The sequence below is a fragment of the Cibotium barometz genome, chromosome 16 (genome assembly GCF_041138505.1).
Source record: "Cibotium barometz isolate CiBa-2024 chromosome 16, ASM4113850v1, whole genome shotgun sequence".
Taxonomy (NCBI): Eukaryota; Viridiplantae; Streptophyta; class Polypodiopsida; order Cyatheales; family Cibotiaceae; genus Cibotium; species Cibotium barometz.
The window spans coordinates 58,362,056-58,434,144 of record NC_141061.1 but is presented as its reverse complement, the minus strand read 5'-3'; the positions used below and the strand labels follow the sequence as shown (position 1 = coordinate 58,434,144).

The 72,089-nt window shown below is 42.9% G+C and overlaps 1 protein-coding gene across 5 annotated transcripts; it reads left to right on the top strand.

The window, feature by feature from the left end:
- The first annotated feature begins 23,704 nt into the window (after nt 1-23,704).
- LOC147630785 (uncharacterized) lies at nt 23,705-58,484 on the top strand. Of its 5 annotated transcripts, XM_086810770.1 has the most exons (13): nt 23,705-23,857; nt 55,168-55,314; nt 55,508-55,623; nt 55,731-55,746; nt 55,841-55,995; nt 56,164-56,264; nt 56,476-56,571; nt 56,724-56,823; nt 57,058-57,106; nt 57,300-57,431; nt 57,535-57,608; nt 57,694-57,834; nt 57,867-58,484. In XM_086810770.1, the coding sequence occupies exons 1-12, from the start codon at nt 23,797-23,799 to the stop codon at nt 57,814-57,816; spliced, it is 1,170 nt and encodes a 389-aa protein (XP_086666896.1). In that variant the 5' UTR covers nt 23,705-23,796; the 3' UTR covers nt 57,817-57,834; nt 57,867-58,484. The 5 variants fall into 5 exon arrangements, with proteins under 5 accessions (XP_086666896.1, XP_086666899.1, XP_086666895.1 ...); XM_086810773.1 differs by having other exon boundaries at nt 57,300-57,406; nt 57,694-58,484; XM_086810769.1 differs by having other exon boundaries at nt 57,694-58,484.
- The last annotated feature ends 13,605 nt before the right edge of the window (nt 58,485-72,089 follow it).

The window sequence follows — 72,089 nt, the reverse complement described above, 5'->3', positions numbered from 1 at the left end:
TATTCTTCTTTTTGAGTAAAAGAGTCATGGGATTTACAAAAAACAATTCTACCCTTACCAAAATTTACTCTTTTCTCATAATCAATTAATTATGCATAATTATAAAAAAATTAATTCTCATGAATATGATGAAAATCATTCTTTTTGCATAGGATGTCCAATCCTAGAATATGGTAGGAAGTCCTCTTTTTGCATTATGCATAAAAATAAGATATGTATTATTTTTCGAAAATTTAACCATAGCTTCACTGGTATTACTGATAATTCTCAATTTTTTTTCTAAAGAATAAAAGCTTGTAATGAAAATATAATAGTAGTTCCTCTTTTATGCTTAAAATCAAACTATGAATTTAAATCATAATTTTAATCATGATCACAAACTTAATTATGATTATCCCACTAGATTAAGCTCATTCCATTATTTCTCTTTTCCCAAATTGATAGGATAATCTATTTCTCATTTAGAATCAATCAAAGTAGTTTTTAAATACTTATAAATAATCTAAAAGAAATATTATGATTTTGTTAATATAAAATTATAAAAATATAATTTTCTTAATCTCTAGCTTAACAAGCCTAGAGTTTAGCTTTGAATTAAGAGACTATCATTGAAAAGCATCCTTTTTTAAGGGATTTAGCCATAAAGATGGCTATTCTTTTAGAGAGAGAGATTTACTTAAAGAAAGCATTACAAATAAGCATAAAGATTATCTTTCTCTTAATTAAGCATTAAGACTTTAAGAGAAATCTTGATTTGAATTAAAACACTTATTTAGAAAGCTTCTCAAGCTTGGGAGGGGTTGAGAAGAAGAAAGTCATTGAGATAAATTGGAAAAAACCATAAAATTTGATTTTACCTCCAAGTTTGGCTTAATTCTCTATTAGCAGTGAAGCCCTCGACCAATCAATTGGTCCACCAAGAGGAGAAGAGCAACTCCAAGAGTTGTTGTAGAGAGAGAGAACTCCAAGCTCCCAAGAGAGGAAAATTTAAAGGATAATAGAAAATATGATTATTTTAATATAATAGTGGCATAGTATAGCTTCAATATTGTATTACAAATGATTGAGGGTCTATTTATAGGTGAGGGAGGCCACTAACCAACTCCAATTGGGTTCTAAAAATTTCCAAGTTTAGCTTGACTCAATTTGGACCAGTTTGGCTCCCTTTTTTATTTGGTTTGATCCAGGAGAGAGGAGAGATAAAAATATCACAATTTTTTTGAATTAAAAACCCTTCCACACATGTGAAAGAGGTGCCTACCTCAAGAGTCCCCCCTTTCCTTACCAAGGTGTCAAAAATGCATCATTACTCTAAAATATCTCTTTTTTTTAGTAATATCTCATAATTTTTAACTAGTAAACCTTGTACTCGTCAACTCTTCATCTTATGTGAGCATTTACTCATTTTTGGGTATTTTCTTCTATTCTTTGGATTTATCTCATCCCAACACTCGGATTAATCCAATTGGCCCATTGAAACCTTAATTGGACCATAATAAAAAAAATTCAGAAAATGTAGACCCTTAAGCTAAGGTCCCTTATACCATTTTCAATTAATTTCTAATGCACATTGGAAAGTTCATTTTGAACTTCTGTTTCTGTGGAATCTATTTTAGACACTAGGAGGATTTTTATATCCAAAGATATCTCAAATTTGGATTATCTCTCTCTAGATATTTTCTCTCTCTAGGCCAAAACAGAGTAAAATAAGATCTTTCTTCTATTTCAGAGAGGAGAATAATTTCAAAAATAAAAGGGGAGGTTCTTACACCTTTACACCTCAAAAGCTAGAGGGAGAAAGCTTACAGTAATGCTAGTCATCGGAAAGAGATGTAGATAGAGCTAAGAAGCTAGTTTTGGGTCCCCAAATTGTAAATGGGCGGCCAGCCATTGTAAAATGAGAGCTCTTGTATATAAGAAATTTTATGGAACATGAAAAGGAACAATCCCATTAGTCTCAATCGAGTTTTGCCTCTCTCTCTCTCTCTCTCTCTCTCTCTCTCTCTCTCTCTCATGTGGATGCTTGCTTGTGTGTAGATACTTGCATGCTTGATTGTTGTTGTGTGTGCGCATGTTGGGATGGTGATGATCTAGCTTCTTCTCTCCTCTCCCCTCTCTTGTCTCTCTAACCAAGATCCCTCTTGCATGCATGTTGGCATGGAGTGAAGGTTGAGATTTCCATAGCTCCCTCCTTATTTGTTCTTCACCTAGCTTCAGGTATCCACTTCAGTGATACAAGTGGTGGTGGAGTGAGCCCCTAGCGGCCTCACAAAGGGGAGTTAACCCTCATTAGGGTTGGCTAAGTGCAAATCTCTGACTCTACCCCTTGCACGGTTGTTTCTCTTTTTCTTCCCCTCTCTTATGTGCAAGGTTATATGTTTAGCTTAACAAACATTTCATTCTATTTTAGAAAAATAATGAAGGAGGGTAATAGCACCGGTGCTATCACTATTCCTCCCCCCACACTGCACACACACTCTCTCTCTTCCTATCTCTTTGTTATAGCAGCATTTATGCCCTAATAGAGAAAGAACAAAGAAAAGAAAAGAGAAAACAAAGAAGGTGTATCCAATGCTGTTCTAAGCCAAAATCCATAATCGTCAATGAATCATACAACACACACACTCTACCAAGCAATTACTCAACAACTAATGTGAATGATCTAAATGTCCCCCCCCCCCAAATATAAGGCAGGTGGGCACACCTAACTCTGGCACACTCTCTCTATAGTAAAGTGTGCCATTTTGCCATCTCTAACATTCCATCGTCTTTGACATCTAGCGACGTTGACCCGATTTGGCGGTAAGGTGGCTCACCGCCTACGGCTGTCCAGCCACCAACACTTGGCACACCTTGTAGGTTGGATTCCTAATTTGACGACTTGAACCCACAATGATAGGGTCGCGCCAACATCGTGCACATGATATGTAGCTAGTGCAAGTACAGTGCAACCATTTCATGGCAACATGCCAAGGCTGGGAACCCATGAGATACAAGGCCATCCAACCATGATCATACAAAATGAAAACATAAAACCATGTGGTCAGAAGTATGTCCATACTCCATTGGCAGGGAGTAGACACGGGGTAGGCATAACACCGCCGACCAAAAAGATATATTGATGAAGCTTCAGCATCTGCTACATGCTGACGTACACCAAATGGCACAACACCTCGAGCTTGACTCAATGAACATGGCTCATCATCTCCAAAGAAATGTGCTAAATAGGTGTGCATAAGCAGCCAATTAAGCACTCTATCCACATCTTCATCATGCTGTGTAGGCTCATCAAGAACACTCAAACCATGCTCTACTGCATTCGGCATATAAGCATAACTTTCCTGATGCACATACTCTTCTAGCAAGGTGTCAAACCAAGCTGCATCAACCTCTACAAGGCTATCACCACCATGGACAAGCACACCGTCATATCGACAAGCAACATGTCAAACCAGTCTATGTCATCATCTTCGCCAAAACTGGAAATTGGATTTTCTGGACTATCTACACCATGTGGGAAACCTGATGAAGGTTAGAGACATCCAAGGGCATCAGCTGGCTCTTCCGGCCTTCATGCTCCTTCCATGCTTTCTCAACCTTCAGCATAACCAGCCCATCATCATGGCTAGGACTACCATCTAGATCATCTGAATCTCCTCTACTCATCATTAGAGCATAAGCTACATTTTGGGTATTCACTTGCTTATCCATCCAAGGGATCTCAGCATATGTGAGGGATTTTCCGGGCTCTCACGGCCACCACACAGCTCCTCCACTACTTCTCCCTCTTTCTCATCCATGGGTGCATACCTGCAACCTTTCCTGCTCATCCATCCGAGCATCCACTCCTCCTCATTCATCCAAGCTTCCACAATGTAGGGATCCCAATCCTTCATTTGAGCGGCCATCCAGCAACCATGCTGCTCCTCGAGCTTTGTCTTGGGTGTCATGGGGCTGTCCAACCACCTCTACTTATCTAGATTGGCATCTTCTTTGATCTTACAAAGAGCTTGCTACTCCTCAACAGGTTCAAGTTTCCATACAAGAAATTTTGCCTTCTCATGTTGCTTTCAAGGTAGCCATACCTTCCGGGAATTCTCCCTACTGGTTGTCTTTGTCTTTTGCTCTTTCTTCTACCACCATGGCACATTGCACTTGTTCCAAGCAATCCAATGCTTGCTTTTATTGATCCCTTTATCACCATATCCAAAGACCAAAGAATTCCAAGAAGCTGCCTTTTGGACTAACAATGTATCTGCCTGGACATCTCCGTCTTCCTCATCCCTCTTCCATGTTTGAGCATCCCCGAAGACATAACTTTTATTGATTCCACTTTGTTTTGTCTGGGCCCCACATCTTTTGGATTAATCACAAGTTAGCGGAATCACACCATAAACTGCATCATGAGCATGTGCCACTGCTACATGCATCTGGGGCATTTCTGGGTGGGCTATCATTGCCATCTGGGTATCATCAATCAAAATGAAAATATCCCAGGTCAAGCCTTCTCTGGATACACCATGTGTATGTGCAGCAAGAGCTTCCTCTTCCGAATCATCCACATGAATTCTGCCATCAATGGTGCATATGATGGAGATTCCAGAAAAGTTTGCTTTGACGGGCTATTGGCAAGGGGATGGTCATCCTCATGTATAACATCATCTTCCACCACATTGGAGCCTTGTCCATTCGGCCACACTTGATCAAAACCTAATTCGGTTTGATCATGGGGATGTCGGTATGTAGGAGGTACAAAGCCAGAATCTAGAAACATTTCAGCCCACATGTTCATGACCTCGACTGCCCTTGTGGCAAGAACATGTGCCATACATCAGGTTCATCATTGGTAAGGGCTTCTTTCGGAAGTGATACGGCATCATCCTTGTCAGAAGGGGGACATGCTGCTCATTCAACTTATGCCAAGAACCATCATCAACATGGGGAATATAATCAATGTGTTGCTGATGATCACCACCATGCTCTTCAAGGACATTCTCGGCAGCCACAAAAGCTCCTCATTTGGATGGCCAATTAAAGCAGTATTGACTGCATTATCATGGCAACCATAGTCAGCTTCCGGATTAGCATCAAAATCTTTAGAGTCATTTTCCGACCTGTTGTCCGAACTACTGTCCTCATCCTCAAGGCATGCTTGACATCAGACAAGAAGTTTCCAGTTGCAATCACCGTCCATGCCATATCTTGCAACAAGGAGTCTCGTCTTCGAGGGTGTTGGGAATGCCATTCCAGGGATGAGGCAACATCTTTGAGAAACTGCTTTAGCTCCTTTTTACTCTTCAAAAGGCAGTTGGTATCATGGGAATTCTTCTGATTGAGCCATCGTTGTTGTACTCAAACTGCTCCAACAATGCATTTGGGCATACCTAGAAGTTGTGTTCTTGGAATCCGCATTGGCCACACACGGCCACACACATGGTACAAGGAATCATTGGTTTGATGATGGCCATGTTGGCCACACTACTACCTGCAGGTCACACATTAATTGTAGCACATAATAAATTCATAGAATGTCATGTGGATGTGGGATTGGACTCTAAACAAATTAGCATCATCCAACTACTCGGCCATCACCCTTGCATCCGGATCTAGCTGAAGTGGGTTTTCCACCTTGGTTGTTGGTTTAGCCCCTCAGGATACACTCAGGTTAGTGTCATTTTGGTGTGATGCGGAAAGCATCCAAGTTCTTGGTGGCGGTTGCAAAGCCGACAGTCCGGGTGGAAGTGGAATGATCACCGGGCGGGGGGGGGGGGGGGGGGGGGGGGGTGGGGGATGTGGGGTGCGGGTTTCGAAGCTAAAACCAATCGTGGAGGTGAAGCCTAAGCTTGGGGCTATGACGAGGGTGAATCTTGGGTTGAAACCAAGAAGACTGAGGTAATTTTCGGTAATGGCGAGGGTGCAATTGTTGGCCTGCTTATGGGCACTCGAGCAGCTTTTGGCACTGGCGAGGGTGCAGTTGCTGGTTGCTTATGGGCTTTTACTTGATCTTGCACTTCCGCAGGCTTCAATGCCCGACATCAGGTATACCTTACGCAATGCAATGGTTATGGCAAGGCTGCCATCGTGATGGGAGCATAGGGTGCATGATCCCATTACTAGAGCTCTGCGCCTATTTTATGTATTGTGCATCATCTCTCAAAGGGCAGCGAGAATATTTGAGTGAAGACTGGAGAGGAAGAGAGACAGACAATATTTGAGTGAAGACTGAAGAGGAAGAGAGACAGACAATATTCATCCTAGGGTTACTACCATTGTGGGTCGTGAGCATTCATAGTGGCACCAATGAGTCACTCACCTTCATCACCAAAAGGAGGTTCTTGATATCGTGGTTGCCAAAGTGTTAGCTGCATTTCTGCCCTAACAGAGAAAGAACAAAGAAAAGAAAAGAGAAAACAAAGAAGGTGTATCCATTGTTGTTCTCAGCCAAAATCCATAATCGTCAATGAATCATACATCTCACACACACACACATACTCAACAACTAACATGAATGATCTAAATGCCCCCCGAATATAAGGTAGGCGGGCACACCGGCTCTATAGTAAAGTGCACCATTCTGCCATCTCTGACATTCTGTCGTCTCTGATATCTAGCGGCACTAATCCGATTCGGCGGTAAGGTGGCTGACCACCCTGCAGCGCGGCTGTCCAGCCCTGCCAACACTCTTTCTGTCTTACACTCTGTACCTCTCTCAATTATCTCTCTCTCTCTCTCTCTCTCTCTCTCTCTCTCTCTCCACCTCTCCTCCTATCTTACACTCTCCACCTCTCCTCTCTCTCCACCTCTCCACCTCTCCTCCTTCCTTACACTCTTTGCCCTCCCTCTCTCCCTTGTCTTTCCCTTGCTCTCTCTCTCTCTCTCTCTCTCTCTCTCTCTCTCTCTCTCTTCTATTAAACCTATTGACCCTTTTTGTGTGACTATACGAAATAAAGCTAGAAGCACCAAAATAATTTAAGTTTCTGTAAGGGGATTTTGAGTGAAGCCCTATATATGCTTTAAGAGATGGATTGAGGTTTTGAAAAATACATGAAGACCTCAACATGTGGAGTTTTTTGCTGCCATGAAGTGAGTGAACAGTTAACAAAGCCTTACCTTACAATCTGAATACTTGTTTAGAGAAAAAAAGCAGAAGTAGTTTATAATATGAAAAGTCATGCTAGAAAAGATGCTATTTAGAATTATATAGCTAGCCACAAAAAGAGATCTCAAAGAAAGAGAGCTCAGTGCTTGGAAGTCGAGGATTGATGGGCTATGCTTTAATCTCTTTGTATCATGATTGTGTTTGTGATTGATCAATTGAGTGCAACTGCTCACATGCACATTGATAAAGTAGGGAAAAAAAGTGAAGTGTTCAGTTCTATGAGGAGTTTGAAGCCAAAGATCTAGTACATACAATACACTTTACATACATATGATTGATTCTATACTATTGTCTTTTCTAACATATAATATACCACGTGAGCTAAGGTGATCAATTAGGGAACCATGGACACTAATGAGTATTGTTAAAATTGAATACTTACTCTTGGTACCATTATCACCTCCCTTGTATAACACGTGCCATGCATTACCATGGATACAAGTCAAAAGAGGATGGAAGGTTTCCAATTCAAGAGCTGGCACTTTACTAAATGCCAAGTAATACAACATGCAACAATTGAGGCAGTGGGGCTGGTTGAGAGGGGACTATTTGGTGAGAATTTTCTAGAAAGTACTTTCTTGGAATCAGGTGAGTTAGAGAGAGAGAGAGGCAAAGAGAGACATGCCAACATTAATTGAGAGGGAGAGGTAGAGAGAGAGCAAGAGAGGAAGTGAGAGAGAGAGAGAGAGAGAAAAACATGCAACATTACATCCTCTAAATTGAGGTTATTTCTACCAAGTGAAAATAAAAACAAGTTCATTCACATACAACTTCTAAATGCAACTCTTTAGTCAAAACTGTTGTTCAGTGTTGGTATCTAAGATACTAATAAGAAGTACACAATCTTGTTTACTTCTCCATGGCCTTTGCTTGTCCTTTGGGGTGAATGCACAAAGTGAAGAAATGACGTTCGTTTCCTTCTGCACTTCCTCAAGAAAGAGATTCTTGGACATATCATTAATAAAACCATAAGCTCACCATATTGCAATTAAGCCCACCACTTTGTTCTTCACTTGAGAAATATCATCATCACTACCAGGAAGTGGTAAGGATGTGAGACCTTTTCATTATGTGTACCATGTATGGTCTTTTGCTTGACCTTTGCAGTGGTGGCCTCCCTTATGATATGCCCAGCAAGTGCATGAATGCTAATATTTTATGGGGCCATCACAAGCTATATGTGTAGGAGAGGGGGTGGTGTACTCTTCTAACAACACTTAGCTAAATGGTAATTGACAAAGTGCTATGGAGCTTGTCTCTATATTTATAGGAGTGGGAGAGGTGCATAAAGATATATTCCTTGTAATGTTGCAGCAAAAAAATACCTTTCTACTTTTTTAATGACAATAATAAAGACATCTTTCATCATTTTCTAGATCACAATAATAAAGGAATCTTTCCATATTTTTTTGGTGAAGAGAGAGTATGTATCTTTTCTTTTTGTACGTGTAATTTTAGAAAAGCTTTCTTGCCTAATTAAAGACTTCATGTGATTTGTGGCCCACCTTACTTCTCTTAATCTCCCTCATTCTTCCCCTCTCATTTCCCGAAGACATTAAAACATTTAATGCTCGTAACACGATTACCATTCATCAATAGAAGACCACATTCTAGAATACAATACCTAATTAAAAATGTAATGAACTAACAATATTCAACAAAACTCAACTTTAATCTCATAATGCAATATGAGAGGCTTAACAAAGTTTTTTTGGAAGTAAGATCGCAAAGTTCATACACATTCCCTCCATCAAGAGAGAGAGAGAGAGAGGGAGAGAGGGGGGAGGGAGGGAGGGGGAAGGACAAAAGATATTGCATAATCGAACTCTCTACTACAATGAGATTGCTTCCAATGAGGTTACATAAGTCCCAAAATACAATTGGTGTTCAAGGTACGTGCACACCTCATAAAAACACTACAATAAAGTCATATTTTGATTTCCATAGATGTTGTTTCTAAAATAGAAGTGCATTGCAGTATGAGTTTGATACCACATACCAAAAGAAGATCAGTGGCTTGCGAGAGAGAGGGAGTAGAGAGTACAATCAGAATGCAGACATGTTTGATAAGAATTACAAAGACACCCTCAAGGAGATGGAGGAGCTATTTACAAAGAGAGGACATGAGCTGACACAAATAGCCAACCCCGATTGTGGCAAAGATTTATTCAAGAAGGTGATCTCTTACTAGGGTTGGGTTAAAACGGTGAGCATATTCACTACTCCCAAGCTAGTAGAGATCGCTCATGTGCATATTCCAAATGTAGAGTAAGATCACACATTTTATCTTGATTAACTTTTTTGATATGTAGCAAGACACATAAAGTTGGTTCATATATTCACATCTATCTCGACTCACATCACATCACATTACATCCATTCACATCACATCTCATCACATCCATTCTCATCACATCTCATCTATTCACATCTATCCTGACTCACATCACATCACATTACGTCCATTCACATCACATCTCATCTATTCACATCTATCCCGACTCACATCACATCACGTTACATCCATTCACCTCACATCTCATCACATCCATTTTCATCACATCTCATCCATTCTCATCTATCCCGATTCACATCACATCTCATCCATTCACATCTATCTCGATTCACATCACATCTCATCCATTCACATCTATCCCAATTCACATCCACATCCATCACATCCACATCACATCTCATCCATTCACATCTATCCTGATTCACATCACATCACATCTCATCCATTCACATCTATCCCATTCATTGCATTCCCATCCCATCACATACATTCTATCCACATTACATCGCATCCATATCCATCCATATCTCATCACATCCATACACATTGCATCTCATTCATCCACATCCATCCAGTCATCCACATGCACGTCTATCCACATCCATCCATACATTCACATTCACATCCACAGCCACATATATTCACATCACATCACATTTCATCCACATCTCATCACATTCACATCCACATCCCTTTACATCACATCACATCTCATCCACATCCACATCCACATCCATTTACATCACATCACATCCTATCACATCCACATCCACATTCATTTACATCACATCACATCCTTTCACATCCACATCCACATCCATTTACATCACATCCACATCCTATGACTGAGTACAAGGTTTATAAGTTAAAAATTAAGAGATATTACTAAAAAAATGAGATCTTTTAGAGAAATGATGAATTTTTGACACCTTGGTAAGGAGAGGGGGACCTTTGAGGTAGGCGCCTTCTTCACATGTGTGGGAGGGTTTTTAATTCAAAATAATTGTGATATTTTTATCTCTCCTCTCTCCTGGATTAAACTGGATCAAAAGGGGAGCCAAACTGGTCCAAATCTTGTCCAAATTCAGTCAAACTGAAGTTGGAAAATTCTAGAACCCAGTTGGACTCAGTTAACTGGCCTCCCTCACCTATAAATAGACCCTCATTCTTTTGTATTCTCATCTGTGAGCTATACCATGCTAGTATTACATTAAAATAAGTATATTTTCTATTATCCCTTAAAAATCCTCTACTTATGGGGAGCTTGGAGCTTCTCTCTCTCTCTTCAATAACTCTTGGAGGTCTCTTCTCCACTTGCTAAACCAATTGATTGGTTGGGGGCTTCATTTTTAGAAAAAGAAGCAAGCTTATCCTTGAGGTAAGAATGAAATTTATGGTTTTTTGTTAATATTCTCAAATGACTTCTCTTCTCAACCCCTCTCAAGCTTGAGAAGTTTCTAATTGGTTGTTTTAAATTCAAATCAAGCTTTCCCTAAGAATTTTAATGTGTAATCAAGAAAAAGTTAATATTTATGCTTATTTAGAATGCTTTCTTATGTATATCTCTCTCTCCAAAAAGAATAGTCATTCCTATGGCTAATTCTTTAGCAAAAGAATGCTTCTCATTGATAAATTCTTATTTCAAAACCAAACTCTAAGCTGTTAAGCTAGAGAAAAAGAAAATGGTATTTTTATGCTTTTATGTTAACAAAATAATGGTTAATTCTTTTAGATTATTTATAAGTAGTTAAAAACTACTTTAATTGATTCTAAATGGGAAAGAGATAACCCTATCAATCTGGGAAAAGAGAAAAAATGGAAATACCTTAATCTAGGAGAATAATCATAATTAAGTTTAGGATTATGGTTAAAATTATGATTTAAATTCATAGTTCAGATTTAAACTTAAGGATAGATTTTCTATCATATGTTTTATTCTTTTAAGAAAAAAAATAAAAATTATTAGTAATAGCAGTGAAGCTATGGTAAAATTTTTAGAAAATAATACATATCTTATTTTTATGCATAATGCTAAAAGAGGACTTCTTACCATATTCTAGGATTGGATATCCTATGCAAAAAGAATGATTTTCAATATATTCATGTGAAATAAATTTTAGTATTTATGCATAAATATTTAATTAAAAGAAAAGAGAAATTTTTGATAAATTTATTTTTATGCGAAAAGAAGAATTCCCATGATAATTGAGATCCAAGTAATTAAGTAGCAAAAAGAGGATCTTTTGGCATATTTGAAATAATGGATATTTTTATTTAAATTTAAAAAGAGAAATTTTAGATAAATTTATTTTATGATAAAAGAGGAATTCCCATGACATTTAGAATTGAATCATCTAAATGCAAAAAGAGAAATTTTAAGCATATTAAAAAAATGGATATTTATATTTAATTAAAAGAAGAATTTTTATGGTATTTTAAGTAGAGAAAGGTTTAAATTAAATTTTGGTAACAAAAGAGGAATTTTCACCATAATTCCACCTTGTGAGATTCCTCCTCAGCCTAAATAATGAAAAAGCTTTTACCTCAATCCCCTGTAATCATCCCCTATTTTTGAATACAAGAAAATATTGTTTTTCTTGTTTTTGCCGAAGGAGAAGAAAAATTCTAGAGAGAGGTAATTCAATATTGAGATATTTTTAGATATAAAAATTCTCCTAATATCTAAAATATATTTCCTTGAAACAAGAGTTCAAAATAAATTCTCCAATGTGCCTTAGGAATCAATTAAAAATGATATAAGGGACCTTAGTCTAAGGGTCTAGATTTTCAAAAAAAAATAGATTATGGTCCCATTAAGGTTCCTATGGGCCAATAGGATTAATCCAAGTGTTAGGATGAGATAAATCTAATGAATAAAAGAAGATACCCAAAAATGAGTAAATGCTCAAATAAGATGAAGAGTTGACTGAGTACAAGGTTTATTAGTTAAAAATTAAGAGAGATTACTAAAAATACGTGATATTTTGGAGAAATGATGAATTTTTGACACCTTGGTAAGGAAGGGGAGATCTTTGAGGAAGGCGCCTCCTTCACATGTGTGGGAGGGTTTTTTATTTCAACAAAATTGTGATATTTTTATCTCTCCTCTCTCTTAGATCAAATTGGATCAAAAGGGGAGCCAAATTGGATCAAAAGGGGAGCCAAATCCAAATCTTGTCCAAATTCAGTCAAACTGAAGTTGAAAAATTTTAGAACCTAGTTGAACTCAGTTATTGGCCTCCCTCACCTATAAATAGACCCTCATTCTTTTGTATTCTCATATGTGAGCTATTCCATGCCAGTATTACATTAAAATAATCATATTTTCTATTATCCCTTAAAAATCCTCTACTTTTGGGGAGCTTGGAGCTTCTCTCTCTCTCTCTTCAACAACTCTTGGAGCTCTCTTCTCCACTTGCTAAACCAATTGATTGGTTGGGGGCTTCACTTCTAGAAAAAGAAGCAAGCTAATCCTTGAGGTAAGAATAAATTTTATGGTTTTTTGTTAATATTCTCAAATGACTTCTCTTTTCAACCCCTCTCAAGCTTGAGAAGTTTCTAATTGGTTGTTTTAAATTCAAATCAAGCTTTCCCTAAGAATTTTAATGTGTAATCAAGAAAAAGTTAATCTTTATGCTTAATTAGAATGCTTTCTTATGTATATCTCTCTCTCAAAAAAGAATAGTCATTCCTATGGCTAATTCTTTAGCAAAAGAATGCTTCTCATTGATGAATTCTTAATTCAAAATCAAACTCTAAGCTTGTTAAGCTAGAGAAAAAGAAAATGGTATTTTTATGCTTTTATGTTAACAAAATAATGGTTAATTCTTTTAGATTATTTATAAGTAGTTAAAAACTACTTTAATTGATTCTAAATGAGAAAGAGATAATCCTATCAATTTGGAAAAAGAGGAAAAATGGAAATACCTTAATCTAGTAGAATAATCATAATTAATTTTATGATTATGGTTAAAATTATGATTTATATTCATAGTTTAGATTTAAGCTTAAGAATAGATCTTCTATCATATTTGCATTACAATGTTTTATTCTTTTAAGAAAAAAATTAAAAATTATTAGTAATAGCAAACAACAAAGCTATGGTAAAATTTTTAGAAAATAATACATATCTTATTTTTATGCGTAATGCTAAAAGAGGACTTCCTAACCATATTCTAGGATTGGACATCCTATGCAAAAAGAATGATTTTTATCATATTCATGTGAAATAAGTTTTTAGTATTTATGCATAAATATTTAATTAAAAGAAAAGAGAAATTTTAGATAAATTTATTTTATGCATAAGAAATTTTTAAATGATAAAAGAGGAATTCTCATGACATTTGGAATTCAATCATTTAAATAGAAAAAGGAGAATTTTTGGCATATTTGAAATAATGGATATTTTATTTAATTTAAAAAAGAGAAAATTTAGATAAATTTATTTTATGTATAAGAATTTTAAAATGATAAAAGAGAAATTCCCATGATAATTGGAATTCAATCATTTAAATACAAAAAGAGAGATTTTAAGTATATTAAAAAAATGGATATTTGTATTTAATTAAAAGAAGAATTTTTATGATATTTTAAGTAGAGAAAGGTTTAAATTAAATTTTGGTGACAAAAGAGAAATTTTCACCATAATTCCACCTAGAAACTTAGGGTTGATAATTAAATTGGTAGAAAGAATATTCTTAGATATTTTAGGTGGATAGATCACCAAATTGATTTTTACCCAAAATTAGATTAATGGAAGAAGAGTATTCTTATAAAAACCCAATATTCTCATATAGAACTATTTCTTAATCTATTATGGTTAGGAAGGAATGAAATTCATAAAGTTGGAATTTTCCTTACGGTTAGAAGTTTAGTAGATTTTTATCTGAAGAAAATCCTTAGGAATCAAAGTTAGAAGTAAACCGAATAAGTTTGGTTAGATCACGACTGTGAGAGGGGTGGCTAGTAAACTACTTTCCCATCTCTCAAATCTGAATCAAGCAAAAACCTGGTGGACCAATTCCAATTCTTGACACAAAGAATAGACTACCGTTGAATTAGCATAGTTTTTCCTTAACCAAAATCACCAAGAATCTAGTTGGAAATTCAGTCAAATGATGGGTAGATTACCCTAATGAGAGATCAATGATTCTCATTAAGAAAATATGGATTAAAGAAAAAGGGTTTTGTGGAACTAATCTCGAACTGGGAATTCTACTTGCATAGAACCTCTGTTTTCTTTTAAAGGACTATTTTACGCCAGAATGCTGGATGAAGCATTTGATATGTGTTTAACTAAGGAGAGACTAGCTAGGAGGGAGTCATCGAGGGACGTCGCTCGCGGCAAAACCTGCCGAGGCCTTGACCAGCCCTCCCTTGGTATGGTTAAAATGGTGCATTTTCGGTACGATGGGCAAGGATCGACGAAGAAGCGATCCCTGAGTGAAGTGCTAGGACACCTAAGTAGGATCCTAGAGAGTTCTGACTAGGTGATGCATGGGCTCGCGGTTGCTAGGACACCCATGTGTACGTCGAGAAAGATACAGATGAACCGAAAGAATGACTTTTGTGAACTGAATTTTGATATTGGATCTCGTTGGTTGACCAGCTGGTCTTCAACGAAGAGTCCGGATGATATATTTTGTAAAACAATGGACTCAATTTTTTGGAGGATTATGATCAGTAATACTATGACTTCATTGAAAGATTGTTTTAAAGACCGCCGAATCTATTAAAATGGCAATTTCATATTGGGTATGTAAGTGGTATGACTACTTTGAATTTTGCTTGAAACGCCAGCTAGGGGGATGGGAACTCTTTTCCTCGATACCCGGGCAAAACAGAACCAAAATTTTATAAAGGAATCCCACCAATATAGTGGTTGGGCGGTTGGCTAACCCATGGGCCGGTTGGGGTTAAGGCTAGATCGGGGGATTCCTGCGTTACAAATAGTTACGATTAAGTTACGTTAGTTAGAATAAGTCCTAGGAAGGCCCTTGTTCTGTGGGAGGGTATCAACGGGCTGTGCCTCGCTACTAAAGAAGGAAAAAAGCAGTGATTCTATGGACCAAGTGCAAGTCTCTTCCTTGATCTAACCATGTGACTTTCGGCTTTGGTCGGATCAGTTTGGCTAGTTAAGACTTTGACTCGTGAGATCAATTCTTCCGTTAAATGATTTTTCTAGCGGAATCGCCCGTGCCTTCCAGGCGAGGGAAGTTTTTCTGGGTTCAAAACCGTCGGGCTAGTCTCTTGTTCGGATATTGTGGACGAGGCCGTGAGTGTGGATCCTTGCCCCGCGCGAGAGGTTGACGTTGCTTCCGTCGCTGCACCCTCACATGGGGCATCGCAAAACAGAGGGGACGGGGGTCTCGCACACCTAGAAAATTAGGGTTGATAATTAAATTGATAGAAAGAATATTCTTACATATTTTATGTGGATAAATCACCAAATTGATTTTTAACCAAAATTAGATTAATGGAAGAAGAGTATTTTTATAAAATCTCAATATTCTCATATAGAACCATTTCTTAATCTATTATGGTTAGGAAGGAATGAAATTCATAAAATTGGAATTTTCCTTACGGTCAGAATTTTAGTAGTTTTTTATCTGAAGAAAATCCTTAGGAATCAAAGTTAGAAGTAAACCGAATAATTTTGGTTAGACCACGATTGTGAGAGGGGCAGCCAGTAAACTACTTGCCCATCTCTCGAATCTGAATGAGGCAAAAACCTTGTGAACCAATTCCAATTCTTGACACAAAGAATAGACTACCGTTGAATTAGCATAGTTTTTCCTTAATTAAAATTACCAAGAATCTAGTTGGAAATTCAGTCAAATGATGGGTAGATTACACTGATGAGAGATCAATGATTCTCATTAAGAAAATCTGGATTAAAGGAAAAGGGTTTTGTAGAACCAATCTCGAACCAGGAAATCTACTTACATAGAACCTCTATTTTCTTTTAAAGGATTGTTTTATGCCAGAATGCTAGAGGAAGCATTTGGTATGTGTTTAACTAAGGAGAGACTAGCTGGCAGGGAGTCGTCGAGGGATGTCGCTCGTGGCAATGGTGCGCTTTCGGTAGGATGGACGAGGACCGACGAAGTAGTCCCTGAGTGAAGTGCTAAGACACCTAAGTAGGATTCTAGAGGGTTTTGACCAGGTGATGCACTGGCTCACGGTTTCTAGGGCACCCATGTGTACGTCGAGGAAGATACGGATGAACCGAAAGAATGACTTTTGTGAACCGAATTTTGATATTGGATCTCGTTGGTTGACCAGCTGGTCTTCAATAGAGAGTCCGGATGATATATTTTGTAAAACAATGGACTCAATATTTTGGAGGATTATGATTAGTAATACTATGACTTCATTGAAAGATTGTTTTAAAGACCGTCGAATATGTTAAAATGGCAATTTCATATTGGGTGTGTAAGTGGTATGACTACCTTGAATTTTGCTTGGCTAGGGGGCCTGGGAACTCTTTTCCTCTATACCTGAGCAAAACAAAACCAAATTTTTATAAAGAAATCCCACCAATACAGTGGTTGGGCAGTTGTCTAACCCATGGGCCGGTAGGCTGGATCGGGGGATTCTTGCGATACAAATAGTTACGATTAAGTTATGTTAGTTAGATTAAGTCTTAGAAAACCCTTGTTCTGTGGGAGGGAATCAGCGGGCTGTGCCTCGCTAAAGGAGGAAAAAAGCGGTGATTCTATGGACTAAGTGCAAGTCTCTTCTTTGATCTGACCATGTGACCTTCGGGTTTGGTTAGACTTTGACTCGTTAGATCAATTCTCTTGTTAGATATGCTTTTCCTAATGGAATCGCCCGTGCCTTTCGAGCAAGGGAAGTTTTTTCGGGTTCGGGTTTTGAAGGAACCACCGGGCTAGTCTCTTGTTCGGATATCCGTAGGAGGCGAGGCCCTGAGTGTGTAAATTGATGTTACATCAGGGGAAACATTTGCATGAGGTGAAAAGGGGCACATTAAGGCAAGTATTGCAAAAGACAAGAGAACTTATGCAAGAGGTACTTTTAGAGGTTGCTACAAGTGGTCCAAGGAAGATACAAATGGATATCACAAAACAACTTGTATTGGATGCAATTGTTAAAAAGATAAACATATAGTTGTCACTATTATTGAAACACATGCATCCCCTAATTCAATGTCAAAGGTAAACTTGTATTAGATGCAATTATATTAGATGCAATTGTTAGAAAGCATACAAGGGATGGATCAAATATTGGCAACATGGAGTTATCACTATTAGCATCACCTAATTATGTCAAAGGTAATTTTAACTCCATATTGCTTTTAATTTCTTGATTGTGCTTCTCAACATAATTTTACATAAATTGTTTAAGTTGTACAATTCTCTTATAGATTCAGGTGGATATTATATGTGCTTCTACAATTAACGATACAGTGTAAGGTGCAGAGTTTCGTATTCTAGATTTGAAGACACAATGTGCTTTTCAGTTCTTCCATGGTAGTTGTTTTCATGGGCAAGCTTTGAGTCGGAGTGGTGTTACATGTTTAAAATGTCAACCACAGGGCCGGCATCAGGTTTAGACTTAGTGTACCATATGTGTTAAATAGGAGAAGATGGTTTAAGAATTATCACGTTAGGCATGTGTAGGGATGGATAACAATGGCTACACATGTATATGTCCAAGGTACAGTATGGTCTTATAAAATTTCTAAAAATTCATTACAAATGTTATATGATGGCATACAACTTGCGAGAGCTTCTGACAATTGCTTCTTGAAAAATGAAAGAAGAAGACACAATGGCACAAGTTCTATTATGGGAGATGATCAATGATGTTGTGGTGCACAAGGGCTTTCCCGAACTAGATTTTTATGGCTTTCCGATGAGGTGGGAGCTAATAAGAGGGCAGTAAAGAGGACAGTCTATAATAATGGACCAGAGAATATATTGGAAGGTCGTGAGTAGTTGTGTCTTTTTCATTAGGAACAAAGCTTGAACATCCATACAGTTCAATATGTAGTAAAAAATTTTCAAGAAGAGGACAAGTGCCTTTGCCATTAGTGGCATTGTGCATTGAGTGAAGAAGAGACACTTTTGAAGTACAGACACATTAGATCATGGTGGATGAATGGTAAAGTCACTGATGTAAACTTACAAGCCATAGATTATTGGCTTAGTTGGTGGCATACTAGATGTCTCCATTGGAGGAAGCACCATGTAGGGGTAAGTATTACTTTCTGGGTTTTCAAAACACAAAGCTTGCACTTTGGATTCTCAATTCTTAAGTTCATGTTATGGGTTGTGGTTGGAGCTCACACTTCAAATTCTCATAAGTTAACTTAATCTCTTGTTAGGATGTGGACACGATACCACTTTGTCACACATGCCAACCACCAATCTAGCTAAAACAAAACATACAAGTTGGTTGTTTGGCAGGAGAGAGTTTCAAGGGCACCATCAATTTATATGATGCTTCTGTTTTATATCTCGCTAATGCCCTCTTGTAATCCACAAAGAAGCATGCATGCAAGGGTGTATGAGGTTAAACTTTTTACCCTCTATTCCTACAGCTACAGAAGGTGGTCAGCACAATGCAAACGTATTTGCAAACTGAAGATGAGGTGCAAGAAATTGTAGAGAATGATATACACGACTCAATGTGGGATATACAACAAGGTCACCTACCAAGGATGGTTAGGTGGTTAAGATGGCAAGTGTAAGAAGAGCATTAATAACTGTAAACAAGGCTCTTACTCTAACCCTCACTCCTCCCATATATCATTGCCTCCCTCTCTCTCACTATCATTCTCTCCCTCCCTATTTATCCTTCCTTCCTTCTCTCTATCTCTCTCTCATTATCATTCTCTACCTCACCTACCCTCATTCTCACCCTCACATTCTCCCTCATTCTCTATCTTTATTTGACTCACCATGTCTTCATCAAATGCCCCCAACTCTACCCTCAAGCACACCCTTTAAGCTGTTTGCAAGGATTTGTGTAAGAAGTTAATAGGTGGAGATGTGCAAGAACATCTCAGAATTACAATAGAGGCCCATAATCTTTGGGGCAAGCTTCTAGCAGATGAGCCCATTGACTTTGGAGATTTGTATATGTGGAACATGAAGATTAGAACCGCCCACCATCAGCACTTGGTGGAGTTATGGCTACATTGGTGAAGAAAAGGAGGAGCCCCTCTAAGAAGAGTTGAAGAATAGAGTAGCCCATAAAAGCACTTAGGTGTAGGAAACCTTATGTAGCTATGTCATGTTGTCTTTAGGAAATAGTATTTAAGGCTATAGTCCTTAAAAGTACTTAGTTGTAGGAACCCTTACGAAGTTACGAAAAGGTGTCATGTTGTCTTTAATAAACAATATGTAAGGCTAATGTAATAGCCTTTTTTGAATAAAATCTTCTTTTAACTATAATTTGCCTTGTCAATTTTACATTGTTTGTTGTTTTTAGGAAACAATATGTGATCCCGATGTAATATCTTTTGTGGAATAAAATTATCTTTTACCCACAATTGTCTATTATCCTTTATAATTTTACATTGTTCATTGTTTTTTATGAAATAGTATGTAAGGTTGATGTAATATCTCTCCAAGAGAACATGATGTAATATCTCTCCAAGAGAACATAAAGTCACATGCAAAGGTAAGCAATGACATGAAGTCACATGCAAAGGCATGTAATGACATGAAATCACATGCAAAGGTATGCAATGACATGAAGTCACATGCAATGGCATATAATGACATGTAAAGGCATGCAATGATGTGAAGCCGCATGCAATGACATAAAGCCACATGTAAAGGTATGTAATGACATGCAAAGACACACAATGACATGCACATGCATGCAATGATGTGCAATCCTCCTCAAGCGCATATAATGACATGTGCATGCATGCAAACGTGCAATTCTCCTCAAGATGCAATAAATGAAATCACATGCAACACTATGGAATATAAAGTAGTACCATGCAATGAAATACAATGACATGCACATGTAATAATGAAATGCAATGCCATGCCATGCAATGCAATGTATTGTAATGGCTCATACATGCATTGGCATGGATTGTAATGCAATGCAATGTATTGTAATGGCTCATACATGCATTGGCATGTGGGAGAGAGTAAGTAGAGATAGATAAGAGAGAGAAAGTAAGACGAGGAGAAAGAGAGAGGGACAGAGTAAGTAGAGAGAGAGAGATAAGAGAGAAAGTAAGATAAGGATAAAGAGAGAGGGAGGATGGGAGAGTAAGAGGGAGTGAAAGAGGATGGTGGGAGAGTTAGAGGGAGAGGGAAATGAAGGAGAGAAAGAGGGAAGAGGACGGGAGAGTGAGAGGGAGAAGGAAAGGAATGATAGATTATGCATAGGGAGGGTGGAAGAGGGAGAGGGCAAGGAAGGAGTAAGGGAAGAGGGTGGGAGAGGGAGAGGAAGGAGAGAGAGCGAAGAAAGAGGGTGGGAGAGGGAGAGAGAGGGAGAGAGAGTGGGAGGGAGGGTGCGAAAGAGTGAGAGAGAGGGAAGGAGAGATTATGTACAGGGAGGGTGGGAGAGGGAGAGGGAATGGGAGAGGACATGGAAGGAGAGAGGGAAGAGGGTGGGAGAGAGAGAGGGAGAGGGAGAGGGAGAGAGAAAGGGAAGAGATTGGGAGAGAGAGAGGGAAGGAGAGATTACCTATAGGGAGAGAGAGGGGAGAGAGAGGGAAGGAGAGATTATGCATAGGGAGGGTGGGAGAGGGAGAGGGTAAGGAAGGAGAGAGAGAAGAGGGTGTGTGTGTGTGTGAGAGAGAGAGAGAGAGAGAGAGAGAGAGAGGGAAGAGGTTGGGAGAGAGAGGGATATAGGGGAGGAGAGAGAGTGAGAGGGAGGGTGGATAAGGGAGAAAGAGTGAGAGGGAGAAGAGGGTGGGTGAGAGAGAGAGAGAGAGAGAGAGAGAGAGAAGGGAGGAGATAAGTTGGGCTACATGGGAGAAAATGGGCTAGCTTGAGAGGTGGTGGTGGAGGTTGTAGGAGGAGATGGGAGGAGGAAGTGGTGGAGGGACTAGAGAGAGAATGTCCAAATTTTTAAGAGAGAAGAGTTGCGTGCAAAAGCTCCCTCCACCAAGCTCCCTCAAAAAACACAATCACCTACCTCAATCACACTCTGGAGAGCTTGCTCTTCATTCCATCACTCTCATGAGACAAAGAATAGATCAAATTAAAAACAAAAAACAATAAAAAGGTTAATGTTAATAAGAAAACCTAATTTAATTATACAAATCGACTTATAAACACACAAATCACACACATAATCACTCAAATCTACTCAATACCTGACTCTGTAACACATTTCCCTAATAATAGACCAAGGATTTGCATCCAAGGACAAGATAAAGTGAGAAAAATAGAGGCTTTTTGAGTCAAAGATAGCTCAAACTTCTTCCTTCCCTCATCCAAGACTAGTTCTTCCTTATGTGGCAATAACATCATTAGTTTATGTCAAATAACCTTCTTGCCCATTTGCAACAAAGAATCATAGGATAGCGGCCAAACCACTTATCTTGGATCGTTAAAGTCCCATTAAGAGAGGCAAAAGAGGGCAAAGAAGTGTGTTAATCCCTCTTGTTTAAGCCCTTCCTCTACTGTCAATCCTCTAAGTTAATCCTTCCCATGGTAATAGTTAAGCTAGAAAGCTTGAACCACTCTCCTCTCCACTCTAACTTAACCACTCTTCTCTCCACTCTAGCTCACAATCACTCTCTCACTCAAGCTAGCTAGCATGCACACTCAACACACTCCAAGCACTATAAGCAAGTAGGTAAGAGCATAAGAGAAGAAGAAAGTTTTACACTTGAGAAATGATTGATTCACTATATATATGCACCAATGGCTTTACCTGAGACCACCCAACTTAAGTAGGTGTCCATTGCCTATCTCTATTCATACACAGAAGCCTTATGGTTGGGCAATTGCTACATCATTGGGGCCCATGGCCATGCATAATGTGAAATGTTCTTAGGCTACAAGTGAGATTTTCAATTGTATGGAAGGTGTGAACACTTGTAAACTTCTCCTCTGATCCTTTTTTGAATAGAATGTTTTTACAGTAAAAATTCTAAGAACTTTGTCACACTCACGAGCAATTTAATTATGCTAACACACACACGCACGCACGCACACATGTATACAATATATGTGCACACATATAATGAAGTGTAGCAATTTCATTATGCTAACACACACGCACACATGCATACAATATATGTGTACACATATAATGAAGTGTAGCAATTTAATTATACTAACACACACACACACACACACACACACACACACACACACACACACACACACACACACACACATGCATACAATATATGTGCACACATATAATGAAGTGTAGATGTCCTAATGATTTTTTTTCTTCAGAAAAACTTACAAAGCTAGTATGTGAGGCTATAATGAAGGAGTTTGATTCCTCCGAGAGGAAGGGCATTTTCTCACAGTAGCACAATTAATTGGGGTATATGGAATTAAATAACATTATTGCATAAGAATGAGGAAATTTAGATAGTTTCTCGAGATTTATCCAAGTAGCAAAGTTGCTCCCTTGAAAAGAGAAGTACATGCTTCGAATCTGCCCATTCCCATAGTGGAAAGTAATGGCACGTTATTCCGATATTCTTCCCTAGCAAAAAATAAAATAAAATTTACACATGAACAATGTTTACGAAAAACATATTTACAACAAATTCCACATGAAAGATTTCAAAATTTTTGACAAAATTTAACAATTCAATTTTGACATTTATGTAAAGTATACCTTTAAAGACATTTTAAAGCCTTCAAATGTAAATTATACCTTTAAATACATTATTCAAGAGAAACTTTAAAAAAGAAAATAAAATATGTATATAAAAAGAGCTAGGCAGCCAAAAAGACCGTATACACTGTACAACAAAGAAAGGCATATTAGTCTTATTTTTAAAAAAATTCATTTGTGTTCCAAAAAACTTGCTATTACATACAAACCCATTTCTTGTAAGGTAATATATTTCAAAGTAACATTATATCTGTAAAAAAACAGTGCCAAGGGCCCTTGAGAAGTCATACATACATACATTATATATATATACGTATATATTTATGTATATATATATATACATATACATATATTATAAAATTCTGATTTAAAAGATGTTTTAATAAATTTTATTGGCAGTGAACAAATTTTTTTCTCTCTAAAATGTGTAATTTGAAAAAACCTTTTGTTTTTATTTTTCAAGAAATTATTGAGCATTAATTAGTCGGATACAAAAATACAAAAACCCATTGCGGGTGTAGGGGCGGCTGTGGCAGCAATGTTGGTGGCGAGGACGTTCAGGCGTAGGCTTGAGAAGAGCTGGAGTTTCCGATTCTACAGTAGGCCCCGTCAACTGGACCCCACCACACAGCCTCTTCATGTTTCTCGTGAATGAGCCCACCCATGTGTTAAAAAAAAAAAAAACTCATGCTGTAGAAGGTGTTCTTTCTGGTTGCTTAGGATGAAGTGTGCACAATGCCTTAGATCTTTCTTCAGTTTATTATGATATTGATTAGCAGTTGTATGCCCATACTTGGTGACAGTAGCTGAGATTTCAATGGTGATACGGTCCCATGTGGTTTACAGCTAATTTCATGCTTATTCTCTTTTAAAAAAATAAAAATAAAATTTATATAAAGATCTTTCTTTTAGTTAATAAAAAACAGCCATGAAGGGCTAGATACAACCACTAAGGGCTAGATACAAACTCGCCTCCATGTACAGGGTGGGGAACAAATAATCAAGAGGTGGAGAAAAATGCACTTCTTCTCCAGCTGGCTGCTCTATGAGGTGAAGGCTATCTCATGGGGGGTGGGGGGGATAACCATATAGGTGGTTTGTAATGCCCAAGTGGGATCACCATCTCTGGCGCGGTGAGAAAGGGGCCAGCCCATAGGGCTATCCCAAGGACACGTGGCCATGGGGAAAGTGTAAGACCACCCCCATAAGGGCCAAGAAGGCCCTGGCTGTACCCACCAGCCATGAGATGGCCATAGGAGGGCTATAGACAGCCTTGGGGCTCTTGGACAGGTGGCCGACTGGTCATGTTGGGGTAAAGGCATTATGCCCACCCTTATAGTGTGTACAAGCCCATAAGTTTTATAGTACATAGTACACTTAGTACTTTTAATGTACTAAGTGCACTAAGTGCACTATGTGCACTAGAGCAAATATACATGTGTGATAGGGGAGTCACACACTCATACTTTGTGAGTTGACTTATCCCCACATGTCTCTCTCTCTCTCTCTCTCTCTCTTCTCCATGTGTGTCTCCCACATGAAACCCTAACTGTTTCAGCTGAGCTTCTTTAGCTCCTTCAACTGGTATCAGAGCTGCGGTTGTGTCCGTGTGTGCGCGTGCGCGCTTACAGGTGTGCGTGTACAGGTCTTACTGTTGTGCTCTGTGGAGCGTAGGTTTGGGTTGTGCAGGACTCCATGTGTGTATGCGAGTACAGGAAAGCAGTGTCCTGTTGAGAGGCTCTTTACTTGGCTGTGTGGCCAAGGTGTTGTCCACAAATCAGGTACTGTGTGGGCAAATCGCGAGCAGCATCTATGCCAGGCAGCAATGAATTGACCAGCCACAATAAGGTCAGTGTTGGCAGATGCGGTGAGTAGTGTGTCCCTATTGTGCTGCCACGAAGTCCCAGCATCGGTTGCCGTCAACGCAGGAAATCTGCCAGGTGTTGGAAGATTGATGCGCAGGGTCTCAATAGGCGATCAGCAGGGCAGAAGCAAAGGGACTTGTGTTGCCGTGTGTGGGTCTTATTCGCCACCCTGCATAAGTGTCAAAAAAAAATTAAAAAAAATTCGGTGTCCTGTGTGTACAGGGTAGAGTCGCGAGGTGTGTTGAAAGCAAGTAAAAGATGTTACAGAGGTCAACGTAGACAGGTGTAGTCGTTTGCAGTTTGCTAGAGCCTGGATCTGCAATCCGCATAGTGGGACTGCCGAGAGCGTGTCTAGCTGGCCTGAGGCGATTGGTCATGAACTTGCGCGTGCGCACAGTACAGTTCTTGAGGTCTGCCATGGCGTGATCGCTGCAGAGCTCCTCCGCTACCGCCCACCTGCACGAATATAGCTACCGCCCACCTGCACGAACACAGCAGCATCCGTACCTGCACAGCAGCAGCAACATCAGCACACGAGTCAGCAAATACGACGCCCCCCCTCCCTTTTTCTGCAACAGAAATCAGAAATTTTCAGAGGTATTTGCTTCAATTTTGGAATTTGCATGTCCATTATCATCAATTGAGCTGGTACAGGCCCTAATGGCTCAGATTTGAGCACAATTGGCAACATTGGGTACATTGGTCACATTCCGGGTCAATTGGCAGGAAATTGGGTGTGAACATTTGGGGCTTTTGATGTAATTGTGCCATTGGGCATTCATACATGCTGTATGATGTGAGCAATCTCACATTCGGGGCTAAATTGCAGGAAATTGGAGTGCAAATCAAAGGGCTTTTGTGCCAATTGGGTTGATTTGTATGCAGGCACTGGCATTTGATGCTTTGGGCAATGTGTTGATGCCTGTCAAGCACTCAATGTGCCAGTAAATCAAGGGGCTTTTATGTATTGGATGTATATGTGGCCTGGGGGAAGCATTGTGAAGACTCTGGATGCCTTCATGTGCATTAATGTACCATTCATGATCAGAAATTGATCTTGAATCAAGGGGCTTTTCAAGATTTTGTGCTTGTTGAGCTTGGCAAAGCAGCAGAGAAGACTTTTATGCCTTGAACCTTAGTAATCCACTTGCAGTCAAGGGGCTTTTACTCAATTTCTGTCCGGGATTGTTGTATGCAGTGGTGGGGACTGTCAAGGTCTGATTTTCACTCATTTGGACACCCAGGAGAGCATTTATTGCTATTGTACTTGCTGGTACAGATTTGGTACAACTTTGTACAAGTTTTGGCATGGTTGTACATTGATTTGAGTGAGGAAAAGGCTCATTTTCAGCTGCTGTACTTGCCGGTACAGATTTGGTACATCATTGGTGAGCACTTAGTACTGTTGTACAGTATTTTGGAAGGGGAACAGAGCACATCTAAGGTGCTATCATAAATCTGCAGCAACCAGATTTTTGGTGATTTTATCACATTCAGTGGGAGGAGAGTTGCATTCGTGCTTCCATAGTGCGAGATAAACTTTGGGAGAACAACTGTGAGCACTTTGTGTGCTTTTGGTGCAATGTTTGCACATCTTGCAGGGAGTCAGGCATTGACTGTGTCAAAGGTTGCATATTGCTATGGCAACCACAGGTGAGAGCTCTTCATTGCTTCACATCAAGAAGCTTGAAGGCTCACATAATTATGACATTTGGCAAACCCAGTGCTATAATGTGTTGCTCCAGAAGAAGCAGCACAAGCCCATCAAAGAAAGGGGTGTAATGCCCGCTTCTCTTACTGCTGAAGAATGGGAAGATATGGATGAACTGGCAAGATCCACCATCATGTTGTCTGTGTCAGACTCTTTACTTTTCAGCATACGTGAAGAGAAGACAGCTTGGGGAATATGGCAAAGATTGCAGGACTTGTATGCCCACAGCAAAGTGCCTCAAGCAAAGTGTATTGGTTGAAGACACTCATAGGTCTTCAAATGAAGGAAGGGGCGTCTATGACAGCCCATCTAAATGAGTTTAATGGTGTTGTCAGCCAGGTCATCAATCAAAAGTTGGCAATGGATGATGAGTTCAAAGCCACCTTTCTCTTATGTACTTTGCCAGAGAGTTGGGACACATTCAGGACAGCCACTAGCAATTCAAATGCTATGCTGTCATATGCAGATGTGGAGGGTGCTCTCCTTCAAGAGGAGATGAACAGGAAGAACAACTCTAATGAAAGTCCAATGCAATGAATGCACGTGGGAGATCCCAGCAAAGGGGTAAAAGCCAAGAACGGGGAAGGAGCAAGTCCCGCTCCAAAAAGGACTTGGAATGCCATTATTGTGGCAAGAAGGGACATTTCAAAAAGCAATGCTACAAATGGAAGAATGATCAAAAGGAAAAGGGCAAAGGCAAAGACAAAGACAAAGATGAAGCCAAAGATGCAAAGCCAAAGGGCAAAAGTGGAGTCAAGATTGAAGAAGTCAATGTGTCACATGCAAGTGACAGTGAGGATGAAGTCCTATTCATGTCTTCACTTGATGCCCATTCACTCCATGCAGGAGATGGTCATGGTATGCACTCGTGGATCACTGATTCAGGTGCCTCCTTTCATGTCACAGGTTGCAGAGACTTGTTTGTCAGGTATACTGCTAGCAATGGAGTAGTTTATTTGGGTGACAACCATGCATGCCAGATTCTTGGCAGAGGTGATGTGAGGCTTGTGTTTTCAGATGGCTCACAGCTTATGCTCCATGATGTCAGGCATGTGCCTGAGATCAAGAAGAACCTGTCTTCTACTGGACAGCTTGATGATGCTGGTTATGTTACCACATTTGGTAGTGGAAAGTGGAAGATTAGTAAGGGCTCACTGGTTGTTGCCAGAGGCTCTAAGCCTCTAAGGTGGACACTCTTTACTTCATGCATGCTGGTGTTTGTCACCATGCTAATGTAAATGGAACCGAGCTGCCGGAAATCTCTATGTGGCATAGCCGGTTGGGACACATGAGTGTCAAAGGAATGGAGCAATTGTCTCGTTTTGGTTACTTTTGGGACAGCCGACCACTATAAACCAGCCGACTAGTTGTCCTGGAGGGTATAAATACCCATGCTTAAAATCAGTTCATTCATCTCATCAATCACCAAGTGCTGAAGCTGAACCAAGGGCTAGGACAGCCAAGAACAAGCTAACGCAGAAGGGGTGAAGGATTGAAGGTCAAGGGCAGAGATCCATCTCAGCCGAGAAGGTTCAGTCAGTCTTTTATTTCAGTATTTTACATCATTCTAATAAAATCAAATACACCATTCGTGGTGGGGGCCCTACAGAGGGTATTCGGGACCCAATACTGTGTCCTCTTCTCCCTCTCTCTCTCTCTCTCTATTTTTCTGCACATCTACATTCAATTTTGTGCGTTAATTTCGTCACGACAAGTGTGCTGTTTTTTGAGCATTGAAGTTACCGATCTCCCCTGAAGCTTCCGCATGTTACATCAGAAAGATGACTAGGCAAGACGGGCAGCGGTTGAGTGCCATAATAAGGTCGGGCAGCAATAATAGGTGGTCGAGCATGCCAACAGTTTCGAGGGGACAGATTTAGCCCTATATAAAGGCCCAGCCACTTCCTCATTGTGCATCTCATCTCCACAATAGGGTGTATAGACCCATATGCAAGGCAACCCCCATGATGGGGTGCCTTATGGGCTGGCCCATAGGGCCCATAGGCTGACCCACATGTATATATGCCCCTATTATGCTTGCTAATGCATAACCTACTGGTAGGGTTGACCTCTACATGTACTTATCTGATGAATTCTTTAAGTGGTTAAGAGGACTGACACATGCAGATGCTTGCTTTGGAAATTGATCTATGTAGCTCGTGCGTGACATGTCTTGGATTGGGGCTCACAATGGGGCCACAGCATACAACAAAACGTTTCTAAAAAGGTAATCCTACAATACAAATGTTGCATTGATGTAGAGCCATTGTGTCACATAGTACTCTAGTGTAGGGTGCATGTGACATTCCCTCCTGCTTAGCTTGGCTCACATAGTACTCTAGTGCAGGGTGCATGTGACATTCCCTCCTGCTTAGCTTGGTGGTAGGTTCATGGCGTCCAAATAGTCCGCTAGGAGTTGGGCATACTTTGGAAGAACTCTTCGTCAAGCCATATGCCTTCATGGGTATTGCGGGTCTTTAAATTTGGTGTAGAACTATCTTTGTCTTCAATTGGATCCATGCTTCCATCTGTGGAGGAGAATCTGTTTGGGCTCAATGACTTCGGCTTCATCTACCATGTTTGGGTGCTGCTCATTTGCAATATCCTGCAAAGTTGGGCCAATGTGGGGCTTCAACCAAGAAACATGGAAAACATTATGTATAGTCCAACTGTTTGGAAGCTTGAGCTTCATGAAGACATAATTGATCTTTTTGATGATAGGAAAGGGTCCGAAGCTGCGAAAGGAGAGCTTGGGACAGTGTTTGCCTACTTCTTCAATCTTTGTTTCATGATTCGGAGATATACCCAATCTCCTTCTTTACAGTTGACATCTCGTCGTGACTTGTTGGCTTGCGTGGTTTATGCTTCCTGTTCTATCTGGCCATCTGTCTGCGGATGGAAAGCATTGGACAGATGTAACTCGGTTTCAAAGCTGTGGATAATGCTCTCCAAAAGTTTGAATTAAACTTGGGATCCAATGTGATGTTATCGTCCTTGGCAATCCACCTATAGGGTACCAATTTCGAATGATCAGGCGAGTGATGTCTTCGGTGGTGGCCGTTGGCTTGCATGGGATCAACATGCAAAACTTACTGAACCGGTCCACAATGGTCATGCAATGTGTTCCGAGATCCAAGTGCAACGGGAAGGAGTCCAATAAAGTCCATACTGGTGTCTTGGAAAGGGCTTGCGGAAATTGGCAAAGGTTGAAGCAACCTTGCCTGTTTCGTACGAGGAATCTTCACCTTCTGGCATAGCTAGCATGCTTGGCTATGTTGATAGACATTCCTTCTCATCTTAGGCCAATAAAATGATTGCTCTAGCTTCTCCAATGTAGTGTTGATACCTCGATGATCTCTGACAAGAGAATCATGGGCATCATGAAGAAGTGCCTGTTGCTTTTCCCTTAGCATGCATAGCCGGTTCTTGTAAAACAACTAGCCATCTTGGATGGTATAGTGACTCGGTTTTGACTGAAGGGCCAATCTATACTGAGTCTCGAATTCCAGAGAATCCTTATACTGTGCCTTCATAGTGTCGAAATCTTTTCCTTGTATTTTGAGCACAATGGACTCTTGAAGATTTTGGATGGTACCTTTGCGACTTAGAGCATCGGCAACGGGGTTATTCTTGCCAGGAATGTATTCAACCATACCTCCAAACTGTTGGAAGATCTGACTTCATATGGCTTGTCTGTCACTCCATTGGGCACTAGGCATGGTTTGCAGTCATTTAAGTGCCTGACGATCTATTTTAACTGTGAACTCCCTCCTATAAAGGAAAGGTTTTCAATACTTAAGAGCGGTCATCACCCCCAATAACTCTTTGTCATACACATAATAATTCTTTTTTGCGTCATTTAATTTTCGGCTATAATAAGCCACTAGGTGTACTTCTTGCTGGAGGACAAATCGTATGGCAAAATTAATGGCATCGGTAATTACCTCAAAAGGATCATCCCATGAAGTCAACTTAAGAACCGGAGACTTGGAGGTAACTTTCTTTATTGCATGGAATGTCTCGAGTGCTTTTCTAGTAATAGACATTTTCGCTTGGCATGTCCTCACGCTCTTGAGCAAATCTGTGAGAGCTGTTGCAAGGTTGGAAAATTTGTCTATGTGGGAACTGAATGCTTGACAGAGACCTATATAAAAGAGCGGATCTTCTGAGCATTTTTGGGAACATACCATTCGAGAATCGTCCTTACCTTTTCAGGGTTGAGGCTAATCTCGTCTGCATAGATGACATATCCCAAATAGTGAATTTCTTCTACTCCAAATTCACTCTTTTTTGCATTGATGTAGAGCTCATTGTCTCACAATAGCTGCAAGATCTTTTCAACATCCTGCTCATGTTGCTCTATAGTAGCTGAAAAGATGAGTATATCATCTAAAAAGATGATTACTCACTTTTCTATGAGCTCCACAAAAATCCGAGACATCAAACGTCGTCGGTGCACTAGTGAGTCCAAATGGCATCACCACAAACTTGTAGTGGCCATGTTCTAAAGGCTGTTTTTGGAATGTCAGCCGTAAAGATTCGAACCCAATGATAGCCACTCTTGACTCTTGAGATCTATCTTCGAAAAGAACTTTGCACCATTGAGTTTCTCAAGGATATACTCAATCTTGGGGTGTTTTTCTCTATGATCTTATTGAGTGCCTTCTTGTAGTCTATGCATGATCGTGCAAACTTGTCTTTCTTTTGTACAAACAAGATAGGTGCAAAGGGTGAGAATGAGGGCCGGATAAATCCGAGCTTGACGTAACTGGGAAAGTTGCTACTCCAGTTCGCCCTTTAATGCCTTAGAAAGGCGATAGGGGAACTTATTGGGCGGTTTTGTCCCGGGGATCAATTCAATGCGACGATCCTCAGGGTGACTAGGTGGGAGCTACGGTGGGAGATCATCCTTTAGAATAATATCTTGAAATTGTGCCAAGAGACCTTTGAGTTGGATTGCTTTATTAATAACCCTTGTGTGCATTGTGATAAAACCAACCATCCACCACACAAATGTTATTTTAAAGAAAAAAAAAAGAGGAGTAAAGAAAGAGCCAATCTTGCTACTGTTGAAGAAAGTAATTTTGTTGGTCCTGATTTTGATGATGAATCCTATAAAGAGAATGTGGGGGAGAGGGAGAGCTTCAAACCCTAGCAAGCAAACACACACACACACAAGAGAGAGATGGATAGCTGAATTTTCTTCTATCTTCTTCTTCTCTACTCAACCAACATAACATAAAGATAAGAGTACACACTATATGGGTTAGTACTCAACTACTACAACATACAAGGCTCGGTCCATAATGTGAACCCGACTAAATGAGCTGGCGCTATAACTATGCCAGTCTCTAGTAATCCAAAATGGTTGTCACACAGCCTGTCATCCCACTGGCCGCATATCACCTATAATCTCACCAACCATGCCAGTGGTGTAGATGCGGAAGCTATCACCCAAGTGGGTCATCAATCTCGATATCTCAACACTTCCCCTTGAGCTTAACTCCACACATTGCACTCCAAGTAAGCTCCTAAATTTGTGGAGCTTCTCTGTGTCCAATGCCTTCGTGAAGATGTTAGCCACCTGATCCTCTGTGCTGACATATACCAGATCTACATCTCCTGCCAGAACCTTCTTCCTCACAAAGTGATAATGCACCTCAATGTGCTTCGTTCTAGCATGATATACTGGGTTATTGGCCAACTGTATGCTGCTCATGTTGTCACAATATATGACAACTGTCCTATCCACGGGCTCTCCCATGTCACCAAGTAGCTTCTGAAACCAAGCTACCTCACAAGTTGCCATAGCAGTATGCCTGTACTCTGCCTCTGTACTCGACAAGGCAACTGGTGGCTGCTTCTAGCTGCTCCAACTCACAGCAGCACTCCCAAATGAGAACATAAAACCACTGGTAGATCTCCTGTCTGCCATACTACCAGCCTAATCAGCATGTGTACCCATGCAACTGTATCTTTGTACCAGCCTCATAGAAAAGTCCATAATCAACTGTGGACTTTATGTACCTGAGGATCTGTCTAGCTGCATCCAAGTGTGGCTTCCTAGGGGCCTGCATAAACTGACTCACAAGTCCAACAACATAGCTTAAGTTCGGCCTTGTAATGGTCATGCAGATCAAACTACCCACTATACGCCTGTATGTAGTGGGGTCCTCCAAAAGCTCACCTGTATCTGCGGAAAGCTTTGTGTTCTGCTCCAATGGCACTGAAATAGGCTTACATCCTGTCATACCATACTTGGACAACATGTCCAAGCTATACTGTCTCTGCAATAGCGAAATGCCATGAGGTGATCTCACCACCTCTATGCCCAAGAAATACCGCAGCTCATCCAAATACTTTATCTCAAACTTCTGCTTCAAAAGCATCCTGACATCATGTATGTTTGCATCACTATCGCCAGTGATAATCAAGTCATCCACATAGATGACTAATAGTATGATCCCTCTGTCTGTCTTTTTCACATATAGTGAAAAATTTGCATTGGATATCTGAAATCCAATGGTAACAAGATACTCCCCGATCTTGTTTGACCATGCTCTGGGTGCCTGCTTCAAGTCATACAAGGCTTTGCGTAACCTGCACACAAAATCTGGATGTGCATCACTCTCATAACCTGGTGGCTGCATCATGTACACTTCTTCTTGCAAATTACCATGCAAGAAAGCATTCTTTACATCCATTTGATGTAAAAACCAACCCTTCACTGCAACCATAGCAATGACAGCTCTTGAAACCGATCCCGTCAAGTGGAAATAGACTCCGTTGGACACCCACACGCGTAATAGCACAACTTAATATCACAATTTGAAATGGACAACTTAATAACAACTGAAAATTGAAATGAAATAGATGGACACCAGCACTGGTGCCAGAATGGGCCGACCCCCCCTCAATATATGATATATTATTGGGAGTATTTAACAAATACAATGCTCCATGGGTTCAATGAACCAGATGATGTCTATGTACAAATGAATACAGTACCAAACAAGAGGCTCGAAGTAGATGTTCGAAGGAGAGGACGACTTGAGTGGTCCAGTCTCTACGGTCCTGTGCCTTCACTGGAATCCGCGGAGAGCACCCCACTGGTGTTCCAGGACCACGCACAAACAGGCGCTCCCGTACTAACGCCTGGCTCTCCCGATCTCGGCACCTTTGGACCGTGGTTCTCCAAAAGCTTGGACTACCCGGCACCGAACGGGTGTTAGCGGTAGAGAGAATGCTTTATTAGATTTACAACAAAGTTCTTTACTTAAATCTGAATTCACTTACTTGTAGCTCGCAAATGGAAGACAGATACCCGAGGTGTCTGTGTGCAGCTACTAGAGGTGGACACCAGGGTGCAGTAGCGTGTCGAGGAGGAGGAGGAGTTGCCTGTGTAGAAGGTGTAGCCACCTAGGAGGTGCAAAGCCACCGGTAGCCGTCTATGGATAGGAGGTGTAACAACCTGTAGAGGAGCATAGCCGACTGCTGAGCAGGACACAGCCGCCTGCTGTGGAGGAGAAGGAAGCGTAGCCGCCCGTTGTGGAGGATGAGGAGAGCAGCCTGCTCTGTGGGAGGCGCTGCCACCTGGAAAGAGCAGATGTCGCCTGCTCTGCAGCTGCTTATATGGTGGCGCAGCCGCCTGTATGGGCAAGAGACACCCGGCTGCAGTTGCCCGTGGGGAGGAGGCACAACCGCCAGCAGAGGAGGTACAGCCGCCTGTATGGTAGGAGCAGCAGCTGCTATGCAGAGGAGGCAGCCGCCTGTTGGAGAAGAAAGGGAACAGCCGCTATGCAGAGGAGGCAGCCGCCTGCTGGAGAGGAAAGGAAACGCCTGGCTGCAGCCTGCGTCACCTGCAGCATAGAGGGTAGCCTGTTGGTGAACAAGCGCAGCCTGCTGGACAGAGGGAGCCGCCGTCTGCTGAGGTGGTGGAGATGGCGCAACCTGAAGAGGACAAACACAGCCGCCAACTGAAGGTACAGAAGCCGCCTGGTTGCAGAGCACAGCTGCTTGTAAAGGGGGTACAGTCGCCTGTATGGGTGGAGGAGTAGCCTGAGGAGATGGAGGTGCACGATCATGTGTGTGTGAGCAGAAGGGTGGTTGCTTTTTTTGTAGATGTTGGAGGGAAGTTAAACGATCACAGCTGGTCGGCTCCCCACGTTTGCATGGGGGCGGCCAGCTTCATGGTGTGGTGTGGGTAGGTGGCTCCCCACCTTGGCCCACAAGTGGGTGCCCATAATGGGTGCCCACTTTTAAATGAATGTGAACTTACAACCTTATAACATTAAAGGTTAGAAATAAAACTATTAAACCAACAAGTGCAATACACTTACCACCTCTTCACACGCAACAAAACTCGTCAGAAGACAGAGCAAACTTCACGACTCACACTGGCAGGCGTCCCCGCTCAGTAAGTGGCACGTCAAGCAGGCAAACACAAGAATACAAGTCATGCGAAAACAGTTTCAAACATGCAAAACATGAGTGCATGTGCAAATAGTATCATGGACATATCTCCTGTTCATGAAACAAGTACAAAACATCTGTCGACACAAAAATGGCACGACATAAAACATAAATCTTGGTCTTCCTATGGAGTGACAGTCCCATAGGTAAAACACAGCTCCAGGCACGAGCCTCCCTATGGAGTGACAGTCCCATAGGAAAGACACGGCACAAATACTGGCTCTTCCATGGCGTGACAATCCCATGGATAGAACACAGTCCAAGTCATACACGGGTGGCACCAGTCTGGCTCCCGTCCATACGACACCATCCTGCTAACACGGGTCTGTAATGCGCGGAAGCTCTGGGTAGTCTTCTTTCAGCCCTAAACACTCTTGGAAAACCTTCTGATGCAAAATGCACCATCTGATGCAAAAACGCAGGTAGAGAGAGAGTAGAGAGAGAAAGAAAGAAAGAAAGAAAGATATATTAACGTCCTGTCGAGGCCAAAGCTGACCTATAGGACAGATCAGAATACATCTTTGGTTACAATCCACTTCGGGGTATCGGTTAAAGAAAAGTGCATGTGGGATCAAAAAGAAACTAACTTCAAAGCTCTCATGACTCATGAGAGTTACATGTTACAATGGTAAAATCACCATGTGCTTAATGTGATTAGATATGTATAAGTATCAAGTTCATGTCCTTCAAAAGGAGGGTGGACCTTTAAAATCTTTGATGATAGCTTTTCCTCCTCTATAGACCGCCCACTTCCCTTGTTTCCTTGCTTCTCTGACTTTGGCCAGTTCCCCCGCTCTATTCTTTAGTTGTAGTGGGGTCAACTCATCAGAAATCCACACCGAGGTACCTTGCAATGATTTAGTCTGCTTCATTACCTTGATCTTATCAATCATATCATAGTATCGAACCCTAGCCTGTTTCCCTTTAATTTGAATGTCAGTTGGGTCACCAAGGTCTATAAAAGGTACCACTTTAGTGAGTCGTTCCTTTATGATATCTACATCCAAGATGTATCCCTCTAGCTGTTCATCTGTGTTGGTACCTACTGACCAATCTTCTGGCAAGCCCCCAATTCGAACAAAAGTTTCCAGGCTTTTGACCCTTTCATTTTCTTTCAGGACTGACAGTACTTCACTGACAAAGTTCTCTGATTTTACCTGAGGTTTTGTGCTTTCTTGTTGTGTTTCCTGTATTTTTTGGGTTGCTTCTTGGGCTGCTTCCTGAATCTCCTGCTTGTTCTTGATGTCCTGCAATTGAGCTTCGAGGCCAGCAATCCTTGTTTCTTGACTGGCAATCTTTGTTTCCTTGTGTGTCAGCTCAGTTTTGAGGGTGGAGACCTCCTGCTGCAATTTCTTCAGTTCTCCCATGATGAAGATCTCCCATGGGGATTGAGGTTTGATAAGGGGTGGAAGGGGGGGTGGGTTCGAGGCCATGGTTGCAAATGACTTCAGTTTAGGGGCCATGTTGTATCACGGGGGTGCTGAAAATAGCCCACAGGGAGCCCCCCCCCTCCCCCTCAGGGGGGTACTGAATTTAAACCCTACTCAAGAGAGGGTAAGGGCGAGCAGAGGAGCAGAGGAGGGGGCTGGAATTTCAGTATATACTATGGTACAAAAAGGTACATATCTTTGCAGCCCTTGGCTGCCTCCTTGAAAAGGTGATAACACACCAAAACTGCCCTAGACTAGGACTCCTAATGACTCATACCCCTAGTGGGTTGAATGACTAAGACCTTGAGCAAGGGGGCTATTTATAGTCCCTTGGAGTACATGGGAAACTGGCCGACTGCTGGTCGGCCAGTAATAAGTTCATAAAACCCCTTTTTATGCAGCCCGACTGGATGTGCTTTTTGTCCTTGATGCGCCTGCTCTGCTGCCACACCTTCCTGGCATTGCTGACGTCAGCCGACATGCTTTCTGGTACAGCCGACAGCTCCTATACTCAGCCGACTGCACCTTGGTTCTTCTCCATATCCAAACTGGCCACTTCTGTATCTTGTGCTCCAATCCCTGGCTCTATCTGGTTCTGCTCTTTATCTGGCTGCCTCTTCTGGATCTAGCCCTGAGAATGTCCATGGCATCTATGATGCACATGACATCCCCCTCTGCTAAACTTGATGACGGGAATCCAACCTACTCTTGGATGACTGTCATCATCCCAATCCTGTCCCGAAGTCCCTCTGTCATCTTCCATCCCTGGCAAACCTTTTTCTCTGAAAATCCGGTCTGTTTCTCCAAACCACTCTGTCTCTGATGAAGATCTATGCATCTGGTCTTCCTCTAGTCCACAATCCATTCCTGCCCTGACTCTGAACACCGTCTTGGTCTTCGTTCCTGGAACTGAGTCTGGCACTCACATCACCCTTGGAGGATCAACCTCCCTTGGGACCGTTCCCTTAGAACCTATCTGGCTCACGGAACTGCCATCCCCATCTGGCACTGTGGAACACCACCAACAAACCTCCTGGGAGTTCTTCCCGATTTGTGTTCCCGCCTTGGGCTTCGAATCCGTGTACTTTCCTGTACCTTGGACCTGTACACCATCATCTGGGACTGAATCAGTGTTTAGCTTTGCTGAGCCTGATGCTCTGATACCAATGTAACGCGCGGAAGCTCTGGGTAGTCTTCTTTCAGCCCTAAACACTCTTGGAAAACCTTCTGATGCAAAATGCACCATCTGATGCAAAAACGCAGGTAGAGAGAGAGTAGAGAGAGAGAGTGAGAAGTGCTGGAATTTCAGTATATACTATGGTACAAAAAGGTACATATCTTTGCAGCCCTTGGCTGCCTCCTTGAAAAGGTGATAACACACCAAAACTGCCCTAGACTAGGACTCCTAATGACTCATACCCCTAGTGGGTTGAATGACTAAGACCTTGAGCAAGGGGGCTATTTATAGTCCCTTGGAGTACATGGGAAACTGGCCGACTGCTGGTCGGCCAGTAATAAGTTCATAAAACCCCTTTTTATGCAGCCCGACTGCATGTGCTTTTTGTCCTTGATGCGCCTGCTCTGCTGCCACACCTTCCTGGCATTGCTGACGTCAGCCGACATGCTTTCTGGTACAGCCGACAACTCCTATACTCAGCCGACTGCACCTTGGTTCTTCTCCATATCCAAACTGGCCACTTCTGTATCTTGTGCTCCAATCCCTGGCTCTATCTGGTTCTGCTCTTTATCTGGCTGCCTCTTCTGGATCTAGCCCTGAGAATGTCCATGGCATCTATGATGCACATGACAGGGTCGCACCAGTCTGGCTCCCGTCCATGTTAAGCAAAAATACTGGCCTCTTCACATGAGACACTGGCTTGGCCTCAAGTGAACGAGACACAAAACTGGAGATGGACCAAAAGGTCGGCCAATTGGTGACATCTCTCACGGTTGCCATTCTTGCAACTGGGTTGAATGTCTCCTCATAGTCTATGCCATAAGTCTGCGCATAGTCCTTGGCAACCAATCTTGCCTTGTACTTGTTCACTGAACCATCAGCATTGTGCTTGACTTTATACACCCACTTACATCCAATTGCCTTCTTTTCCTTAGGCAAAGGCACTAACTCCCATGTTGCATTTGCATCCAATGCTGCCATCTCCTCATATCTTCCCATTTCTTATTTTCAATTGCTTGCTCAAAGCAAGTGGGCTCAACCTACTGTATTGCTTTTACCATGTAAACACAATGATGGGTTGTATATCCATCATATCTCAACCTGTCAACAGGGTATCTAACCCTCGTAGACCTACGCACACCTGGATCACTGCCAGGTGTCCTCAAAACAGTCCTAGTTCTCCTTACACGAGGAGTAACCATAGACGGAATGCCAAGCTCCTCATCAAGGCTCTGCTCAGAGCCACTAGAGTCACCATCCACATATGAGTGACTTGCTTACAAATCAGGCACAAAAGATTGATCTACCTTTTCCTTCCCTTTCCGTGATACATGTGTACCTGCATCATTTCTCAACCTGCCTGACCATGGGCTAACATTGGATCCACAACTTGAGGACTCCCCAGGTCCACTCAGCACCTGTGATTGCTGCTCTACATGTGGTGCAACATCAGCACTTCTTACATTTGCATCTTCTGTTGCCTTCACTACTAGTGCATACTAGCTACTCATCTCATCGTAGTGGTTGAGTACTTTAGATATGGTGCGGTATGGTATGTGTACGGTACGAGTACGTAAAGTACGCATCAAGATAAGTATTTTAAGTACGTTCACGTTCTTTACTATGTATGTATGTAAAATAAGAAATATCTAGCATCCATATGAAAATAGCATGAAAGACAATGGTAATACTGAAATGAAAACTAATCTATTAACTATTGAGCAATGACCACTGACTAAAATATAAGTGTTGGACATTGAACCTCATATTTAGTACGAAGACCACATCCGTACGAGGTACGGTACGTATGGAGTGGTACGGAAAGTATTGAAGGTACACATCCGTACGAGGTACGGTACGTATGGAGTGGTACGGAAAGTATTGAAGGTACACATCGGATGAGTATGGGTACGGAATGCAAGTATGCATCTCATCGAAGACAACATCTCTGCTTACTCGCATCTCACGAGTGGTAGGGTTATAGCATCTATAACCTTTTTGCTCCATAGCATAACCAATGAAGATACATTTCTCTGTCTTTGGATCCAACTTTGTTCTCACTTCATCAGGAACATGTACATATGTAATACACCCAAACACTTTCAAGTGAGACACATCCGGTCTTATGTCTGTAAACTTCTGTTCATGAGTCATACCATGAACAGTTGTAGTGAGTGTCCTGTTCATAATGTACACAGCAGTTGCTATTGTTTTTGCCCAAAAGTAATGTGGCATATTCTTTTCAGCCATCAAGGCACGTGCCACTTCTGCAATGTGCCTGTTTTTCCTTTCTACAACACCATTCTGTTGCAGAGTGTACCTGCACGTAAACTGCCTCTTGATTCCCTGCTTTCTCAAGAAATCACTGAACTCATTGGAGAAATATTCTCTCCCACCATCTCATCTTAGGCATTTTATTTGCATGTCTTTTTCCTTCTCGACCAAGGCTTTAAATCTTTGAAAGCGAGTAAACACCTCACTTTTCTCCTTCATGAAATAAATCCACACTTTCCTAGTGTGGTTATTGATGAATGTAACATAGTACCTACAACCTGCAATTGTTGCAGTCTTGGTCGGTCTCCATACATCTGAATGTATGACATCCAATGGCCTTGCACTGACATGCTTTTCATGTGGGAAAGCATGTTTGGTCTGCTTACCAAGTTGGCATGCTTCACATACCTTATGCATACCGTCAACCTTAAACTTTGGCAAACTTGCAACAATATTTTGGGCCTGCATAGACTTCAGTCGCTGTACATTCACATGACCAATGCGCTTGTGCTATATGTCAATATCTGCAACGACACCTGTTCCATGCACAAACATGGCTGCCTTTATCTCAGGCATGTTCACATCCAAAGTAAACATCCTGCCATTTCTGTTACCCTTCGCAACCAAGCGACACTTATTTTTAAAGTCTTCCATAAAACATCCTTGAGGATTAAACCTCACTTGCAGACCCTGCTCAACTATTTGTCCAACAGAAACCAGGTTCTTTGTAATATTCGGAACATGAAGTACATCAGCCAAGTACTTCATTTTGCCATCTTGCATAGACAATGGCACTTTACCAACATGCGCAATGGGATGTGCAGTATCTACTATCATCACCTATTTCTACATAACCTGGTTTTTTCATTTTCTGCATATCTCTAAACCACTCAACATGACTGGTCATGTGGTTAGAGGCGCTAGAATCCACATACCATATATCTTGAGATCCTGATATATCCCATGTTATGGAACTAAGCATGTACTGCATCACAAACAACTGCTCACTTCTGTCATCACCTCCATGTTTGCTAGATGATGCATAGTTGCCTTGCTGCAACTTCCCACTTTTAATGTCATTCTGCTTTTTGTAGCAGTCCTTTGCTATGTGTCCTGGTTTGCCACAGTAATAGCACTCTATGTTATTTACATTTTGATTTCTTTGCCAACCACCTCGGCCTCTTTGGCTCCCCCTACCTCTAGACTGGCCTCTTCCACCTGTGTATGATTGCTGCTGTGAATCATTGGACTGTTGTTGTCCAGAATTTTGATTTCCTTGTCGGTCACCACCTTGGCCTCAACCACGGCCTCTACCTCTGCCTCTACCTGAATTAGAGTAGAAGGCATGTTCTGATGTGTTCTTGCTTTGTGAAGAAGAATCCTCATCTAAAGCCTTTTCTTCTATGATTAGTATAGATATCAGGTCCCGAAAGTTGGAAATATTCTCCCTAATTGCAATGGAGGTCTTGAATAGCTTGTACTCTTTGCCAAGCCCATTCAGACATACACTCACCAAATCATCATCCTCCATTGATATATTGATAGACCCAAGGGATTCAACAATGTCCTTGATCTTTAAGGCATATTCATTGATGGACATGCTTTAGATAGGTCTTGGGATTTGTGTGAGCAAGAGGGGGACTGTTTTGTGGCTGATTGGTGGACTGTTTTGGGCTGATTGGGAAGAGAAGGTGCAAGAGGAAGGCGGGCTGATTTGCTGGACAGCCACTTGCAGGTTTTAGTTCTTCTTTGTTCCCACCCACCCACCCTTTTCAGAGTACATCCCCGCTATGGCAGATCTGTTTGAGATGGCCGAGAGACATGTGAAGATCCCGACACTCCCCACGTTCCCGGTGGACCGTCAGTTAGACGGGAGCAACTACGGCATATGGAAGGTGATGATGGAATCCGTTTTGGAGTCCTACGACCTCGCCGATTTCGTCGTTGTTGGTGTTCCACGGCCGGAAGTAGAGGAAGGGGAGTTACCGTCAACCCGAAAGGACCGGGAGGCCCAGACGCAGATGTGGGATCATGTCAACGCCAGGGTCCGTTCGTTTATTTTCCTCAATTGCACACCGCAGGTAATCAATCATATAAAGCATATGACGCTGGCCAGAGGTATATGGCAGCATTTGGCCTCACTTTACAACAGGATATTGCCCATGAAGAGGATTTCCTTGGAAGTACAGATGCGGGTTATGAGCCCTGCAAAGTCGTCGACGATGCGGGAGCATATTAACAAGTTGCAGGCTCTTCAGCAGGAAGTTCTTCAGGCTGGGAAGGAGATATCGTCAGAGGACATGGCCATCACGTTGCTGTCACATTTGCCCTCTTCGTACTCAGCATTTTACTCCTCTTTGATTACCAGTGGTGGTTGGCAGGCTCAGCACCATCACGTGGGAGGAGCTTGTGCCCATGGTCCTGGACCAGGAGGAACGATTCACGAACCCTCCTCAGGGTGGAGGTTCGGAGGCCTTAACTGGCCAACGGTCGAAAGGCCGTAACTCGGGCAACGGGAAGGCTTCATTGGAGAAGTCTTCTGAGAAGAAGTCCGACGCTGACCGCGAGAAACTGAAGGCAGAGAGGACCTGTAATGATTGTGGCGAGAAAGGCCACTACTGGAGGCAGTGTCCCAAGCGGAAGACCGAGAAGGGTGAAGATTCCTCAATAGCAATCATGAAGACTCCGGCTTTTGTGCACCTGGAGGTGATGGACACCGATGTTTCGTTTTCTTCAGGCAGGGAGGAGATTGGAGGACTCTCCGCAACAACGGATACTCGGGAGTGGATTCTTGATAGTGGTGCTTCCAAGCACATGACTCCTTCCCGTTCCGGTTTACAGGATCTCTGCAGGCTTTCTGGTCATATTCTTACTAGGGATACGTCCACTATCCCAGTTCACAGTGAGGGCAGGATGGAGATAGTTCCCGATGGCAGAGGGGGGAAGCATTCCTCCCAGGTGTTGTATGTTCCGGCACTTGGTTTTCATCTGTTGTCAGTGCATCAGGTTTGCAAGACTGGCGTACGGGTGGAGTTTGATGAGCATTTTGTTGCTCTCCGGGACAAAGCAACAGGCCAAGTGGTTTGGGAAGGCGGAGTGGAGAATGGAGTTTACAGGCTTTCAGCACTCTCTCTCCCAGGTCCTCAGGTTTGTGATGAGTGGCAGTCTGGTAATGGCCACTCAAGTGTGGATACGCTGCAGGAGCGGGCTTTCCGAGACCAGGTGGTGGATAGCTTGCCAGTGGATGGCAGCAGTTGGCAGGAACTTTCCAGTACTGATGTAGTTCTTGTGTTCGACAGTCAGAGGAAGTTGAACAGGTCACTTATGCTCTGATGTCTCGTAGTGTTCGGGACATAGAACTTCCAGTAGTTGAGGATGTTCTTTCCACGGGGACCTTTCGGAAAGCCAGGCAGGTGACAGGTGCTTACTTGCAGAAGGAGGTGGTTTCTCCAGGCTTTGTGGTTCCGGATTCAGAGGGGGTGGTTGACAGGTTTCATCAGGTTTCGAGGACTTATTTGTGCACCGTAACAGGTGTTGATCCTTGTGAGCAGTGTGATGTCTCTATGACTCAGAAGCTGTATGGTTCATTGATATGGTTGATGGACACCAGATTGGACGGGAGCTTCCTGAGGCATTTGAGCTCTTGGTTGCAGATGTCTCTTTGGGAGGCAGGATTGCGTTTCCTGTGGTTTCTGCGGCATGCGAAGGATCATGGACTCTTGTACACAGGAGGGGGATCGTTGGATGGAGTCCGACTCCACGGTTGGAGTGACTCGGTTTGGGGAGGAGATTCGGACACGAGGGGATCTACTTATGGCCCAAGAGCAGTTTTACGGAGCAGCAGGAGGTTGCATAGCAGGCTTGGTCTTCCATTGGAGGAACCCATAGTCATCCAGAGGCACTTTGTTCGTGAACAGATCGTTTCTGATGACATCTTGCTAGAGTTCTGTTCGACGGAGGACAGTCCCGTGGACCTCTTCACGAAGTCGCTCTCTCAGGACTTGCTCGGGCGGCACCCCAGCTCCCAGTGGTTGGTTTCACAGCCAGGAGCTGAGAGGGGGTGTTAGAAGTCATCTCCTGTCTAGTTTTATACACCAGGGTCTTTGTTCATGTACATACACCCAGCATCAACAATACATGTGTAAACCCTGTCTGTACTTCCAAAATGCATTGCTGCATTGCAATAACCAGATTTCGAGCAGAAACAGTTCTCTACCAGAACTTCCAGATAACTGTCGAAAATACCTTGCAGTGACGAAACGGGGCCCGTAATGCGCCGAAACGCGAATCTGGTTGAAAAAACGTCGTCCAATAGAACAATATACCTGCCCTGTAGCTCTGCTCCCGCAAAGACAGCTCCTCAATCGGAGATGTGTAGCTCCCAGAGCTACTGAGGGGGTGTTGTATCTAAACCAAGAAGGCGAAAGAGATGATGGTGCTCTTATCCGTGTAGTATTGCTTCCTTCCTTTCTTGTTCTTGTCTCTTGCTTGTCTCCTTGGCTCTCACACGAACCAGGCTCTGATACCATAAAGAGAATGTGGGGGAGAGGGAGAGCTTCAAACCCTAGCAAGCAAACACACACACACAAGAGAGAGGAAGACACAAGAGAGAGATGGATAGCTGAATTTTCTTCTATCTTCTTTTTCTCTACTCAACCAACATAACATAAAGATAAGAGTACACACTATATGGGTTACTACTCAACTACTACGACATACAAGGGTCGGTCCATAATGTGAACCCTACTAAATGAGCTGGCGCTATAACTATGCTAGTCTCTAGTAATCCAAAATGGCTGTCACACAGCCTGTCATCCCACTGGCCACATATCACCCATAATCTCACTAACCATGCCAGTGGTGTAGATGCAGAAGCTATCACCCAGGTGGGTCATCAATGTCCGCTGTAGCACTAGTTGAGCTCGATATCTCAACATCTTGTGCTTTCTAGTTCACTCTTTCTTTTTGGGTTCTAAAACCTTGTCTTTTATCATACATGACCTTGATTGTATTATGGAGAAGAGTACACACACCCAATGTCATTAAGGGAGGACTCTTATCTAATTCTTATATCAAAGGAGATTACTAGGTATAAGCCCATGTATTGAGTGTCTTTCAAAAGTTTGGCTTAAAGGAGGGTTTGTTGGGAATAAGCCCAACATGTAGTCCCTAGCCTTTTCAATTATTTTGCATAGGATATCTTATAGTCTAAGATCAAAGATGAAATCCAGCACCAAATGCCATAAGCAGTGATGTCATCCCAGAAATATATCGAGTCACATTGAGTGTATCTCTCATGGCTATATAAGCACTATGTACAAGCTCATTTAAATCAATGCAATCAAGTCTATTTTCATTATGAATGGCTCACTTATCTTTCCCTCTTAAATTACAACAGTGGCTGTTATGGAGGCAGAGGACTTGGAGGCTTGTACAGCTTGCCACTTGGTACAAACTTTCTTACCATGTCATGTGCATCTGTTAATCCCAATGCTCATAGATATATATTCTCATTAGCAAATATATGGGTAGATTCAAGGGTAGATTTAGAGCAGATTTTGCAGCCCTATAGGCTCTTAGAAGTGTCCAAGGCATAGCCCAATGGTTGGGACACCTTTTGGGCATAGTTTGGACACAAAATATGACTTTTTGGACAATGTTTTATGGAAAAAATAGGAAAAACCAACTTGATTACGAATTGATACCTTTTTCCTATAAATAGGATCATTAGGCATTAGGATCATCATTCAAAGATCAAGAGGATCCATTTGTCAGAGTCTGCAAGGGTTGCAACAAGGACAGTGGTGGATCAGCAGGAGCTTCTCTTGTCCGATTGCAAGTAGAGGGCTACAGGGATCTTTGGTATGCATCATGAAGCTGTGAATCAGCAAGATCATTATATATATAGCATGTTTTGGCAATATATAGTAGATTAGGTCTAGCTCTCCTTCTCTTATGTGTCTTTGCTAAACATAGGATTAGCGTTAATCTTCTTTGCTTAGCGTTAATCATGAACACGCTTCCGCAATGCATGTTACATTGGTATCAGAGCTTAGGTAATCCTAGGACAGCTCTTAGCTTACGTTTTGTGCATGGTGAATTAGGGTTTGCAAGCAAAATTAGGGTTTGTGTTTTTGTGTTAAATTTGCATTTTTTCATCAGCTTTTTGCTCATTTTCAGCATGGTATAGTACTAGAAAGTCTAGATTTCAGCCTAGTATGATCCTAGGGAGTTTAGAAAGCATGTAGAACTCTAGGATTAGGTTTTTTAGGCTGATTTTAACAGAACAATATCATGAGTTTAGAGGCAATGGATAACGACTTTCTCAAGACTTTCTCCAATGAAGAGTTACGGTATGAGTATGAGACTATGCAGAGTCGTTGGAGATGGGAAGATGAAGAACGTTACAAAAGGGAACAAGAACGCTATGCCGAGTATGACCATATCATTGCCGGTTTAGGCAACAACTCGTAGAAGAGGACCGTCAACAACGCGACAAAGAAGCACATCAAGTAAAGCTTCAGGAAGAGGTGTGTCAAGGCCAGCTTCTGTACGAGCAAAGATGGGCACAACTCAAGGAGACATGGGCTCAGTTCATGGTAGCATCAACAAAGGCCAAGAAGGAATCACCTAGGGTTGTGAAGCAACACATGACCGAGAGCGTTTATCCAATGAAAAGAGAGCTTCTAAGACAAGAGTTCTCGGGAGACGTGATCACAGAAAGAGGTGTTTTTGAGGAGGTGCCACTACCCAAAATGCAGGTGCCAGAACCAAAACCAGAACCAGAACTAGAGCCAAAGCTAGAGCCAGAAGCCAAACCAGAACTAGAAGTAGAACTAGATCCATAACCAGAGATCGAGTAGGTGGATATTTCCAAATCCTATTTGGAGGAGGATGAGGTCAACCTGATCGTTCCCAATGAGGTGGATCTCTCCAAATCCTATTTGCAGGAGGATGAAGTCATCTCGAGAGTTTCAGAGGAGTTCTCAGAAGATCCAGAGAACTTGAAGACTAAGTCAGAGAGCTTGGGGATTGAGCCGATGGATATGAAGTGCAATCTTCAATTGGACCGGACCGGAACGGAATCGGAGCAAAGGTGTATGGATTACTCCACTGCTCCAAGCGCAGCAGGAGGGGATGCCATGTGCATTCGTTAATCCCAATGCTCATAGACATATATATTCTCATTAGCAAATATATGGGTAGATTTAGGGGCAGATTTAGAGCAGATTTTGCAGCCCTACAGGCTCCCGAAAGTGCCCAAGACATAGCCCAATGGTTGGGACACCTTTTGGGTAGAGTTTGGACAAAAAATATGACGTTTGGGACAATGTTTTGTGGGAAAAATAGGCAAAACCGACTTGATTACGAATTGATACCTTTGTTCTATAAATAGGATTGTTAGGCATTCATTAGGATTAGCATTCAAAGATCAAGAGGATTCATTTGTGAGAGTCTGCAAGGCAGCAAGGATGTTACATGCACCAAGGTTGATCGTGATAACGTGCAATAGGGCCTTCTTTATACCTTTATGTGGTGAGAATATGTAGCATCAACTTTAGAGAATAGGGAGAGAGTAGAGAATGTAGAATGTAGAAGACGACACCGGATTGGGTTCCAATACCCACTGAATGCCCCCCCGTGCAAGCAGGAGTATTTGCTTATATTATTCTTTGGAGAAATGATGTACAATGCTGAGTACAAATGATATGAACGCCCAACCCAAGTACGAGGAGGCCCAAACGTCGGTAGAGTATCCAGCTATCCCAAGGCTCTGCTGAAGACTTTCCTTGGCCACTGATGCAAGTCCAGATGACTGAAGGATTGCACATATGCTGGCTGAGATGTAGGAGTATCTTCCTTGTTGCCTGGAGATGGGCAGAGTGCTGCAATCTGAAGTTGTATCTGCTGAATATCTGAATGATGTTGCTGGAAAAGGCCATGCCTATTTATACTCCCCCTATCAGCAGTCGACTGCTGATAGGAGGCTGTCGGCTGATTCCACAGAGGCCACGATTGAGAAAAGCCAGTCGGCTGAAGGAAAATACCCTCACGACTGCAGGATGCCAGTCAGACAGCATAAAATGCTGGTCGGGTATTTTATTCCCTGTCGGCTGGTCATTAAATGCTGGCACAGCAGTCGACTAGTGCAAAGGACCCTGTTGGTTGCACAAATGCCCACGACTGCTCGTGTGCACAGTGGGCTGCCCAACAAATGTTGGTAGGGTGCTGCTTGACCGTGAGGCAAGGCCTTGGCTGCCTTTGCAAGGCTAGCCAAGTTGAGGCTGCCTTGGGGCTGCTGGCCCCCTACTCTGTGGGTTGTGTTTCTTTTTGTAATGCTCCATCCTTCCCTCTCTACCCTCCTTAGAGAAAGGGGCGTTTTGTCTAAGTATGTTGATGTCGGCTGTCTTTGTCTCTCGAGGCAAGACTTGACCTCTGAATCCTTTGTACTGAGCCATGCTTTTATGCCTTTGAGCCATGCTCATGAGCCTCTGAGTTAGTACTGGGGAACATGTCTGGTTTCTGTGCTAGTGTTGGAGTACAGCGACTATTGAAGGTTTTTGAGGCATCACCTCCATTACTCCGAAGGAGGGTATTGGGTATTTCAGAGTTAGCTGGTGTGAACACCCTCTATGGGTTGAACGGATTCGCGAAGCGAGCTGGAGCTTTCCCGCCTGTGTGATTGAAACTGCCCGCCTCACCCTCCTTAGATTGTGTTTGCGGCCCCCCCCCCCCCCCCCCCCCCCCCCCCCCCCGGCTCTGTGCGTAGCCCCCCCTCTCCATCGCCTCCCACTAGCGCCCCCTCTTGCCTCTCCTCCTGGCTGCCTTCGCACCCTCCATCGCCTCTCGCCAGTGCCCTCCCTGGCTGCCTGCGCTCTCCGTCCCTCTTTGCCTTTGATTCTGCCTCCCACTCCTGCTTTGTTGCCCTCCCTCGTCCTTGCCCCCCTCGCCTTGTTCCTTCTCCGCCTCAGCCCCTAGCAGTGGCTCCCTCGCCTCAACCCTCCTCCTCGCTCCCTGCACAGCCCGCCTGGTTGTATGCTGTCACCTCGCCTTTTCCCCCTTCCTTCTACGCTTTTGCCCACTCCTCCCCCTCCTTACCCTCTCTCTCCTGTCTTCTTGGTTAGGTGATTTTTGCTTTCGGGGCCAACTTCTGGTCTTGAACCCGTAGGAGGACTCCATGGGAGCCTCTCCGTCATCCCCGACGGAGGCTGCTGTCCCTTGCCTCTCCTTTTCAGAAGAGGATCTCTAGCTCCTCGCTTCGAGAGTTGCTTCTTTGGAGGCCTCCACCTTGGTATGCAAGATTGTGGGTAGTCACTCGGTGCGCGAATAGTTTAGGGATCTGTTACAAGACAGCCCTCTTGGCACGCATGAAAAGATCACCGGCATTCATCTCTTGGGGCATGGCTACTATCAGGTTGAGTTCAATTCACCTGCAGCTTCGGACAGAGTCATGTTGCTGAGCCCCGTCACACTATGTATGGCCGGTGTCTTCTTTGCGAGTTGGTAGCATGGCTTCGACCCGGCATCCGACCCTTTAGCTGGCACCTCAGGCTTTCCAGGTCTTAGGAAGGAATACCTTCCTCTCCTTCTGGTGGTAGGTGGTGCTATCGGTGGAATGATGCACCGCCCCTTCAGTTCTTGCACGGACGGCTGGGATTCCATTCCTTTGTATTTGCATTGCCTCTCTGGAGTCAGTGCCTCACACCATTTTGCTCCCTAGTCTTCGGAGGACCCTATTTTGCATAGAGTTGGTACTTTGGCCTCCCAGGCCAATGTTTCAATTGTCGACATATGGGACACCTCGCTGAGCTTGTCCTTGTCGGTAGTCCACGAGGCCCCGACTCTTCCCCTTGCAGCCCCCTGTGCTCCGGCTATACAGGAAACCCCTCCCCTCCTTCCCTTTCTGCCTCTCTAGAGCACTCCTGCCACCCTTTGGTTGTGCCAGACCCGGAGCGGAGGTAGTTGGCCAACTCAGTCCGTCGTTTGATCCATCATTTTACAGAGCTGGTAGAGATGACCATCACTGCCTCTCCGGTGCAGGCTCTCCCTTGAGAGTCGCCAGGTGGCCCCCCCAAGGTGCTAGGGAAGCCAATTGACTATAGTTTTTTCCGATGACTTCTCATCGAAAGAGCTGGTATGTTCGAGGAGACGGTGGCTCCCATTCGCATATGTGTTCACTCCAAACCGTCCACCCTAGAGAGTGGCGCGATGATCTCCTCCTTCCCACTAAGTGCAGCACAATGGAGAGACTAGAGCATGGAGTCAATGTCCACTGTGCAGGCTGTAGAGCTCTCGCACCATTTGCATGACCTGCGTATCACTGATGTGCTTACCCACCTCTGGCCTTTGGTGCAGATGGAGTTGGGTGGATCGGGCCTTAGAGATCAGGCAGGGAAGATGGTGCCCTCCAGCCTGGAGATGTTGCTTTTTGTGTTTCTTCATGTTTCAATGGCAATACCACTTCCCCCCTCCTATTGATACTTGCATTGTGATAAGTGAAGTCCAGAGTATGCATACTCTAGGGCTCGAACATAGTGGCTGCACATGGAGGCCATGATTAGTGCCCATATGGCGCGGCTTCGCCCTAGGACGGACAATGATTACTCTCCATGGAAACCCACGCCCAAGACTCTTCAAGTGGAGGGTAGTTCAGATAGTTCCACTTCCTTCCAATCTTAGTTATGCGGATCGTCTCATGGAACATCTAGGGTTTGGGGGCTCACAATGCTTTCAGAGGCGTGGTGTCGTTAGAGAGGAGCTCCACAAAGCAGCAGTTGGTGGACCCATTGACATTCTCTTCTTTCAGAGCACCATCTTTCAGAGGAACGTGCCCCCCGTTGCGGGAAGATCTTGTAGGGTAGGAGTCGCACCTTATGGTCCACTCTTTTGGCCCCTCTGGGACATAGGGTGTCACGTGCACACCAGTCAGGTGTACAGTGACATGGCTTCATTCTAGCATCATTAGCATCATCAGGAATCATCAGGCTTTTAATCATGATTTATTCAGGCATTTTATGGGCATTTTATATCAGCCGACTAGCATTTATGCTATTAGTGGCATTATTTATGCAGTCGTGGACATTCAGTAGGCTGGCCGACTGCATTCAGGCTGGCCGACCAGCAGCCCTTATGCATATAAATAGAAGAGCATATCCATTCAGCAGCAAGTTCATCATTGAAGCATTCAGCACTCAGTCCCTCAGCGTTTCTGCTCCAGGAAGGCTGAGAAGTGTAACGCATCTCCATCAGCATTCAGTTAACGCATCTCCATCAGCATTCAGTTAACGCAACATCAGTTCAGCATCAGCATCAGCAAAACGCAGCCAGTTCAGCCATTCAGGTCTGCGTTTTTATCATTCATCAGTATTCAGCCTCTGTTCCCAAAGTTCCCTTCAGCGTTTCCTTCCAGGAGACAAGGGAAAGAGTGGACAGCAGTTCAGCCCGCATTTACAGCATTTAGGCAGCATATTCAGCAGTACAGATCCATTTGGATCATCATTGTAACTTCATTCATTCATATAATATAGCTGCACTGCATTGACACATCTTTGTCTATCTCTTTGTCTATCTCTTAAACATCATTAAGTGCAGTAAGTGTAGACTAAGGTGGTGATTACTACGGTCTTAACCTCCCACATGTCACATTTGAGAACTGGGTTTAACTGTGCGGAAGCGATAAAACTGATGTGTGACTGAATGACTGATGAACTGAACATGCTCTAAGGCTGGTTACCCTGTAACGCTCTGATACCAATGTGACATGTGGGAGGTTAAGACCGTAGTAATCACAACCTTAGTCTACACTTACTGCACTTAATGATGTTTAAGAGATAGACAAAGAGATAGACAAAGATGTGTCAATGCAGTGCAGCTATATTATATGAATGAATGAAGTTACAATGATGATCCAAATGGATCTGTACTGCTGAATATGCTGCCTAAATGCTGTAAATGCGGGCTGAACTGCTGTCCACTCTTTCCCTTGTTTCCTGGAAGGAAACGCTGAAGGGAACTTTGGGAACAGAGGCTGAATACTGATGAATGATAAAAACGCAGACCTGAATGGCTGAACTGGCTGCGTTTTGCTGATGCTGATGCTGAACTGATGTTGCGTTAACTGAATGCTGATGGAGATGCGTTACACTTCTCAGCCTTCCTGGAGCAGAAACGCTGAGGGACTGAGTGCTGAATGCTTCAATGATGAACTTGCTGCTGAATGGATATGCTCTTCTATTTATATGCATAAGGGCTGCTGGTCGGCCAGCCTGAATGCAGTCGGCCAGCCTACTGAATGTCCACGACTGCATAAATAATGCCACTAATAGCATAAATGCTAGTCGGCTGATATAAAATGCCCATAAAATGCCTGAATAAATCATGATTAAAAGCCTGATGATTCCTGATGATGCTAATGATGCTAGAATGAAGCCATGTCACTGTACACCTGACTGGTGTGCACGTGACATAGGGTGGAGTATGTGTTTCCATCAGTGAGCTATTGCTGACAGTGGTCGACTCAAGCACCATTGTCACTGGACAAGCTCTGTGGATTGAGAGTCAGCTGGCTACCACTCATACAGAGCTCATATCCATAGAGGAGCGACAGGTGGAGTATAGATACCATGCCAAAGTCTCTTTTTGGACGTAGGTGGGAGACAGAGTCACTAGGGATTTCTTTGAGATTGTAGGTCCACATAGGCGGAGAGGTGGTATCTGCAGGTTGCAAAGCCAAGATGGATCCATTGTTACAGAACCCCCCCCCCCCCCCCTCCCCCCCCCCCCCCCCCCAATGTGAGAGCCATTGTCACAGATTTCTTCAGTTCTCTTCTCACGTGTGCCCCCATTTCCTCACAGGTGCTAGATGCGCGAGTGGGTTCGGTAGCATACAAGAGAGGTGGTCCCTCACGATCTCCGGATCTTCCTACTGCTGATCCCCTTCACACATCTGAGGAGCTAGCAGAGGCTATGATGGCATTACCTAGAGGCAAATGGTTGGGAGAGGACGGGCTTCATGTCTCCTTATTTCTTGGTCACTGGGATCTCATTGAAGGTGGCCTCAAAGCTGCCTTCAATGTGATATTACGAGAGCCATGTTGGAGAGGTTGTCTAAGGGATTGATCCACTTGATTCCCAAGGAGGGTGGTGACAGATTGGAGATTCGGCAGTGGAGATCCATCACCCTCCTAGGGATTGCCTACAAAATTTTGGCCAAGGCCATTAGCCGGAGGTTGCAACCCTTTCTCCCTAACTTGATTCATGGTACACACACGGATTTCATTCAGGATCGAGGTATTCTGGACAACATCTTCACCTTCTGGGGAGGTGACCGTGGCCAGGATGCGTAGCAGGATTTGATTGTTCTCCTTCTTGATTTCGAGAAAGCCTATGACAAAGTAGATTGGGACTTACTGGATGAGACAATGTGCAGGATGGATTTTTCAGAGGAGTGGGTTTGAGGTGTTTCAGGACTCTGCTCGGCTTCACACAGGTAGGTTCTTATTCAGGAAGCTAGAGGCGACATGTGTTTTCGCTTTCTCGCTCGGTCTGGTAGGGGTGCCCTCTAGCACCTTATCTCTTTCTGTTTGTCGTCGAGGCCATGAGTAGTTTTCTCTCCGCCCAATAGACGGCGCTCCAGGAATTGCATCGTCCCATCTGCACGTAGGAGCTGCTGCTTGATTCCAAGTTCACTGATGACACAGAAGCATACTCGTCGGGGGACAAGGGGAACCTCTAGAGATTCGCCAAGGTGATTGAGATCTTCTGTCGTGCATCCGGAGTGCATATCAATTGGCACGAGGCGTGTGGATTTTGGGTTGGCTCATCGCCCGCCCTGACTTGGTGTCCACTTTGAGGCTTTTCAGTAGGTCTCCAGGGGCACTCTAGTTCATTATCTTGGATGCCAGGTTGGCATTGACATCTCCCGTGAGCAGCAGCTAGCCCCTCTTCTTTTGAGCATTCGGAAGAAGGTGCTATACTGGAGCTTTGCCAGGCTTTCCTTAGCTGGCTGGGTTGTGGTGGGGAACAAGGTTCTTTGCCACCATGTGGTACATCACCTCTTGTTGGTCTTTCTCCTGGGCATGTATTGGTCAGGTTGAGCGTTTAATCCGCAACTTTCTGTGGGCTGGCAGCGACGGGAGACCTGCCCAGGCCAAGGTGGCTTGGAGAGTGATCATTAAGCCGCGACGCAGAGGGGACCTAGGCATCATAGACCCCTCCATTTAGAGCCGCCGTGTTGGGCAAGTTGATTGTTCGAGGTCTATCTGATTTGGATCTTTGCCAATCATTGTAATTATGTATTCATTTAGTAATATACAGTAGGAGTAGGTTAGGTGAAGAGTCTTTCTTTTCTCCTTCTCTCTACTTCTCTGTGTTACAGTGTGCATGTGATTAGTGTGAATCTCTGCACATGTATGCCACACGATGCTAGCTTCATCTCATGTCTCGAGTGGCTGATCCCGAAAAAGGTACACTTCCATGGTGATTTTGGAGACAAACAATGTTAGCTTCATCTCGTGTCTCGAGTAGGTTCTTCCATGCTGATCCCAAAAAAGGTGCATTTCCATGGTAATTTTGGAGATAAAATAACAAGAGTGTTTACTTTCTAAATGGAGTGGGCTCAGGTTCGTGAGAACATTGGAAACAAAGTTTTGTCTACATGATTTGGCAAAGCAAGTGACAGCCACATACCAAAAGAAAATATCTGGACGGCAAGTCTTTTGAGTAGTCTTGTTAGGTCCTGCTTGTCCTGCCTAGTGTAGCTCAGTCTGCATGTCTAAGTTTAGTTAAAATGCCTGTAATGGCAATCCTCAATTGATGCTAGCTGTGCGTGATTGCTGAAGAATCTGCTCATATTTTGTTGAGGGATGAGTGTATATTTACTGTGTTTTGTGTGTTTAAAATTCACTAGTAGCATTGAAGGTGTGCTTTTTCAAGATTGAATCAATGCAGGGAGATACCATGGTTTTTTTTTTGATCTCAGAAGAAGCTGCAGGGAATGCCTCGTCTGCACACGTTTATGAAACAGCAGATTTTTGTGATCATAGGGGAATGCAACTTGTTTTTCTTGGCACATCATCATCAATCCCGACTTTGAGAAGGAATACGTCATGTCTTGCTCTAAGATTGGGTATGCAGTATTTTACTGGCACAGAAAATGATTGAATTGGCCTTTTGGGGTTACCCTTCACGTGCACACATGTGCACATACACTTACACATGTTCAGACACATGCACAGACACACACACAGGCGTGTGCGTGCACACACACGCACACACACAACGGATATATATTCTAATTTTAAGGTGTATATGTACTGCAGATGGGGTAGTGTATCTCTTTGATTGTGGTGAAGGTGCTCAAAAGCAGTTAAATAGAGCTCCATTTCGTCCAAGTGCCATAGAGAACATCTTTATAACTCACATGCATGGAGACCATGTATCCTTTTTAGAGTAGAACTACATGTAGAACGGATTTCCATCTGAACAGATAAAGCAACTTGTTATGAAGGGTTTGCCTTAATCGATATCTTTTCTTGTGTGCAGATCTTTGGACTTCCAGGTTTGATGTCTCCTTGACTAGCATGTGATCAGTAATACGATTTTTTAAAACATATGGGATAATTTGAAATATGGTGATTATTTGCTTCCTTCAGGCTTACTATCAGGTCTAGGCATGACAGGAAATAAGCCACAACCTCTTAACATATATGGTCCTGAGGGGCTACGTGTGTGGATACGCACCACTTTAAGGTCTTGCTATGGGAGGGTACCCTCAAAGTATGCAGTGCATGAATTGAAAGTTGGAAAGGTGCATAATTCATCCTCGCACTATGAAACATTGGATTGTAAGCAGTTTCTGGTTGAAGGCTAACTCGAAGATAGGGTTTTTTTCCAGCATTGATTCTTTCATGGTGGCTATTACTGTTTTAACATAAGGTACGTCAAGGTGGTGCATGGCTGAATTTTCATGTTGCAGAGGCCTCGGAAGGGATCAAAGCACGCAAAGGAAATTGACATGCATCAAGATGAACTCCTTGGGCAAGATTTTCATTGCTGTCATGATGGCTTATGGCATTTGTGAGTGCTCCAAAGTCCCCCTACAAACATGTGTTCTAAAATCTTAATTGGCAAGGGAGTGAGTTGTGGATCATCCAAATAAATGTAAAACAGTTGTGGCTATGTAGCTTTTGGGAGCTATCTTGCACAATGTTGATGTGTTTGGTTCAAACGAATCTTGAATTGAACCCTACACCTGGCTAAGGTCTAATGTACACAAACCTCAACACAGAGTCCAGGACAAAAAGTATATGGTAAAGGCGGGTCTTCTACGGCATAGCATACCATGCTGGGGGTTTGTTGTGGAGGAGCATGCCCGACCTGGAAGGTTGGACATTTCTTTTTGTTCATAGTGCAGCCGCTGTTTCTGATAAGCTTATTAGACTAGCTATTATCTGGATGCCTGGAAGATTTCTATGCAATTCAAAATTTGGTTTTTGTAAAGCCATACATGAAGAGATTGATGCCAAGTTCAAACAGATTTAGTGTGGAGCGAGCACGCGAGTCTGGAGTTCAACCAGGTCATGGCTATGCCTTGCTACAACAAGGCCACTCTATTACACTAAAAAATGGCCAAAAGGTGGTTATGTTCTGCTGCCTGTGTTCTATTGATCGAGTATTTTCTTGAAAATTTGATTGTTAGCTTTGCCTTTTCTTTTATTGGAACTTTGAAACACAACTGTGATGATGCACAAACAGGGCGCACACATGCACTGCCACAAGCGCGTGCCACGCACACGCTTGTGCGCATGCACATGTGCACAAAATTCAAGGTTAGCGTCAATCTCACCCAACGTAACTCATCAATTTGCAGGTTTCTCCATCAGATGTGTTGAGCCATCCTAGAAGAGGCCGTAAGATAGGTATGTGAGGGGCTAGTAAGAATTAAGGCTTATAATGATTGATTGTCCAATTGTTTCTGATCATGTTTAGAGGATCATTGGTAGACGTCACTTTGTCCACATGTCTCCGTGTTTCTGAACCGCCTCTTTAAAGTCAGCTTTTGGTTTAAATTGGTAGAATAACAACTGAGCCACACTCATGATTTGGATGCAGTGGTTCTAGGTGATACATACGACTCGGAATCTTTGATTTTGGCAGCTAGAGGGGCAGATGTGCTCGTACATGAATGCACTGTTTTAGAGGAGGATGCAATGGAGGCAGTTAAGAGGTTTCATTCCACTGCTAGTGAGTTACATCATCAAATATACTTGTCAAAGAGTATTGAAAGGTAGACGGGGTTTTTTTTTTTTGGTCCTCTCTCTTTCACACCACCTTTTGTATTGTACAGGCATGGCCGGACAATTTGCTAGAGCTACCAATACAAGATGCTTGGTGCTAACACATTTCAGCTGTAAATATGAGGTACTTAAGGCTTTTCTGGCCTGATGTGATAGTTTTACTTTCTAGGGTGGTATGTTAAAAAGGTCACCTGGTCTTGGTGTTTCAGGCTAGGCCAGACCGCATTCAAGCTTCGGTAAAAGCAGCTCAGATTGCTTTTGGCAAGACAAAAGTTTTGGCTGCAAAGGATTTGCTTGCTGTCACAGTCTGCCAAACAGATGAGCCAGCATAATGACCAATGGCTTATCTTTAGAGCTTCTACTCCCCCAATGTCTTATCTTTAGAGCTTCTACTCCCCCAATGGCTTATGTTTAAAGCTTCTACTCCCTTAAATCGCTTATCTATTATATTATAAGAGCTGTTGTTGTCTTGCACATGGTGCTCATTCAAACTGGCTGGCCCATCGTCTTTATGAACTTCAGTTCCCTCAACAACTAAGGATCTATTTATGTAGAAGCAAAATAGTCTGATTGCAGAAAGGAAGTTATGGAGAGTAAAGCTCAATATTTGATTGATTTCTTACAACAAATGGTGGCTCCTTTGGCTATGTGCTCCTTGGCTGGGAACTGACATGGCAAACATATGAGAGGCTGATTAGCACTGGTGGAGAGAGAACTCTGAAACCGTGGATTGCCGTTTGGTAAGTTGACCAGATTGGTTTTCCCAATCAGCCCACACAACCAATGCAACACTTCATCTGAAAATTTTTGACCTGATGATGGACCATATCGGTCCCTAAGTAGACCTTGGAACCTGAGGACAGTCTGTCCTAGGTAGCTCTCTGGTTTAGGTTGTGCCTTCGTGAGGACACATGTAAGTTACTTAACAGTGGTGAGCAAGCTACCTTCTCAGAGGATTACTATATAAAGGGTTCAGATCCTCTTGTTTCAATTTTTAAAATTACAATTCTCTCACGTGCCTTGTACTACTGAAGGTGGTCATATCATTGGCATATCTTCATGTTTGACACTTGCATATGTAAGTTACTTAACTGTGGTGAGCAAACTACCTTCTCAGACCTTCAAGGAGGCCAAGGCTAACCTTCTCAAAGGAGGCCAAGGCTAACTATACAAAGGGCTCAGTTCCTCACTTTTGTTCCAGTTTTCAAAAATACAAGCCAATGCCTTGTACTACTGACAGTGGTTCGATCATTGGCATTCCTTGGTGTTTGATGTCACCATTTGGCCACCCAAGTGGTCCTCCCCAGTCTCGTGTCATTTTTACGGGAGGCCAGGCATCCTTTGTGCCGTCCATATTAGGGCCAGTGCATAGAACCAAGTGTCCGACATCCCTGGCACAAGCATGCTTTCCAGTGAGCGATCGGAAATGCCTGTGTTTTACAAGTTCCATCATGGCAAAGTTGCATGTGCACACATGTTTGCGGGTTTCAAACTGTTTTTGCGTGAATTGTTTTCGTGTGATTGCATGTCGTGTGTATCCGGTTCAGGGGTAGGAGACGCTCGCCCGTAAGCCGTGCGGTGTGCCTTATCTTGTGACGTGGTTTGTGGCACGCGAATAGGTGGTAAGTAAAGCCTAAACACTTGTTTTATTTCAATGAAATTTTATATAACTTTGTAAGTTCACACAACCATTAAAATCGAGGGGCCCAATTTAATAATGTGCCCAGGATGCAACTTAGTAAAGTATATGGGCCGGAGGAGATTGGAGAGAAAGCTAGCCATGCTCGCAAGAGATATCTTATGAAGAAAACTATCTACCTATCAACACAAAATACCTTGCTGACTACCCACAGTTCCTTCATGCATATCTCAAGGCTTTTCAGTTGAGTCCAATTGTTTAGAAACCGGGGGAGATGTCACTGTTTGGCCACCCAAGTGGTCTTCCCTAGTCTTGTGGGAGGCAAGGTATCCTTTGTGTTACCTGTATTGGGGCTAGTGCATGGACTGGAGTACCCGGGTCCTTGACTCATGCTTCCAGACCTTGAAATGCCTGTGTTTTACAAGTTCCATGAAATGGAGATTTCTCCATTGCAAAGTTGCACTTTCACACATTTTTGTGTTTGAAATTGTTTCTGCGTGAGCTGTTTTTGTGTGAATTGTTTAGGGTGATTGCGTGCCGTGTGTGTCTAATTCATGGGTAGGGGGTGCCCGCCCATGAACTGTGTCTTTTGACGCGGTTTGTGGCATGTGAGCATGTGGTAAGTAATGCCTAATAACTTGTTTTACTTCAATGCAATGTTTTATATCTTTGTAAGTTCACACAAGCATTCAAATTTTGGGGTCCAATTTAATAAAGCACACATGGTCCAATTTATAGAGGGTGTCCTTCTCATGTGTAGAGGATGGTGTGGACATCCAACACAGGACCCCCTCATGGGCACCCACACAGTTAAGGCACCTGCACATGGTTGGTGCATGGATCCAACCTATTATGTACCTAATACTAATCCTCATGATTAGGGCCTAATTTGGTAGGGTTATGGGGACCTTGAGATTAGAAAAAGCAGGCAAATATGGGAGGCTAAGGCTCATTATTAATAAATCCATGTGAACTAGCTATTTATGACTGGATGATTATTTATATTAGAAGTTATCACTATATAAGTGGGGTGTGAGTTATTATCATGAGAGACTAACCGATGGTTCTGTGCTTGGACTAGAGTAGTTAGACTCTTGTCGAGCACATGCAGATCACAGATAGAGCATGTGTACAGAGCTCTAGTGGTATGGTTCGCTAGGGCTGATTTGGCACGGATCTGTGGGAGTGAGCCTTGGCCCTTGGCTCAGGGGAGATATGCAGATGTGCACAGAGAGGCGGATGCGGAGTGTGGTCGAGTGCTGAGCTTGCTTGCACCTTTCTATGTTGTTTGTACTGATATTATGTTCAACCCATAATTTAGGTGATTTCTTGGAAGGGTCTTGCAGTTGGTGTCAGAGCGAACTTAAACACGAAGGCAAAAAAGCAAGGTTTGCATGGTTGCAAGTATTTCGAGAATTCCATGTGTTTTTCTTGTGATAGTCGCGATCAACATATGCATCATGCATGGACTAAAGAAAAGTAGCACATATGTGTGTACATCTATATGGTTGTAGTTGTGTATGGCGGGTGTACAAGAGATCGACCAAGGGGCTGCACAGTGGGCTGATTTCAATCACACTAGAGCATGGAGAGAATTGCGTTCAGCATGTACGCAAGCAAGGCATCAAGCCGTACATTGATGTGGCTGTCCGTACAAGTGAGTCGTACAAGTGTGCGTCACTTTTTTTTTTGATGAGTGGCAACTTTTTGTTCAAGTTGTCACCAGAGGAGAGGGAGAGAGGGTTGCGTTGAAGAAAAAGCATGTGCAGGCTTAATAACAAAAAAAAAAGCATAAATCCTTATTCAAAAAGGGCACTTGTTTTTTTTTGGGGGGGTGGAAAAAAGCTTAGATTGCTTTTTTGGGGAAAAAAATACACAACCTTTTTGAAGCCTAAAGCGGGCATATCTCAGCCTATAGTATTTCTCTTTCCATCACCAAGCTTTTGCCAGTGGGCAAGGTTTGGGTGTGTACATACATGCTTTCTTAAGACTTGAAACACGGTTTTTCTCCTTGCTTTTCTTATACCCTCACGACTCTATTGAACCCAAGGTATGATCTAGATCATTATGAGGAGCATCAATGGATGTATAGACATTCCTAAGCTTGAGGAGAGTGGGGAGATAAGAGTGGTAGTAAAAGCATACTTTGATATTGAGATTACAAAACTTTGGGGAGAGATGCTTAAAGAAGTAGTTAACTCTCTTGCAAAACTTGAGGGGGAGTAGTTAACTCTCTTGCAAACGGGTGGTTTTGAACCCACCTTCTTTTGTGATACCTAGTTTTGGCGGTGGCTCTTCTTTTGCATTATCGTGTTATGTGGATGAAAAGAGGAAGCGGACTTGTGAGACTGAGGAGTTCTAGACTCTTGGTTGAATTGATGGAATGCTCACTTGGAATTCCACCCTTTCCCAAATAATGGAAAGATATAGAGGTATGAGGGTCCCTCAAGGGGAAGGTCTTGACAAGGGTTTCTCAAGGAGAAGGTCTCGAGACAAGGGTTTCTCAAGGAGAAGGTCCTGACAAGGGTTCCTCGCTTGTCTTTTGTGAAAGACTGGAGGGTTGGTTATGTAGGGTGGGGGCTTGGCTTAAACATGCTGAGGAAGGCCCTAATCAGGTGAAGAAGGGAATTGAGGGATAATGGGTTGAATGAATTCGAGGCTCAAACTTTCTTCATACAAAAGATAAGTTCGATATGATGGAGTTCGATTTGATGGCAAGACTTGCAAAGTTTGTTTCAGACGACAAATATATGGATGTGTTCAAGTCAAGAGCTTTTCTTAGCCTTGCTGAATCAAGTGTCGTTGGGTCTTGCCTTCGAGTCGCAAATGCAAGCATGGGTACATAGATTGGCATGGGTACATAGATTGGCATTGGATGGACCACATGGTCAGACGGACTACCGAAATCTATGGATATAAGTGTCAATGGTGATATGATGTGTATGAAGAGTGGTTCAAGGAAAACATGCAACTTTGAAGGGGGAGTCTGTTAGTAAGTGGAAGCTAATTTGGGTTTCAACTTCTTTTGGACTTTCTAGTTGTTTAGCCTGGGCAATACAAACTAGCTGTTCTAGTATGGTGTGGAAGCTCTTGGACTCTCGGCCGATCGTTTCTCTTCACCATCCGTTTGGGTTCCCTTCTCGGATTTTTGCGTGCAGGCTTCTCATTGTGGGCCATCTTATTGTGGTTTTGTTTTCTTCTCCTGTTTTTTTTAATTTTTTTTAATTTTTGGCAATGCGAGATTTTTATTTGTACCAAGCAGTGTCCTTAGGGATGAGAGCTTGCTTGCTTTTTGGTTTTGCTGTGTGCTTGTTCTTCTTCTTCTTCGTTGTTTTTGTGGCTCTCTCTTTTTTTTTCTGGACATCCAGAAGACATTGACAGCTGTACATTGATTTGTCTCATAGGTCGAGTTCGGCCTCTAGTAGACGTTAATACAGCTTTCTTTCTTCTGTCTTTCTTTCGCTTTCTTTCTTCTTTCTTTCTTTCTTTCTGTCTCTCCCCCTCTTGTTCCCTTTCTTTCTTTCTCTCCCTCTCTTCTTTTTCCCTCTCTCTCTCACACAAGAAACAACTTAGAGAGAAAAAAAAAACACAATTAAACAAACATTGCCTAGCCCTTGCGTGCGGATAGTTAACACGAAAGTTATGGGCTTCTGGCGATGGATCTCTTTGTAGCCAGACTGGATTTGTGGCGTCAGTGTTAGGAGTGGGAGACGGGACGGGCTAACACTGAGGCGAGGGCGGGTGAGGCCGGTATGTGTTGCTGTGTGGTGGGTAGGGCTCGTCCCTTTGGCTCGCCTTCTTATTTTTAAGAAAAATAAGGTTAAAACAAACCCGGTACCCTCGCGTTAAGCTGTTTTGCTGTGGTATGTAAAAGACATTAAGAAGCACAACGTAGGAATGGAAGTCTGAATACAAAGGGTCAATTGGAATGCAAAGGGTTGGAATAAAAAGGGTCAATCCAAGAGATTTTTTCCTCTTATTTTTTAGAAATCTAGGATTTCTTTTTTCTCTCCTCTCCTTGTGCCTTCGTTGTCCATAGTTAAAATGTAATAGATAAATGAGAAAATAGAAAATAAGGCCTTTTGAGAAAAAATAAAATAAAATAGGGGGATGGAAAAAAAGCGAGAGTCATAAAAAGGGGGGGATATTTTAAAAATCTAACAAAGGGTTCTTTTTTTAAATTTTCAAAAAAGTATGTGTGTGTGTGTGGGGGGGGGGGCGTAGAGGGGGATGTGCACATGCAGGGGGGGTGTGTGTGGATAAAGTGGGGTGTGCACATGCAGGTGGGTGTGTGTGTGGATAGAGCGGGGTGTGCACGTGTGCTTTGTGTGTGTGCTCGTGCATGCAAGTGTGTGCACGTGTAGGTTTTTAGAGGGTGTGAATGAATAGTGGGTGTATGTGCGGTTGTTTGTTTGTGCATGGAGAGAGGGTGTATGCACATGAGAGTGATTGTGTTTAAAGAGTGTGCATGTGCGGGTGTGTTTTGTGTATGTGCACGTGTAAAGAGGGATTGTGAATGTGTGCACATTTTATGTGTCTATATGTGAATTTGTGTGTGCATGCACAATTGTGTTAGTTTTTTTGTTTTTGTTTTGTTTTGGTTTTTAGGATTTGATCATTCCCAATAGATGTACATGCACAATTGGTAGGAGGTATTCTAATACATATGTACAATTGGGGTTTAAGTTTTCTAGTTGACCGAGTGGCTCATTGAGCAAAGGCAAAAAACTGCTTGCCCATCCATACGATAAAAGCTTTGATGCCACCACCACGAGCTTTACTGGTGTGCTTGATTGATCTTTGGATCTTTGGCCTTCTAGCTTTCCAACCTTGGGGTCACTTGGCAGTGGTGCAAAAGAAGTGTATGCGTGGCGCTCTTAGAGTTTTAGCACCATAAGTGGTTCTTCATTGATGGGGGTATGGCCATCACAATGGATGTGGTGAAATGTCCAAGGGCTCTTTTGAATGCTTTGTTGGTGGTGTTGGCACACGAGTCGAAGTGGCAGAGTTGGCTTTGCTACTCTCCACTCTTGCTTAAACTTTGGGGGTGGCGTAGGTCTCCACTCCATCTTGGATTGAATGTTTATAGAGGTATCCACTCTATCTTGGATTGATGGTGTGTTTGTAGAGGCTTGGGATGCACAGGTTTCTTTGACCTTGGAACCTAAATATAGGGGTTCCCTTTGTAGAAGAAGCCTTGAGCTTCCAATAGCTTGTTGGGATCCATCGAAGCGTTGCCTGCTCTTGGATGGTCTATTACACTTGATTAGTGGCCTTTGTCTCTGTTGGTAAGGTTTTGGATCTCCATAAGGTTGAGGGGGGTGGTGACATGTTAAGGCGAGAGGAGTGTTGAGTGTTAGGGGTTACCTTAGGTGTGATGTCTTGTAATTAGATGCTTGTAATTAGATGACAAGGCTAGGGTTCAAGGTGTCCTCGTCAATTGCCCAGTAAGGGTATGGTAGCCATTATGTGGGGAAGCTTGAGTGTTGTGGTTCTTCTTTGCCAGTTGAGTGTCGCGATCCATCCTTTTTCGAGGTTGATGCACTCTTTCATTGTACCTAGAGGGGTCTCATAAAAATTACATGACACAGGTCTAGGTCTAATGAGGAACTCCACTTTAAAATAATTGCAGCCATGGATTGAGAATTGTTTACAAAACGGACGGTAGTTATGGATGGTGTGAGGGATGGGTTTCCTCCAACTGACTACACAATTGGTGGGCCACGATCTATCCCCTTTTAAGGATGATGTAACTGACTACACAATTGGTGGGCCACGATCCATCCCCTTCCGAGGATGATGCATCAAGTATGTAGGTAAGATCCATCCTTGAGGTTATGACTTGTTGTAATTCAAAGGCTTAGAACCAAAAGTTTCATTAGCATGATTATGTCAAGTATGATTGCAAACTAAAAAGGCATGTGTTGTTGGACATCCTTCCACCACGACCCATCCCCTTTCATTGTACCTACAAGATTGTACCTACAAGGGTCATATAAAACTTACAAGACACAAGTTTAGATCCAATGAAAAACTTTTATTCAAAATAACTGATGGTAACTATAGATTAGGAATAGTTTATCGCACGGTGAAGGTTCACAATGAAGGTCTACGGATGGTGTGAGGGGTGGGTGGCCTATTGAGGTCCATATCTTCAAAGACTAAGCTATGAGACTAGTCCTAGTTTTAACTAACCAAGTTGGCCATTCAACTAGATGGTGTTTCTTGGGGAAGTCTAGCTTAAGGCAAGCAAGTTTCACCATTGCTTCGGTTTCACTTGCATCCTGAAGGTTCGATTTGTGTACATAGACTTGTATGCTTGGAGGCCTATGGCCTCTTTAGTTCCTTTTTTTGTTGGGTAATGTCCTCAAGGTGTGATCTACATTTTTTGTTGGCTATGGTTGTCTTTTCTCCTCCTTTTTCTTATGGATTTGATAGAGCATGTCTTGGGTGAGATGTCCATAGTAGCGTTTTAGTTTGTTACCGTTGAAATAACCTTCTATCCTAGCCCCATAGGGTCTCTATTTTTGGTGTGCCTTAAGGATCAATTTCTGTGACTCGCTTGGGACTTTGGCCTCTTCTAGCTACTTCCATAGGCTGGCGTTCCTGTCGTGCAGCATGTGTGTTGTCAACAAATGGCAACGCCATATCTTCTGTTCTTGTTCCCAATTGGTACTTGAGTTTTTGTTTGTTATTCTTGACACTATACATGAATACCATGTCTCCCACCTTCATGCATTTGTCCTTTAGTTAGGTAGTAGTTAAACCATTACTTGCACCATAGTTTTTAAACCATTAAGCCATAAGTAGATCACAATCTTTGCTTTCTTGGTTTCTCTAAGGTGAATAACCTGTTTGTGAGAGGGTTTTCCTTGAGGTTATGACTTGTTGCAATTCAAAGGCTTAGAACCAAGTGTTTCATTAGCATGATTATGTCAAGTATGACTATAAACTAAAAAGGCATATTGTTGGACATGTTGGACATCCACCTTGTATGCAGTGGGGTTGGCCCATAGAGGAGAGTGCAACTTGTGTTCCCAATCGCTTCTTCTCGATGCCTTACCGTCTTGGTGAGAATGGTGCACAAAGTCTTTTTGTGCTCTCGGATTTGGCATTTGCTTGTGGGTAGTAAGGTGTCGACTTTCTATACACCACAAGAAATTCTTTGAGCAAGAAATCCACTTTAGAAAATGCGTACCATGATTGCTCACTTTTTCTAGTAGGCAAATGAAACAAGTAATCACATTTTTGCACCAACTTTCTATGTAGCTTTGGTCTTAGCCCATTTTGTGAAGTAATTGGTTGGCGACTATGATGAAGTAAATTAAATCACATTTTTATAAAGGAACTTGGCAGTAGATCTTGCACCAACTTTCCATGTAGCTTTGGTCTCAAACAAACTTAAAGCCCCATTTTTTAAATGGTTGTTCGAAAATTATGAGGGTTAGGGGCATATGATCCTCCTCTTGGACCATGGCTAACCTTTGGCATTCATTACACTGCTTGATAAATTTACCTACATCTCCAAAGAGGGTGGGCCACTATAGTGTAGCTTGGAGAACCTTGCAAGCTATCATTTTCGTGAGAAAAGATTCCTATGTCTATGCCTAGAATGGGCTTGCTCACAAGAACGACAACAAAATCATTCTCATCAATGCATTTCCTCATGATTCCACCTTGACCCTTCTTGTAAAGCATTCTTGGGGGGGCCGCCTTCTTGATGAGGCATCTAGATTTCTTGATGAGATAATCAATTGGGAATCCATTGGACAAGAAACGGGCAATGTCCACATCTTCCACTGCTAGAGGGGGTTCTTTGCCGTTTGTAATTCTAGAAAGGTGATCCGCATGTGCATGCACTGATTCCTTTCACATGGTGATAGTGATATCAAATTCTAACATCCATCTAGTGATGCTCCCAACAATGGTGCATGGCTTGTTCACCAAATAAAATAGTGCTTGTTCATCAACGTCATATGAGAAGAAGCACCTTCTCCCCATGAATCTCTGCACCCCCTTGTAGTTGATGGGTGATGGAAATTCCAAGATTTTGCTGATCTTATTCTTGTTTGTGGAGAAAGATCATTCTTGGAGATAATGTGTCCAAGAAGGCCACCATGTTTAACCTAGAATTGGCATTTGAGTGGGTTCAATGAGATACAATAGAGTTGGTATCTCTAAAAAAAAATCTTAAGATGATGGGTAAGGTGCTCCTTTAACTTTAAGTACACACAAAGTTCATCAATAAATATCTCCATCTTTCAAAGGAGATCCTTCAAGGCTGTGTACATCAAGCATTGGAAGGTAGTGGAGGGCAGGCCAAGTAAAAAAAGGCATAACATGATAAGCGTAAGTTCAAATACTATCTTGTATTGTTCGTTTGGTGTAATAAATATGGTCTTGTATTTTTCATTTGGTCTTATCGTTAGTTGTAAACTTCTACTCTCCAATGGACTATGCTTGCACCTTCATGGGTTGGTGTGTTTTACCACTTCCAAAGGAATTTCCTTCACATCAATGTACTTCTAAGCGAAAACATCTTGAAAGTATTTGATGAAGGCTAACAATACTTCATCTTGGTTGGGGGGATAGGTCTTTGGCAATAATAAATACTAACTTAGGTTCTTCACTAGGTACAACAAGGTCTACTTCTTTGACCTCAGTGAGGCCTTCATATGAACCATGAGGCTTTCTACTTAGGCTTCTTTGAGCCTTATCATCGTGTACCACTTGTTGAGCGTCCAAAAGGAGCTGACTTGTGGGACCTGATGATGAGGAACTGGCCGGAGAACATAGGCTGACAGTAAAAAACTAATACACTCACAACCGTGACAGACGACATCACATATGTCCACCTATTGTAATCATATGTACTTTATTGTAGCAGTTTGATAACAGAATGAGTCTTCTAATAGTAAGAACAACGTCTGGATGGGACAAGAAGAAGGTCCTTCCAAGATACTAAAGAAGGAAGTAGTGCAGTTAGGAGATAGATATATAGAGGGATAGAGAGAACAGAAAACATAGAGTTAGTCTAAAGCAGAATAGTATTGTATAAGCTTAACATTAATACAGAGCACTTAAGCTTTATTTATTGTGTACTGTCCGAGTGAGTGAGTGAACTTTGTGATTCTGTGTGCATTCTCTAATTAGGCTGACGGTTGTGAGTTCTGAACCCATTGGGCTTAGGCATTGATAGAATTGCTTCTAACTACTAGTAACTGTCTTGCCCATCGACGGATCGACCACTGACACTTTGGTGATGCTGCTGCTTTCACTCTCACCATTTTATCTCACGAAAGGCAACATTCTGGCACAACACTCTAGAAGGGATGAGGACTTCTTGTAGAAGCAATAGTAAGACAACTCATTACCCAGTCTCAGTGCAAAATCAATTGCAGCAACAACACATCCTGCTTGGCTTGGCGAACACTCCACATCTCCCCATAATTCACTAGCATCAAATGGCTCACTAAGGTGGAAACAACAAATAACCCACCTACAAGTGTAAGAAGCCTAAAGACCTTGACATTCGTCGCTTGTGAAATTCGAGACTATGTGAAAAGTAAATCACACTCGAGCCAATGTTCCTGATGAAAGGAAATGGGACCAATTCCAGGCCACATTCGGAGATATACCAACTCAATGGGTGTTAAGGAATAACACACTACCTTGCACACAAGAGAGAAAGAAGAAGAGAAGGATACAGAGAATAGAACTTGGCCAACCCTATGAGGGTTAACTCCTCGATGTGAAGCCACTAGGGGCTCACTCCACATTCTCCTTGTGTCACCCAAGAAGAGATCCAATGCTAGGTAGAGAGCAAGAGGGAAGGAGTTATGGAGAGCTCAACCTCTACCTCATGCCACTAGTATGCAAATGAGACATGGTAGATAGCAAGAAAAGGGTAGAGGAGAAGACAAGGGAGAGCATTACCAGTCCTACTTACATACACCAACAATTTAAGCATACAAGCAAGCAAGAACACAAGCAAGCATGTAACCATAAACTCAAATGAGAGAGAGAGAGAGAGAGAGAGAGAGAAGGCAAACTCAAGTGAGACAAATGGGATTTTTCCTTTCATATTTCATAAAATGTCTTATATGCATGAGCTTATATTTACAATGTCCGATCGCCCATTTAAGTGGGGGAACCAAAAATAGTCTTCCTAGTTTCACTAGCTCTATGTACATCTATTTCTCATGATACACAAGCCGTAAGCTCGGTCATCCCATGTCTCATATACATTCAACGCATTGTGCGGTTACAAAAAGATAGGTTACAAAGGGGCGTAGTAGCCACGTGAAAGGTAATGTTAACCGGAGTGGGTAACATACCCCCTCCCTAAAGCAGGTCCGTCCTCAGAACTAGCCGAATCTATTAGTAATAGATGGAGTAGGTGCGGATGAAATCCCAACGTGAGGCAGGAGCAGGAGGGGCTCGATGGAAGACCCAATAGCTGGTCCAAAAAGTGGTCTCCATCATATCTTCAAAAGTTTGAAGGCACCAAGCGAGCATCCACATAACTCGCTCATAATAGCCGTAGAGATGCTTGAGGGTGGGCCCTTTGTTGATATCAAAGGTAAGACCTTGGGCGCCTTCAAAGTAATGGTCCCAGTCTGGAAACAACTCCAATAGCATGATGATAAGATTGAAGAACCGAATGGTGGCGATCATGGTTGGGGGTCGGGGACTTGGTCTTAGTGGGCGGATGAACTCATGGAAGCACTGGACCATAATTTATTCAGTGCATGGATGCTGCGTGGACGGGGGAGCGAACCACGAAAAGTTGAACTTTAACTTGGGGTTCTTCATCTGCTCTTCATGAAAGACGCTCCAGGCCCATCCATCGTCGGTGAATTGGGAGGTAGTCAGTGTTGATTCTCAGTGTGCGTGGTGCGTTGTATAGTAGGTCTCCCAAATAAATGGTTTGGTGAGGAATGGTTGCTCCAGTTGCTTGCCCGTGAGATCGATTGTTATGGGGAGATCAGTGGTAGGTGGCCGGTGGTGGTAGCCCCCGCACGTTTGGGGTGGGTCGTCGTGCCACTAGTGATGATGCTTTGCATCGAGGTACGAGCGAAGGACGTTGAGATACGAGGCGGTCAGTGATGTGGGTAAGGGGCTGTCAACAACCGAGAAGGATGGCTATGGCTTGCTTGAACTCCATGCGGTCGAGGGGAGCACGCCAGTTTAGAGGGTTGAGCGAAGGGTTAACCTCCTCACGTGCTCAGATGGTGGTTGTGGTAGGATCTCCCTTTCTTCTTCGAGGGTTTGGGTGGGTGTTTGCTGAGCCGACAATGGGGGTGGAGGGGTTGTTGATGTTGAGGGTCTTGTGGCAAGGCTGGTGTCTAGAAGTGGTGGGGTATATCCCTGAATGCGGTGTGCATTCCTAAGTGAAGGGATAAAGAAGGTGGGGAGAGGGAGGTGATGGGGGTGGAGTGGGAAAATGAAGGGGGGGAGAAGATGGTGCATGAAAAAGAGGAAGGATAGAGGTGCCTAAAGGGGGTGGTGATGGTGGGGATTGGTTATTGGGAGGTGGAGGATGAGCTGAGTGGGGTAGGAGGTGGTGGGGGAGAAGAGAGTCCTGGGGGTGGAGGTGGCGAGTTGCCCTTCCCATCATTGCCTCCGTTGTTGTCATCCAGGGCAGGGCTAGCTCCAGCGGCGTCTGTGGGGCCATGGGCATGAAAGAATGTAATAGCAGCAGCCTTATCTCAGCGGGAACTCCCATGGGAAAGTTACGTGTGTGTCATCAAATTGGTAGATGCCAGTTGCTGCCATCACCTCGATCTATTCAAAGCACGTGTGGTAGAGAACCAGCAAGCCATCTTTGCGGAGTATGGTGGGAGCCTGGGTCCGCCCTGAAGAGAAAGATAGGCACTCTTGACTATGTGCCACCCAAATGTTTGTAGATAATTGAGTGCCCCTGTGGAGATTTGCGAGAGAAGTAGGGGTGGGGGCATAAGCCTTTCGGGAGCAATAAGTCGATTAGGTCGGCTGGGTGGTCAGGGTCAGAGGGGAAGACTGCATTCATTGGAGAGGCAATGTTTGTATCTCAAAGCCCAAGTGATCTTGTACAGAACAATATCTTTTTCTTTTCTCACTCATATTTTGTAGATAAAAAACCAGGTTTATTTGGCAAGCTAGAAGAGATCCCCAACCCCCCTCTTAACAATCCCGAATGGCCCAAACCTGATGCTTGGACCATCTTATGCTTAAAGTTTAAGATAGTAAGTGATATCAAGACATCACTCAAGTTTTCAAAGGCATCTAGGTTAGTAGGGCTAAATTGGTTTTATCCTTTACATGTTTTTGTGCACATGTTCAATTCCATGCCAATGCACCAAACAAAAACAATGTATATTTGTAAGGACGTACGGTCTGACCTCATTCAAGGATTACTAGGAGAGGGTTGGCAGGTTAATGAGGGGTCACATCAAGGTGATGTGTACAAGTGCAATGTAGTAGATTCTACAGTGTCTTTCAGGTTCTTGAAGGCACGCTCTATTTTGTACATGCATCTGCACTACCAAAGATGGATGCAAAAGCACGGGACATGGATCCCACTTCAAGCCTCAGAAGAAGAAATTATGCCTATTGAGGTAGCTGTGATGATGCAAAATGGATGGATTGAGTGAGTGGCAGCAAGCAAGAATTGGAGTCTAGCAGACCTGCGTCAACACTTTAGCATCATGGGCTTTCATAATGTGGAAGAGTCAAGTTTCAAGTTGATGAGAAGAAAGGTATATCTGATTCCACTACATGTCTAGAATTAACCCTTACACTTTCTGGTTATTGTGCCACTTTCTATATTTTTACAGATTGGGAAGCGTAAGGAGGGGACAACCATGGTCTCAGAATCATGGCAAATGGGGGACCTTGAATTTTCAGCAAGCAAAGTGCATAGCCCTACCAACACATAGTAGGCATGTGGAAGAGCTTGAAGATGAACTGAGTATATGGAAAAAT

Coding starts and splice junctions, on each gene's coding strand:
- LOC147630785 (XM_086810770.1), top strand. CDS start 23,797: ATGTTGGTGGCGAGGACGTTCAGGCGTAGGCTTGAGAAGAGCTGGAGT. Junction 55,996..56,163: donor ATGAATTGAAAGTTGGAAAG/GTGCATAATTCA, acceptor TTCATGTTGCAG/AGGCCTCGGAAGGGATCAAA. Junction 57,432..57,534: donor GAGGTTTCATTCCACTGCTA/GTGAGTTACATC, acceptor TGTATTGTACAG/GCATGGCCGGACAATTTGCT.